General features: G+C 42.3%; 5 protein-coding genes across 15 annotated transcripts in view; 2 read left to right on the forward strand and 3 right to left on the reverse strand.

The window, feature by feature from the left end:
* Positions 1 to 7083: 7083 nt before the first annotated feature.
* Positions 7084 to 20642, reverse strand: LOC106579288 (BTB/POZ domain-containing protein KCTD5). Its single transcript, XM_045702504.1, has 6 exons — positions 20292 to 20642; positions 19899 to 20007; positions 19652 to 19743; positions 19272 to 19367; positions 18950 to 19075; positions 7084 to 11263 (listed from the first exon to the last, which is right to left on the reverse strand). The coding sequence occupies exons 1-6, from the start codon at positions 20640 to 20642 to the stop codon at positions 11234 to 11236; spliced, it is 804 nt and encodes a 267-aa protein (XP_045558460.1). The 3' UTR covers positions 7084 to 11233.
* On the forward strand, positions 19829 to 34353 carry gcp2 (Gamma-tubulin complex component 2). 4 transcript variants are annotated; one of them, XM_045701862.1, is made up of 18 exons: positions 19829 to 19989; positions 21769 to 21926; positions 22015 to 22143; positions 22252 to 22428; positions 22650 to 22809; positions 23795 to 24002; positions 24634 to 24833; positions 25831 to 26020; positions 26187 to 26332; positions 26516 to 26696; positions 27630 to 27810; positions 29571 to 29743; positions 29978 to 30106; positions 30214 to 30334; positions 30661 to 30804; positions 31017 to 31145; positions 33487 to 33650; positions 33922 to 34353. In XM_045701862.1, the coding sequence occupies exons 1-18, from the start codon at positions 19968 to 19970 to the stop codon at positions 33995 to 33997; spliced, it is 2688 nt and encodes an 895-aa protein (XP_045557818.1). In that variant the 5' UTR covers positions 19829 to 19967; the 3' UTR covers positions 33998 to 34353.
* Positions 34354 to 36355: 2002 nt separating this feature from the next.
* LOC106579287 (disintegrin and metalloproteinase domain-containing protein 8) lies at positions 36356 to 44483 on the forward strand. Of its 4 annotated transcripts, none has more exons than XM_045702502.1 (23): positions 36356 to 36545; positions 36859 to 36965; positions 37113 to 37186; positions 37285 to 37363; positions 37500 to 37576; positions 37952 to 38150; positions 38295 to 38360; positions 38456 to 38518; positions 38763 to 38932; positions 39177 to 39401; positions 39521 to 39698; positions 39964 to 40053; positions 40876 to 41071; positions 41328 to 41430; positions 41631 to 41802; positions 41922 to 42002; positions 42097 to 42181; positions 42266 to 42386; positions 42495 to 42669; positions 42953 to 43000; positions 43112 to 43162; positions 43278 to 43529; positions 43686 to 44483. In XM_045702502.1, exons 1-23 carry the CDS (start codon positions 36500 to 36502, stop codon positions 43689 to 43691), a joined length of 2664 nt encoding a protein of 887 aa, XP_045558458.1. In that variant the 5' UTR covers positions 36356 to 36499; the 3' UTR covers positions 43692 to 44483. The 4 variants fall into 4 exon arrangements, with proteins under 4 accessions (XP_045558458.1, XP_014014545.2, XP_014014547.2 ...); XM_014159070.2 differs by having other exon boundaries at positions 43741 to 44483; XM_014159072.2 differs by having other exon boundaries at positions 36357 to 36545; positions 43278 to 43508.
* A 4171-nt stretch (positions 44484 to 48654) lies between these two features.
* On the reverse strand, positions 48655 to 60643 carry LOC106579286 (inhibitor of nuclear factor kappa-B kinase subunit alpha). Its single transcript, XM_014159067.2, has 22 exons — positions 60263 to 60643; positions 59947 to 60053; positions 59479 to 59573; positions 59208 to 59325; positions 58852 to 58921; positions 58685 to 58773; positions 58410 to 58499; positions 58163 to 58287; positions 57899 to 58006; positions 57156 to 57291; positions 56693 to 56887; positions 56087 to 56189; positions 55727 to 55850; positions 54401 to 54552; positions 54101 to 54162; positions 53441 to 53550; positions 52780 to 52829; positions 52516 to 52621; positions 52110 to 52257; positions 51802 to 51938; positions 51584 to 51683; positions 48655 to 50104 (listed from the first exon to the last, which is right to left on the reverse strand). Exons 2-22 carry the CDS (start codon positions 60049 to 60051, stop codon positions 50048 to 50050), a joined length of 2280 nt encoding a protein of 759 aa, XP_014014542.1. The 5' UTR covers positions 60052 to 60053; positions 60263 to 60643; the 3' UTR covers positions 48655 to 50047.
* A 3796-nt stretch (positions 60644 to 64439) lies between these two features.
* Positions 64440 to 71204, reverse strand: part of LOC106579284 (PH and SEC7 domain-containing protein 1) — an 84869-nt gene continuing 78104 nt past the window's right edge. For 4 of the 5 annotated variants that reach the window (XM_014159065.2, XM_014159066.2, XM_014159064.2 and 1 more), the window contains 4 exons: positions 70596 to 70740; positions 70168 to 70311; positions 69687 to 69949; positions 64440 to 69039 (listed from right to left, as the gene is read on the reverse strand). In XM_014159065.2, the coding sequence (XP_014014540.2) occupies positions 69003 to 69039; positions 69687 to 69949; positions 70168 to 70311; positions 70596 to 70740 (589 nt within the window). In that variant the 3' untranslated portion in view covers positions 64440 to 69002. Of the gene's footprint in view, positions 69040 to 69686; positions 69950 to 70167; positions 70312 to 70595; positions 70741 to 71204 lie in introns of those variants that run through there. The other variant, XR_006760741.1, reaches the window with a different exon arrangement.

Raw genomic sequence — 71204 nt, forward strand, 5'->3', positions numbered from 1 at the left:
AAATGGTGTAAAGCCACCCACGGACCCCCCATACACCTCACACCAATCTGACCCCAACAATGAGTATACAGTATCAGTTTGACAAGTAGTATGGAGCTGCAGCTCTGAGTATTGTTTGTTCATCTTGTGTAATGCATTCTTAGTGAATATGGTGATATTTTTTGTACCATGTTCTGAGAAATGAGACATTGAAGTTGTTGGGTTTATGCCCCATCCTACATCCTGATATGACCAGGTTCTGACCACTAGATGGTGGTGTTCCTCCTATTAGGCGATTTTTTTTTTTTAAGAATCTCTCCCTCCCCATTGTTAAAGAGATAGTTCACCCAAATTACATATTGGATATCTTACCCTGTAAAAGTTTATGAACCAGGTATGAAAGCAACTCATGTTTTGGTTTTGTTTACCTAGAAAAAAAATAGAAATCAAACCAAAATGTATTGGTTGCGTACACAGTTTAGCAGGTGTTGTAGTAGGTGAAGCGAAATGCTTATATTACTAGCAACTAACAATGCAGTAAAATGTCAAACAAGTACAAATAATAATAATAAAATAATAAAATAAATAAATAAATAAATATATATATATATAAAAAAGTTTGGACACACCTACTCATTCAAGGGTTATTCTTTATATTGTAGAAAAATAGTGAAGACATCAAAACTATGAAATAACAGATATGGAATCACGTAGTAAACAAAAAAAGTATTAAACAAACCCAAAAATGTTTTAGAATTGAGATTCTTCAAAGTAGCCACACTTTGCCTTGATGACAGCTTTGCACACTCTTGTCATTCTCTCAACCAGCTTCATGAGGTAGTCACCTGGAATACATTTCAATTAACAGGTGTGCCTTGTTAAAAGTTCATTTGTGGAATTTCTTTCCTTCTTAATGTGTTTGAGACAATCAGTTGTGTTGTGACAAGGTAGGGTTGGTATACAGAAGATACAGTGCCTTGCAAAAGTATTCATCCCCCTTGGCGTTTTTCATATTTTGTTGCATTACAACCTGTAATTTAAATGGATTTTTATTTGGATTTCATGTAATGGTCATACACAAAATAGGCCAAATTGCTGAAGTGAAATGAAGTGAAACTGGCTCTCATGAAGACCGCCACAGCAAAGGAAGACCTAGAGTTACCTCTGCTGCAGAAGATAAGTTCATTCATCCTGTACTCCCTGTTCACCCAAGACTGCGTGGCCATGTACGCCTCCAACTCAATCATCAAGTTTGCAGATGACACAACAGTAGTGGGCTTGATTATCAACAACGACAAGACAGCCTACAGGGAGAAGTTGAGGGCAGGTGTGGTGTCAGGAAAACAACCTCTCACTCAACGTCAACAAAACAAAGGAGATGATCGTAGACTTCAGGAAACAGCAGAGGGAGCACCCCCCTATCCACTTCGAAGGGACAGCAGTGGAGAAGGTGGACAGCTTTAAGTTCCTCGGAGTACACATTACAGACAAACTGAAATGGTCCACCCACACAGACAGTGTGGTGAAGAAGGCGCAACAGCGCCTCTTCAACCTCAGGAGGCTGAAGAAATTTGGCTTGTCACCTAAAACCCTGACAAACCTTTACAGATGCACAATAGAGAGCATCCTGTCAGGCTGTATCCCAGCCTGGTACGGCAACTACACCGCCCACAACCACAAGGCTCTCCAGAGGGTAGTGAGGTCTGCACAACGCATCACTGGGGGAAAACTACCTGCCCTCCATGACACCTACAGCACCCGATGTCACAGGAAGGCCAAAAAGATCATCAAGGACATCAACCACCTGAGCCACTGCCTGTTCACACTGCTACCATCCAGAAGGCGAGGTCAGTACAGGTGCATCAAAGCTGGGACCGAGAGACTGAAAAACAGCTTCTATCTCAAGGCCATCAGACTGCTAAACAGCATTCACTAACTCAGAGAGGCTGCTGCCTACATTGAGACCCAATCACTGGCCACTTTAATAAATGGATCACTAGTCACTTTATACAATGCACTCTAAATAATGCCTACATATCTTACATTACTCATATCACATGTATATACTGTATTTTATACCATCTATTGCACCATATACTTACATGTACATATTCTCATTCACCCCTTTAGATTTGTGTGTATTAGGTAGTTGTTGGGAAATTGTTAGATTACTTGTTAGATATTACTGTTAGATATTATTGTTAGATATTACTGCACTGTCGGAACTAGAAGCACAAGCATTTCGCTACACTCGCATTAACATCTGCTAACCATGGGTATGTGACAAAAAATGTCCTGCCACAACATCTCAAATGGGATTAGGTCTGAAATTTGACTAGGCCATTCCAAAACTTCAAATCTATAGCTTTTTAACCATTTTCATGTAGACTTGATTGTGTGTTTTGGATCATTGTCTTGCATGACCCAGCTACGCTTCAGCTTCAGCTCACAGATGGATGGCCTTACAGGAAAAAGAGGACCGAGCACGCCCCCATTCTCATCGACGGGTCTGTAGTGGAGCAGGTTGAGAGATTCAAGTTCCTTGATGTCCACATCACCAACAAACTAACATGGTCCAAGCACACCAAGACAGTCATGAAGAGGGCACAACAAAACGTATTCCCCCTCAGGAGACTTGACATGGGTACTCAGAGCCTCAAAAGGTTCTACAGCTACCATCCAGGACCTTTATACCAGGCGGTGTCAAAGGAAGGCTCTAACAATTGTCAAAGACTCCAGTCACCCTAGTTATAGAATGTTCTCTCTGCTACCGCATGGCAAGCGGTACCGGAGCGCTAAGTCTAGGTCCAAGACGCTTCTAAACAGCTTCTACCCCCAAGCCATAAGACTCCTGAACATCTAATCAAATGGCTACCCAGACTATTTGCATTGCCCCCCCCCCCTTTTACACCGCTGCTACTCTCTGTTGTTATCATCTATGCATCGTCACTTTAATAACTCTACCTACGTGTACATATTACCTCAACTAACCTGTGCCGCCGCACATTGACTGTGTATAGTCTCGCTATTGTTAATTACTTAGTTACTTTTATTTCTTATTCTTACTCATTTGTTTATTTTTAAAAACTGCATGGTTGGTTAGGGGCTCGTAAGTAAGCATTTCACTGTAAGGTCTACACCGATTGTATTCGGCGCATGGGACTAATAAAATTTGATTTGACATTCTCCTGTAGAATTCTCTGATACAGAGCAGAATTCATGGTTCCTTCTATTAAGGCAAGTCGTCGAGATCCTGAGGCAGCAAAGCATCCCAAACTATCACACTACCACCACCATGCTTGACCGTTAGTATGAGGTTCTTACTGTGGAATGCAGTGTTTGGTTTTTGCCAGACATAATGGGACCCATCTCATCCAAAAAGTTGATTCAAGTTTTCCAAAAAGCACCTGGAAGCGCCTGGATACTCGCCTGGAAGAATGTTCTATGGACAGATGAGTAAAAAGTATAACTTGGATGACAAGTATACAAACCCTCCCCTAACCGAACGACGCTGGGACAATTGTGCGCCGCCCTATGGAACTCCTGATCACGGTCGGTTGTGACACAGCCTGGGATCAACCCTGGGTCTGTGGTGATGCCTCAAGCACTGCAATGCAGTGCCTTAGACTGCTGCGCCACTCGGGAGGCCCCAATACAGCTTTATTTTAAAATGGATTAAATACATTTTTCCCCTCATCAATCTACACACAATAACCCATCATGACAAAGCGAAAACAGGTTTTTAGAAAAGTTTGCACATTTATAAAAAACAGATACCTTATTTACATAAGTATTCAGACCCTTTGCTATGAGACTCGAAATAGAGATCAGGTGCATCCTGTTTCTACAACTTGATTGGAGTCCACCTGTGGTAAATCCAATTGATTGGACATGATTTGGAAAGGCACACACCTGTCTATGCAAGGTCCCACAGTTGACAGTGCATGTCAGAGCAAAAACCAAGCCACGAACGAGGTCGAAGAAATTATCCATAGAGCTCCGAGACAGGATTGTGTTGAAGGAACAGATCTGGGGAAGGGTACCAGAAAAGAGAATGCCAAGAGTGTGCAAAGCTGTCATCAAGGCAAGGGGTGGCTACTTTGAATAATCTCAAATAAACATTATTTTGATTTAACACATTTTTGGTTACAACATGATTCCATATGTGTTATTTCATAGTTTTGATGTCTTCACTATTATTCTACAATGTAGAAAATAGTAAAAATAAAGAAAAACCCCAGAATGTGTAGGTGTCCAAACTTTTGACTGGTACAGTACATGTAGGCCTAATAAAAAATTATATAGTAACTCTTTTATTTAAATGTAGCAATTATTTTACAGCATGTCATTGCCTCATTGCTCAAGTGGTTTGCAAGTGATTTCCATTTTCCCAATTCCTTTGGGTCTCCTTTTTCACTTTGCTCATCTCTCTGTATGTCCTGTGCAACAATTATCATAACTGGCCAAAAGTGATCACACCGATGCACCTTCTTTCCTCAACTTTCCCCGACATGCATTTTCTATGCTGTAGGCCTGTTTTACATTCAGCAATTAGCAAGAGCAAGCCTGATTCTTTCCCTGAATAGGCTATTAGGCCGAGTATAAAAAAATGATCAAAATGACTGTTCTACAGCTTTTATAGCCTATAGGAATGTTCTATTGCAGAGAGGCTTGTGTAGCCTATTGCCTGTCGCGCACGGGAACAGCTAGAATAGAAGTGACGTTTAGCTAAAAGTAAGAAGCTAAATATTAGCTAGATATTAGGCAATTCCTTAGATAAATATTAGGGATTTAGGATAAATATTTACCTGTCAAAGTGCAAAACATAATAATTAACAGATGATATAATGGTAGATCTGTAGTGCATTCTGCTGTGCTCTGTGGTCCCCGGGCTCACAAAGCGCCACTATTGATTTGGCCTCTAGGCCTACGTTTTTAGACAATTATTATACCTGGGCTAACAACATAGTGCAATTGTGAGTGCACAATTATTTGACCATAGGCTGTAAACTGCAGTGATGTAGGCTAATTTTAATATCCGCTCAAAAGTCCTGTTTTGTTTCATGCTGAAGTAACTGCAGAGGCCTACAACCTAGGCCTGATTATGCAACCATTTGGATCAGTTTGGGTCTATTCTCGACTGTTTAGAATGTCCAGAAAGGTACATTAGCAGGCCACTTTGTCAGGATGTAGCCCGGTATTAAGATAGGACTGCTATAGGACAATATGGGCTTCTCCTTTCCAACTCCCTGCCCGTTCCTAATGCTGTAGCCTATTTTACATTTAGCATGCACAAGCAAGCATGCATCTATCCTCCAATAGGCTATTAGTAGGCTAAAGAAAATGAATTGAAATAAGTTTTCCAACCAGTTTTTGTAGTATTGCTTTTCTTGAGACTTAAGAGGAAAAGCCCTGGTTGCGGAGGCCCGGTGCACAATTGTGCAATAGAACAAAGTCAGACAGGCTGGAGATGTCGACTATAACCTAAATTAGAAGTGTATGCATATTAGCCCATAATTCATAAACTCAATGTTAGGCGTAATAATGTAGTGAAGATATCCAGTCAATTTACACAGCGAAAGGAAAAAAGTGATCAGATAATGAAATCGTAGCCTACACTATGTGCACTCCCGAGGCTGAGCGCACTCGCTCCCAGTCCCCAGGTATGCGGCTTGAAAAGCTACCCTATTGTTTCAGTTTTTTAGGGACAAGAAATGGATCCTACTTAGGCTACAACAACACAATGTAATGAAACATTTAGTTTTTATGTGAGTACACAACTCTAGTCTGATTTATGATAATGCGCGAGCAGAGTAAATTGTATCCATAGTTTCCGTTTGGCTTCCATGTTTTAAATGTGTTCGAAAAATGAGGTGGATAGTACATTTTACAAATTCGTAACATATCTTACGAAATGGGTAACGGACATCCACAAATGAATACATACCATTCGAAATGTAACATTATACTAAATGGTGTGTCTGATTTACGTACATAATAATACGAAATGCTCTGACACCAGGTTGCAGCAGCCTTAAACTACTGTAAAGGCTAATCTCTTGGTTTATGTGTGAAGTTTGATACTGAAACATGCAGCTATTTGGGACGGGGACCCAATAATAGGCTGAATCAGAAAGTGTATGAATTTCTTGTGGATTTGTTCACTTACTTTTCTAAAATTATTAACTATAATATTTGAGGTGCTATAAGACCTTAAAATCCACTATTATTCGCACACGGACACACGGACACACGGACACACACACACACACACACACACACACACACACACACACACACACACACACACACACACACACACACACACACACACACGTTAAACAGCTGTACAAAAACAAGTTACACACACATTTTGAAACACAGAAACACATTTTATAATTAAAAACCAGACTGGATTTTGTTTAAATTATTCAATTTAAAGAAACTGCATTGGTAGACAAAATTCCAAAATATAAAAGGAAAAGCAGACAAAATATTATTTCAGCTTCAAAATAGTTCTCCACAGTCTCCATTGACAATAGTCACATGACATGAATATTGTTGATAAATTAATACACTTAAAATAATGTAAGTTTTCAGTACATCTAAATGTGTGTACAAGCATGTATGTGTATAAACACATGCAGATGTTACAGATTAACTATGGTAGAATGAGCCCGGATTAAAATGATCCTCTCTTCATTTTGCGTGTGGACTTTTAGTTTGAGTCAATACTAAATCCAAGGTTGGGGTCTGCAGACTTGTTCAGTTTTCAATAGACAAAGAGTCTGTTAATTTAGTGAGGTTAACTTTAAACTATTTTTTTTTGTTGAATTTTAGCAACTGTTAAATTGACATGACACAAAAACAACAGAAACAAAACATGACTAGAGAATACTTCTAGTTGCAGACTCACTGTTCCACACAAGAAATGTACACCTATTACAGCCATGCCTCCCTCTGCTCTCCAACCATGCACCATATACAGTTTCCACTAACACAGATGTCAGACAAACTCCAGTACACAACTCTGTATTCTCTAGTACACTGCATGTGTTTTTGCAGATTTGTTAAAATTGTTCAAATATCTCAATAGTGCAGTGATAGGGGAAACACTTTATTTTTTTTGCAATGATCGTTTGTATCTAAGTACAAAGTTCAATATCAAAATTGGATGAAACAATCTGTAAGTATAAAAGGAAACAAAGAAATGTCAAAGGAGAAATTTGGGTTCACTGGAGTGAAAAAGAAGTGCTTCAAAGTGAATGCATACATCAACAACGAAAAAGTTCTGTCAGTGTAATTGTCATGGGATCAAAACAGACAGCATAAGTTGCCTTAAACATGCAATTCAAGAGAGAAAGCCAAATAAACATGTCTTGCCATTTTCCCAAAAGAAAAGTGCACTGCTGGCTTTACGTTCGTTCCACAAAATGAGTGCCTTTTGCGTCCCTTTGATATTTTAAGTGAAATTGTGCACCAACCAATATTGAATTGTAAATGCCTGTTATATTCAATGATGTGCCCTTTAATATAGACCACATGGAGAATTCAATATTTTTTAAAATATGAATAAAGACTTATTAAAGGGAAAAATTCTGCAATTTAACATGTCCCTCCATGCACCCTCTGACTTCCAGGAAGATTCAAGTTTTCACCATCATTGTAAAGCCTTAGTTATTTTGTTGCTTTGACAAATCAATTTCGGAAGATTATTATTTCATATGATTAGTGATTCATTTTAAGAAAAATACATTTGAAATTCAAGCCTGTTATGTAAACTGATCTCATTTTAATATGGTGAAACTATTCCTTTAAAAAAAAATGTTTTCAAAAGAAACATTGAACATCAAATAGTGAAATCAGTGTAAAATGAGGTCAGCTGTTTCTACTCTGCATTTCCTGGTGTTTTGTTGTGGAAAACGGAGTTGGTTGAGCATAACACGTCAAACCTGTTACCCATAGATACACGGGTTAGAAAAGTTTTAACAATTATGGTTTATGTGAAGCTTGCATTCCAATTGCCCCTCCCTGTTGCACACAAGTTTCAATTTCCCCTGTCACAAGTGGAGTTATGGCTGATTTAAGATGAAATCATCAACCCTGTTACTTTATTTGGCACTTAATATAGGCATTTTTTTTTTAAGATGAGAAAACGGGCTCTTTATGACAGAATGTAAAAATGAGGTGAAATCAAATGTTATTGTTTCACCAAGTTACACATCTCAAAAGGCACCGACTTGGTGGAAGGACCCTTTTACTGAGATAAAATCACAACTACAACCACCGTCCTGTTCTCTGCCTCTCAGCTGGTTGTGGGGTAAACTTACAAGGCCGACTGCACCTACACACATTTATGACAGGAAAGAAAACAAAGGAATGCAGCGACAAACTAACAGGCAAAAGGTTCAGGAGCTAAGGTACAGGGGTCAATAAGGGGTGGGGGGCTTGGTTAAAAAGTATTGGCACAAAAGAAAAGGAGTTAAGCCTGATAATCTGCACTGTACGTAAACAAACAGGACCTAGTCATGACGGCAGAATAGACTCGGTCAAGGTCTATTCCAGGAGTTTTCCTCTCACTGACTAATAACGGGAGATCGAACCAACAGAGGAACCACGCCACACGGGTCCCTCGGGGGCCTCGTAGCTTTTCGTTTCCAATGCGAGAGGAGCCTCATAAGCCAGAGGGGGGGCAACAACTGTGCACAACACAGGTCAAAAGGCACAACACTGGACACAGAGAGACAAAGGGAAAGAGAATAACCCCCGGGGGCTTTGAAAAAGGCCCAAAGAGGAGAAAAAGAGCCTCTATCAGACAGTCAGTCATTCTTCCAGCAGCACAGTCTGTGCGCTACTGCAGTTTTGTCCCAGTTTAGTAGTAGAATTGCACAACATACACTCCAAGAGGAAAAACAAAAAGTCACAACAAAAACAGTCAGGGAGCATAACAACAGCACAGGTAATTATTTTGGGGTGTGGTTTTTAAGTTGAACGCATTCTTACACATGCCGATATAACATAATTGCACCAAATATTCATTATACACAGGAAAAGGTGGTGTACAGATTATGTGACGCCCGTGAAATAAAAAGGATGTGATATTGGTCACCGATGGGGTACTTTTTTAAGTACACAGTCAAATCGACAGAATGTAGTACAAATGGGGTAATACCAGGATTTACTCCTGGGGCAATGATATGCGTATAAGAGAAGTATACTCCAGACAAGCTTGTACCCATCACTGTTGGTTGGCACAGAGAGATGTAACACTTGTTGAGAAACAAAAGTATAACTTCCTTATTTTCCCTCAACGTTACAAGTCAAAAAGCTGAAATGTCCCATCCATGCAGCAATTTCAGTACCCAATGTTCCTGTGGGTATACTGACTCTATAACAATTCCAGAGTATGTATGTCAAATATTCATTTCGGCATACTCTAAAATTACTAAACAGTGCATACTGCAAAATGTAAAGCAAAGCTGTTAACTGAACATACGCCAAGGTGTGTAGCAGGCAAATGCACAGTGAGTGATAATTGGCATGAAAATGAAACAAGGCTAGGCAGATTACAGATGATCACAGGTCCAACAGGCACACTGTACTGGACACATGCCATCTCTTCATTTCAAATAAAAGCTTTTCAGTAACCCGTCTCTTATCTCTGATTACAATTTGAAGAAATGCAAGGAGAACATAATAGAGCTGCGCGAATTAAGGATCGTTTGAACGGGTTATAAGGAACAGAAAATCTACTTAGAAGTTGTGTCATTGAAAAACTCTGGGTCGCTGATCATATCTTCAATCATTGACGTATAGCAGAGAGGCACTGCATACACAAACTTACACCTTTGTCATTGGGGGAAACACCAAGAGGAGTGATATGTCTTCCCCGAATGGAATAAAACACACCATACTACACAAATATGACAAAAATCTATCATTTGCATTCATTTTTTCCATATAATTTCATTATATATAGATTTATATTCTTCACATGCCTGACAATTGTGTACATGTGTGTGGTTTAGTCTTTTAAGTTGTGTGTTTTCTTTTGCACTGAAACATCCCTAGCACGGCTGCAAAAGAAAAAGATGTGCCCTCCTGGTGACAAAGGACTTTGACCTGAGCCAAAAAGAAAATGGATGCTCAGTGTGATGGATGCTCAGCACTGCAGTGAAAGTCCCTGATGAACCACGGTGGGGTGGAGCCTCTGTTAGACAAGGGTCTGTTCCTCCCCATTATCTTCTAGTTTTATAATGCAAGAGTTTCTGTGAGAGCAGGACTGACTGCACAAGTGACCAAAAGAGACGCTGTAGTACAGGGGTATTCAAATCTTACCCTACAAGGTCCGTACTACTGCTGGTTTTCTGTTCTACCTGATCATTAAAAAATTAAAATAAAAAATAAATAAATAAAATAAAAATCGCACCCACCTCGTGTCCCAGATTTAAATCTGTCCCTGATTAGAGGGGAAGAATGGGGGGGGGAGCAGAGGAACTGGCTTTGAGGTCCAGATTTGAATTTGAGGGCTGTAGAAGATTCTGGTGGCTTCACTGTCCTTAGCCCCACCTCTCCGCCTTCAGCCTCCCAAGTGACTATGAACTGTCTTGGAGCTCCAGCTGTGGAGATGGAAGGACTAGGATTGGAGGTCAGAGGGTGGGCCATGTTGCTAACAGTATCATCTCACCCCATAGGTGGATATTCAGGGTTGTAGGTGGGACAGGTCACAGTCAGTAGATTTTTTGTTTTCCTTTTTTTTGTCCTTTGAAAGTTCTGAGGAGATTATCACAGATTTCCGCCACGTCGACATAGCCGGACAGACAAGGAAAGGGCTCCCCACTAACTGTGTGATCACCTGAATGAGGAAGGTGACAATGATTTAGCTCTGTGTGGAGGTACTATGGACAAGATGGGGATTATGATCAGGGGCAAAACCTGAATCTTCAAAAGCCAACTTATGACAACAGGTATTGCATTTAATAATACTCTATTGCCATCTCTTCAGAATCCCTCAAAACGTTCATGAATATAACTGAGAATAAGAAATGACGATGGGGTTATGTTGCAGCACTGTAGGGGAGGGGGGATGGGAACCCCCCACTGTGGAAAGGCACACCCAGAGGAGGGGGAGGTGAAGGGGGCGTGGGGTTGGAGGTGGAACAGGTGAAGGTTTGGACCATGGCTGAGGTGGTGCAGGAGACATCAGGAAATGTCACATGAGCTGAGCAGGGTGAGCTCAGGCCTGGGAGTCTCATCACATCCGTGAACCTCTCTCTTGGAGGATCTGTAAGGAGAGAAAATGCGTCTGTCTCGATCAGGGATCATCAACTAGATTCATCCGCGGGCTGATTCTTTCTTGAGAGGATGGTCAGGGGGCCGGCTCATGAATACAAATAAGTTGTTGACAGCAAATTGATCGCAAGAAGTCCAAACATATCTAATATTTAAATAAAACAATCATTTCAAACCTTGCTTACATTTGTATACGATCACATCTCTCTCTCTTATGCGTGGGAATACTTGGAACAGCTTTCCCAAATTAGAATCACTTGGAGCTGAGTTGCTGGTGTTTTTACAGTCTTTTATGTTCAACCATTCAACAACAACAAAAACATGTTTGATCTCTGAGAAATTAAGCTAATTGATTGCACCCAAATTGTCCATTTTAAATTTATAGGATGCATATAAAATTAAATATAGTACCTAACATCCGATTTAAACCAAATATTTTTCCTTCATTGAGGTAGACATGAGGAATCCAAGAAAATGGTGTAAAGCCACCCACGGACCCCCCATACACCTCACACCAATCTGACCCCAACAATGAGTATACAGTATCAGTTTGACAAGTAGTATGGAGCTGCAGCTCTGAGTATTGTTTGTTCATCTTGTGTAATGCATTCTTAGTGAATATGGTGATATTTTTGTACCATGTTCTGAGAAATGAGACATTGAAGTTGTTGGGTTTATGCCCCATCCTACATCCTGATATGACCAGGTTCTGACCACTAGATGGTGGTGTTCCTCCTATTAGGCGATTTTTTTTTTTTAAGAATCTCTCCCTCCCCATTGTTAAAGAGATAGTTCACCCAAATTACATATTGGATATCTTACCCTGTAAAAGTTTATGAACCAGGTATGAAAGCAACTCATGTTTTGGTTTTGTTTACCTAGAAAAAAAATAGAAATCAAACCAAAATGTATTGGTTGCGTACACAGTTTAGCAGGTGTTGTAGTAGGTGAAGCGAAATGCTTATATTACTAGCAACTAACAATGCAGTAAAATGTCAAACAAGTACAAATAATAATAATAAAATAATAAAATAAATAAATAAATAAATAAATATATATATATATATAAAAAAGTTTGGACACACCTACTCATTCAAGGGTTATTCTTTATATTGTAGAAAAATAGTGAAGACATCAAAACTATGAAATAACAGATATGGAATCACGTAGTAAACAAAAAAAGTATTAAACAAACCCAAAAATGTTTTAGAATTGAGATTCTTCAAAGTAGCCACACTTTGCCTTGATGACAGCTTTGCACACTCTTGTCATTCTCTCAACCAGCTTCATGAGGTAGTCACCTGGAATACATTTCAATTAACAGGTGTGCCTTGTTAAAAGTTCATTTGTGGAATTTCTTTCCTTCTTAATGTGTTTGAGACAATCAGTTGTGTTGTGACAAGGTAGGGTTGGTATACAGAAGATACAGTGCCTTGCAAAAGTATTCATCCCCCTTGGCGTTTTTCATATTTTGTTGCATTACAACCTGTAATTTAAATGGATTTTTATTTGGATTTCATGTAATGGTCATACACAAAATAGGCCAAATTGCTGAAGTGAAATGAAGTGAAACTGGCTCTCATGAAGACCGCCACAGCAAAGGAAGACCTAGAGTTACCTCTGCTGCAGAAGATAAGTTCATTCATCCTGTACTCCCTGTTCACCCAAGACTGCGTGGCCATGTACGCCTCCAACTCAATCATCAAGTTTGCAGATGACACAACAGTAGTGGGCTTGATTATCAACAACGACAAGACAGCCTACAGGGAGAAGTTGAGGGCAGGTGTGGTGTCAGGAAAACAACCTCTCACTCAACGTCAACAAAACAAAGGAGATGATCGTAGACTTCAGGAAACAGCAGAGGGAGCACCCCCTATCCACTTCGAAGGGACAGCAGTGGAGAAGGTGGACAGCTTTAAGTTCCTCGGAGTACACATTACAGACAAACTGAAATGGTCCACCCACACAGACAGTGTGGTGAAGAAGGCGCAACAGCGCCTCTTCAACCTCAGGAGGCTGAAGAAATGTGGCTTGTCACCTAAAACCCTGACAAACCTTTACAGATGCACAATAGAGAGCATCCTGTCAGGCTGTATCCCAGCCTGGTACGGCAACTACACCGCCCACAACCACAAGGCTCTCCAGAGGGTAGTGAGGTCTGCACAACGCATCACTGGGGGAAAACTACCTGCCCTCCATGACACCTACAGCACCCGATGTCACAGGAAGGCCAAAAAGATCATCAAGGACATCAACCACCTGAGCCACTGCCTGTTCACACTGCTACCATCCAGAAGGCGAGGTCAGTACAGGTGCATCAAAGCTGGGACCGAGAGACTGAAAAACAGCTTCTATCTCAAGGCCATCAGACTGCTAAACAGCATTCACTAACTCAGAGAGGCTGCTGCCTACATTGAGACCCAATCACTGGCCACTTTAATAAATGGATCACTAGTCACTTTATACAATGCACTCTAAATAATGCCTACATATCTTACATTACTCATATCACATGTATATACTGTATTTTATACCATCTATTGCACCATATACTTACATGTACATATTCTCATTCACCCCTTTAGATTTGTGTGTATTAGGTAGTTGTTGGGAAATTGTTAGATTACTTGTTAGATATTACTGTTAGATATTATTGTTAGATATTACTGCACTGTCGGAACTAGAAGCACAAGCATTTCGCTACACTCGCATTAACATCTGCTAACCATGGGTATGTGACAAATAAAATGTTATTTGATTCGATTTTTAGAGTTACCAGCCTCAGAAATTGCAACCCAAATAAATGCTTCACAGAGTTCAAGTAACAGACACATCTCAACATGAACTGTTCAGAGGAGACTGCGTGAATCAGGCCTTCATGGTCGAGTCGCTGCAAAGAAACCACTACTAAAGGACACCAATAAGAAGAGACTTGCTTGGGCCAAGAAACACAAGCAATGGACATTAGACCAGTGGAAACCTGTCCTTTGGTCTGATGAGCCCAAATTTGAGATTTTTGTTTCCAACCGCGTCTCTTTGTGAGACGCAGAGTAGGTGAACGGATGATCTCCGCATGTGTGGTTCCCACCGTGAAGCATGGAGGAGGTGGGATGGTGTGATGGTGCTTTGCTGGTGACACTGTCAGTGATTTATTTAGAATTCAAGGCACACTTAACCAGCATGGTTACCACAGCATTCTGCAGTGATACGCCATCCCATCTGGTTTGCGCTTAGTGGGACTATCATTTGTTTTTCAACAAGACAATGACCCAACACACCTCAGGGCTGTTTAAGGGCTATTTGACCAAGAAGGAGGGGGATGGAGTGGTGCATCAGATGACCTGGCCTCCACAATCACCTGACCTCAACACAATTGAGATAGTTTGGGATGAGTTGGACCGCAGAGTGAAGGAAAAGCAACCAACAAGTGCTCAACATAAATGGGAACTCCTTCAAGACTGTTGGAAAAGCATTCCTTATGAAGCTGGTTGAGAGAATGCCAAGAGTGTGCAAAGCTGTCATCTAGGCAAAGGGTGGCTACTTTGAAGAATCTCAAATATAAAATATATTTTGATTTGTTTAACACTTTTTTGGTTACTACATGATTCCATATGTGTTATTTCATAGTTGTGATGTCTTCACTATTATTCTACGATGTAGAAAATAGTACAAATAAAGAAAAACCCTTGAATGAGTAGGTGTGTCCAAATGTTTGACTGATACTGTACATTGAAGTATTATCTGCAGTTGTGTCACTATGACTGTGAACACGCCCTGAAAGCACTGAATGGGCTGAAGCAGAATCTGTGTGTTTAAACACCTCATGAATGCTTGTGTTACCGAATGCAAACTACAAGTGTAATGGCTGTGCTCAGTGCAATGGCACTTACAAATGTAGATCCTTCAAACAGGGAAACAGATCCTAATCAAAAGATGTTATCAGGGGCTCCACTAGTGAAGATATAGTTTGGATGTCTTCATTATTATTCTACACTGTAGAAAATAGTAAAAATTAAGAAAAAGTCTTGAATGAGTAGGTGTGTTGAAACTTTTGACTGGTACTGTATATATACACAAAAGTATGTGGACATCCCTTCAAATTAGTGGATTCGGCTATTTCATCCACACCCGTTGTAAACAGGTGTATAAAATCGAGCACACAACCATGCAATCTCCATAGACAAACATTGGAAGTAAAATGGCCTTACTGAAGAGCTCAGTGACTTTCAATGTGGCACTGTCATAGGATGCCACCTTTCCAACACATCAGTTCATGAAATTTCTGCCCTGCTAGAGTTGCCCCGGTCAATTGTAAGTGCTGTTATTGTGAAGTGGAAATGTCTAGGAGCAACAACGGCTCAGCCGTGAAGTGGTAGGCCAACAAGCTCACAGAATGGGACTGCCGAGTGCTGAAGCAAGTAGAATGTAAAAATCATCTGTCCTCGGTTGCAACACTCAATATCGAGTTCCAACCTGCAACGTCTGCACAATAACTGTTCATCTGGAGCTTCATGAAATGGGTTTCCATGGCCAAGCAGCCGCACACAATCCTTAAATCACCATGCGCAATGCCAAGCAACAGCTGGAGTGGGGTAAAGCTCGCCGCTATTAGACTCTGGAGCAGTGGAAATGCGTTCTCTGGAGTGATGAATCACGCTTCACCATCTGGCAGTCTGACAGACGAATCTGGGTTTGGCAGATGCCAGGAGAACGCTACCTGCTTGAATGCATAGTGCCAACTGTAAAGTTTGGTGGCGGAGGAATAATGGTTTGGGCTAGGCCCTTTAGTTCCAGTGAAGGGAAATCTTAATGCTACAGCATACAATGCCGATCTAGACGATTGTTATTTTTTTCAGTTTTACCCCTTTTTCTCCCCAATTTCGTGGTATCCAAGTGGTAGTTACAGTCTCGTCGCTGCAACTCCTGTACGGACTCGGGAGATGTGAAGGTAGAGAGCCGTGTGTCCTCTGAAACACAACCCAGCCAAGCCGCACTGCTTCTTGACACAACGCCCGCTTAACCCAGAAGCACCAATGTGTCGGAGGAAACACCGTACACCTGGCGACCGTGTCAGCGTGCACTGCGCCCGGCCTACCACAGGAGTCGCTGGAGCGCGATGGGACAATAACATCCCTGCTGGCCAAACCCTCCACTAATCCAGACGACGCTGGGCCAATTGTGCCCCCTTCCCATGGGTCTCTCGGTCGCGGCCAGCTGCAACAGAGCCTGGACTTGAACCAGGATCTCTAATGGCACAGCGATCACTGCGTCACTCGGGAGGCCCATCCTAGACGATTCTGTGCTTCCAAATTTGTGGCAATAGTTTGGGGAAGCCCTTTCCTGTTTCAGCATGACAATGCCCCCATGCACAAAGTGAGGTCCAGACAAAAATGGATTGTTGAGATCAGTATGGAAGAACTTGACTGGCCTGCACAGAGCCCTGACCTCAACCCCATCGAACACCTTTGGGATGAATTGGAACACCAACTGAGAGCCAGGCCTAATCGCCCAACATCAGTACCCGACCACACTAATGCTCGTGGCTGAATGGAAGCAAGTCCCTGCAGCAATGTTCCAACATATAGTGGAAAACCCTCCCAGAAGAGTGGAGGCTGTTATAGCAGCAGAAGAGGGGCCAACTCCATATTAATGCCCATGATTTTGGAATGAGAATGAAATTGGAATGAAAAGTATGCGGACAAGCAGGTGTCCACATACTTTTGGTCATGTGGTGTATATATAAAATAAATAACAAATCGAGAACGGCGGGACAAATCCAATTAACAACCCAAACAGCATTGTAGTAGTAATCAAAATGCAATCTATACATATGTATACCGGGAGAATTTACACAAGATATACTAAGAATGATATGCATTGCAGTAGATATATTAGAGTGAGCTATCTCAAGAATCCAGTATATAAACATGCGGGGTGTATAAACAGTGTAAATAAAATACAATTTACAGTAGTAGAAATATTAGAATGAGCTATGTTGGGGATACAGTATTTAAATACACAGTGTTGTTGGGTTCTGAGAATATGAAATATACTTATTCATGTCACTGAAGGAGAGAGGGTAATGTATAACGTTTACATTATGTCAGGATATGTTATTGTTAGCCATCAGGGATCTTATGGGAGGAGAAGAGACACAGTCTGGTACCAGTCACCATAACAGCCGTGAGTTGGGGAGGAGTGAGCACTTTGGGGCAGAGGTCAGGTCAGATTAAGTGAGGAAGAACAGATATCACTAAGGTTCTGTCTAGCAACAGAAATGCATTGGGTTAAATATCAGTGCTTGTGTGAATATGTCGTCGTCTAATGCAGCTGTATTGATCCTCTGGGAAGAATAAACTTGGTTTGAGCTTTCATAGTGTCCGGTGAGTCTTTACTCTGAAAATTAGAACCTAACAGTGTGAAACAGGAAGAGTCCAGTGGTTCAATGTCTCTATAACATGTGACAGCAGCATTGGCTCTCTGTGTGTCTGTGTGTGTCTGTGTGTGTGCTTATATGTGTCTATTGTGTGAGTGAGTGAGTGAGTGAGTGAGTGTGAATCACCTGCAAACCAAAGCATAGGTTGCTGTCATACCTGATCCATAGACTGCTTACAGGGTAAGAAAACCAATTTCTAATTTTGTAATTTGGGTGAACTATCCCTTTAACAATAACCTAATAGCAGGAACAGCACCATCTAGTGTTCAGAACCTCCTAATATCATGATGTAAGATGGGACATAAACAACTTATAATACACATTGCTCTGAACAGGGGAAAGAAACATCAACAAATTCACTGAAAATACATTATATAGGAAGAAGAAACAATACTCCGAGCCGCAGCGTCATACTACTTGTCAAACAGAGAACTGATACTGTAGTATATACTTGTTGGGGTGGGATTGGCATGGGATGTGGGTGGTCTGTGGATGGCTTTTGACAACTGTTGGATTCCTCATGTCTTACTCATTGTTAGAAAAAAGTTTGGTCCAAATTAGATATTAGGTACTATCATTAATTTAATATTATATCAATCTTATCAATAAAAATGTGCCAATTTCGGTGCAATTCCTCCGATATCAAATTATATTTCAACAAAATAATGTTTCTGCAATGCTTATCTTATCTGTTTCTAATTACAGAAACGATTTCAGAACAATCTCTGAGATGATCGGTGTCGTGGCTTTCTGAAATGACATCGAACGACCCTACACAGATTTTTCCGTCACTGATCATTCGGGAAAAATCCAGATTTCGCAGGTGTTTGCATTTTTCGAATTTTAGGAAGGGGAGCGGACATTTGGCCCATAGACTTGCCCACAACTTGCAGAGAGAGGGGGACACAGCTACTGCTCTGCTTCTGCTCCTCTTTCTAGTATCTTTTTCGAACTCGATTGAGCATCTGATGTAATTAAGCAATATTTTAGCTCTGGGTTTCCAAGATTAGGCACTGGCTGATCTCATGACCTTATTCAGTGCCTATCATTCCCATTAATTTAGGGTTGAATGAAACAGTGAAGCTTAATCTATACAACCGATGACGTGGGACGAGGCCTCATCTATACGTTACACAATTTTTGAAGTTTTTGATGCCTGACAAACTTTGATGTTACACGTGAGAATCTTCTGACTTCATGCCTAACACATGACTCACAGACACTCTCAGAAGCTGATCTCACCTTGGCCTTCTCAGTGGGCTCGATGACAATGCCATTAGTGGAGTTGTTGAGCTCCCGGGAAACCACACACAGGAATTCAGCCTGGTCCTCGTTGCCATAATTATAGGACGAGCCGATGCTTATGAGCTGTGAGGGGAGATGGGAAAGGGTGAGCGAGATTGTAAATTACCTTAAAAGTCAACTTCACATGAAATTTTAGGCATATTTTGAAATTTCACAAGAACATTTTAAGGCACTGGAAAAAGGTATGGACATGACCAGATTTACCACCAATGACCTATGGATTTAAAGACAAGTGTGACATGAGGACTACTAGGCCCACCTGCTCAAACTTCCAGCCGTCTGACATGGTGGACACCATCTGGGTGAGCTCCTCCTCCTGGCACTGCAGCACCCGGTACACATGTTTCACTGGGCCCTGAGAGAAAAACAGATACTACAATAAAAGCCCCTGTTTCCACACAGTGACATGTGTCTACCAGAGCACATTAGGGTTAATTGGCCGGGTAGGTGTTTTGCTTTGGAACAGTGAGTGGTGTGTGTGAGTGTGCCAGTATACACATAAACACTGACTTGTAAACACATTCATCCTCTGAAATGTTAGTGTTTGGTTTAGCATGTGTTATTTCACAGCATCAATGCCATCATCCATCCCAGACTAAGGCCTTTTCCATTCATCCTGCCTGCGTTTCCCTGGCATACCTGAGATGTCCTGTTCTCGTTGTCCCGTATCCTGTCTTTTACCAGTCTCACCAATGACGCAATATTGTAGAACTCCGCCTCCTCAAGGACACCTGAGACAGCCAACCAATAGTTTAGTCGCATGATACTAATAAGGAAAGGGCCTGTATCACACATCTGCAGAATCCCATTGCTTCTAAATAAAAGCATGGTGTGTGATAGGGATTGTATTTGACAATTTGGGGAACTATTATTTAGACAGTCTTACCTTCTTCTGCTAGGTTCTTGTCCATGATCAGTTTCCCATGCCGCAGGTAATTCAGAATGGGGCCAAAGTATGTGGGATCTCTGTCAATCAGGTAAGCACCTGTCTCATCCTAAGATATTTATAAAAGTTTGGAAAAAAAGCCCATTGCATGCCTGCCATTTTAGTGTCAGAAATGTTTTTCTGGTGCTTCTTCACATGCAGATCAAATCATGCATTACTGTCAAATGGCTGAGCAGCAGACTGAGTGTTACAATTTTCGAACATTTTAGCTGAAGGTATTTGGGTATAATATCATGCATGATCATCACAGTGGCAACGCATTATGAATGCTAGACTGATGCACCTTGATTAATGATAGAACGGTATGCCACACATTATGGTAGATTATGTTACCTTATCAGAGTCCAAATCCGGATCTTCTTGACACAATCGGTACAGGAACGATTTGGTGTCCCTGCACAATGTCTGTTTGGTTGTGACAAAATAGGTTCCACCAACATTGAGGCGAACCCAGCGGGATCCGGGTTTCTCTGCTGGCTCTGACGGGGAACTGGGGTTGCTCTTCACTGAGAACCCAAACACTACTCTGCTAGTACTCGATACCCCGGGACTGGTGGGCAAGCTGCTCCGTGGCAGAACCATGAGACTGGACGATGCCAGCCGAACAGAGCCTCGGACATCACGGTGCTCGGTTTGTTCTATAGTGCTAGTACCACTCTGCTCCACAACGTGCAATTCAGCCATATTTCCTTCGACAAAAACAATCACACTGCAGGGTAACAATAATTCCTACCGATTTGTAAACACAACGGGGCTCTTTTTCTCCAACAAGGTGGCTGACATTAGGGCGTTGCTACACACATTCGTTCATGTCCATGCCTCACAAGACCTCTAAACAAGACATCTATATTTCTTAGTTTAAATATACGATATTTTTAAGCAACATCGCTTGCAATGTTTTCCTAAAACAAATGGGCCATTCTTGTTTATTCAAACGTTAATCAGAAGAGGGCAATTCTTCCGGGTTGGAACGTCATTACTGTATACTTCCGCTGTGTCGTTTTCCCCCTCCAAAGTAAGAGTTCATTGATTAAATACAAGTGTTATTTTCAGTCATACTATAGTTAGTATTTAAAATTAAAAATGTGTTCTCTGTTGATGTTGTAAATCTCCTTATATTAAGCACTTTTTAAAATTATTTGAATCTAAAAACATTTATTATGAAAGTCTGTGTTGCCAGACAGTTGGCGGTAACTGCTTGTTAGTCAACAGAGGCTTCAGGTAATGTGCTATCAATTTTTCATGTTTTTTTATCATCCTTTACTTGCTAAGTGTTTCCAGATAATCCATTTCAAGATTCCGTTTATATAGCTAACCAGGTAGATACAATATTCGTTAGCAAGCTCTATTTGCAGACCCTACTCTAGTAGTTTAGCTAGCGTGCTTGCTCAAAGTGGCTGGCTAGTTAGTTAGCTATCTAGCTCGACCGAATTGGGTCAATATGAAGACCATCAAGCTAGCTTCATAACTAGCTAGTTAAGGAAATAGTTTAATAATGTTCTCGGGGAAAAGGCTAACTAGCTAGCAAGCTATGTGGTCTAGCCAGCTCAATTCGTTATACTGAAGCCAGAAAGGGCAGCCACTAGAATCTAAAGCATCATCAGTTGTGTCCTTATGTAGCCAGAGAAGCTGCAACATCAGTACGAGGGTGGAGGGGAGGGACATATTGATAGATAGCAATCAGCCACATTCATTTATAAATTTGCATGCTTTACTTTTAACTGCCATTATTAAACTGATACGCTAACTGTTAGAGTTGAACTTGACAGAGGATTGATTATTTAGTTATTAACCTTTCTCATTTCAACAGCCTTAGCCATGAGTGAGTTTCGGATACATCATGACGTCAACGAGCTGCTCAGTCAGCTTCACGTGCGAGGAGGTGATGGAGCAGAAGTGTATATTGATTTACTGCAGAAGAACAGGACGCCGTATGTCACCACAACAGTGTCTGCACACAGTGCAAAGGTGATTGACGGGGAAATTATTGGCACATTTTGTAAAGGTTTATGCTCTTTCTACCAATATCCTTGACTAATTCAACTTTCATTCTCAGGTCAAAATAGTAGAGTGTTCCAAGACGCCAGAGGACTTCCTAAGGAAATATGATGAGCTCAAGTCAAAAAATGTCCGCAACCTGGACCCACTGGTCTACCTTCTATCAAAGCTTAGCGAGGACAAAGAGGTAATCATTTTGCATATGTTACTCAGAGGCTGACAATTCCTACACTGTTTAATTTACAGTACAGTATTATGTCCTAATAACAATGTGTTGTGTGTTAATATTTTTCAGACGCTCCAATGTCTGCAACAGAATGCCAAAGAAAGGTCTGAAGCATCTGGTAATGTGACATCAAGTACAAGCACAACCTTTGCTATCCCTCAAACCAGCACCAAGATGTCAATGCAGGAACTGGAAGAGCTGCGCAAGAAGCTGGGAAACGTCACTGCCAGCTCCAACGTGCCCCAGGTGTGTACTCGCATAATTTTAAAGGTTACTTATAATTAGGGACAGGATATTTTCTGGCCCTTTTTATAGTCTGTTACATAGTTGTAAACTAGGGTCTGGAGTCAGAAAAGACTCCTGGCCCGCCGCGTATGACTACTTCAAGTGGGCCCGACCAAATAGTTTTCAAAAGGCTAGAGTTGAATACATCTGTAAGTTCTTCTACTTGTCCTCCATCTTTACAGTCGGCTGAAGTCACACGAAAGATGCTGAGGGACAGACACAACAAAAAGAACCCCACTCAGCCCAACCCAGTGTTTCCAAACTGGGTGTATGACCGGCCTGCTCTGATTGGGGACTTCATCACCGGTGCCACACCAGCAGGAGACCCAGCAGTGGCCGTTGGTATGAATGTTCTTCATATGTCTCACTTTGACACATTTTGATAGATTTCATGAAGTTTGTGCATACAGTGTTTTCAGAAAGTATTCATACCCCTTGACCTATTCCTCATTTTGTTTTTACAGCCTGAATTCTAAATTGATAATATTTATTATTTTTCTCACATATCTACACGCAATACCCCATAATGACAAAGTGAAACATGTTTTTAGAAATGTTTGCTAATTTATTGAAAATTAAATACAGACCTATCAAATTCACATAAGTATTCACACCCCTGAGTCAATACATGTTAGAATCACCTTTGGCAGCGATTACAGCTGCGAGTCTTTCTGGGTAAGTCTCTAAGAGCTTTGCACACTTGGATTGTACAATATTTGCACATTTTATTATTTTACAAATTATTCAAGCTCTGCCAAATTGTTTATTGATCATTGCTAGACAACCATTTTCATGTCTTGCCATAGATTTTAAAGCAGATTTAAGTCAAAACTCGGGAACATTCACTGTCTTCTTGGTAAGCAACTCCAGCTTCTCACTCGCCTGTGGAACTTACAGATAATTCTATGTGAGGTACAGAGATGAGGTAGTCATTAAAAAATCATGTTAAACACAATTATTGCACACAGTGAGCCCATGCAACTTATTATATGACTTGTTTTAAGCCATTTTTACTCCTAAACTTATTTAGGCTTGCCATAACAAAGGGGTTGAATACTTATTGACTCAAGACATTTCAGCTATTTGTTTTTAATACATTTGTAACAATTTCTAAAAACAACATTCTACTTTGACATTATGGGGTATTGTGTGTAGGCCAGTGACACAACATCTCTATTTAATCCATTTTAAATTCAGGCTGCAAGATAACAAAATGTGGAAAAGGTCAAGGGGTGTGAATACTTTCTGAAGGCAGTGACTGCTCATTTTTATGTACAGTATGCAATAACAAAATGTACCTCAAATCTCTTTGGTGTTTTATGATCAGGTACAATGCCCCTGCCAGCCCAGGAGCAGGCTTTGGTTGATGATCTGTTGTTTGTGCTGATCGGTGTGGATGGCAGAGACATCACAGCCCAGCCTGTCCTCGGGAGGCAGAACCGCTCCTTTATTGTTGACCCCAGCCTTGACATGTCCATCAAGGAGCTGGTCAATAGGATACTACCAGTCGCCTCATACTACTCTACTATAACACGGTGAGTGAACTTTAACAAGGAAATATACACTGAGTGTACAAAACATTAAGGCCTTTCCTAATATTGAATTACACCCCCCTTTTGCCCTCGGAACAGCCTCAATTCGTCAGGGCATGGACTCTACAAGGTGTTGAAAGCGTTCCACAGGGATGCTGGCCCATGTTGACTAATGCTTCCCACAGTTGTGTCAAGTTGGCTGGATGTCCTTTGGGTGGTGGACCATTATTGATACACACGGGAAACTGTTGAGCGTGAAAAACCCAGCAATGTTGCAGTTCTTGACACAAACTGGTGTCCCTGGAACCTACTACCACCCTCTCAAGGCTTAAAAATCCTTCTTTAACCTGTCTCCTCCCCTTCACCTACACTGATTGAAGTGGATTTAACAAGTGACATCAATAAGGGATCATAGCTTTCACCTGGATTCACCTGGTCAGTCTATGTCATGGAAAGAGCCGGTGTTCCTAATAATTTTTTACACTCAGTCTAGATACTTAACTTTGTTTTGTTTCTGCGGGACTCAAGTTGTGATCCTTACACCATCTGGAGATGTATCATTTGGCTTGCGTTGACAAACAATTTGTTTGTGTTTTGTCTGGTATAACAGTTTGGCTGTGTTTATGTCTGGCAGCTTCACTGAGGAGAAGTCATCCTTTGAGTACGGCCAGGTGAACCACGCCCTGACGGCGGCCATGAGGACCCTGATGAAGGAGTACCTGATCCTGGTGACCCAGCTGGAGCACCTCCACAGGCAGGGCATGCTCTCCCTGCAGAAGCTCTGGTTCTACATCCAGCCTACCATGAGGACCATGGAGATCCTAGCCTCCATTGGTAAAGATGTCATGATCATACAATAAATCATATATATATATATATATAAACAGAGTTGCACCCGCCCCCTTTGCCTTCAGAACAGACTCAATTTGTCGGGGCATGAACTCTACAAGGTGTCAGAAGCGTTCCACAGGGATGCTGGTCTGTGTTGACTCCAATGCTTACTACAGTTTTGTCAAGTTGGCAGAATGTCCTTTGGCTGGTGGACCATTCTTGATACACAGGGGAAACTGTTGAGCATGAAAAGCCCAGCAGCATTGTAGTTCTTGACAAACCAGGTGCACCTGGCACCTACAACCATACCCCATTCAAAGGCACTCTGAATGGCACACATACACAATCCATGTCTCAAGACTTAAAAATCCTTCTTCAGCTGTCTCCTCACCTTCATCTACACTGATTTGAAGTGGATTTAACAAGTGACGTCAACACAGGATCATAGCTTTCACTTGGATTCACCTGATCAGTCGGTGTCATGAAAAGAGCAGGGGTTCTTAATGTTTTATACACTCAGTGTATGATCCTTATGCATCATATATACAGTACCAGTCAAAAGTTTGGACACGCCTACTCAAGGGTTTTTCTTTACTTTTCCTATTTTCAGCATAATAGTGACGACATCAAAACTATTAAATAACACATTTGGAATCATGTAGTAACCAAAAAAGTGTTAAACAAATCAAAATAGATTTTAGATTCTTCAAAGTAGCTACCCTTTGCCTTGATGACAGCTTTGCACATGCTTGGCATTCTCTCAACCAGCTTCATGAGGTAGTCACCTGGAATGCATGTCAATTAACAGGTGTGCCTTGTTAAAAGTTAATTTGTGGAATTTCTTGATTCCATATACACACACTCATATTCTGGTTGGTTGGTAGCTATATCTGCATTGCACTTTTGGACATTCAATTGTATTATTGCTTTTTAGATAGATCTGTCAGAGGTGTTATGACGGTATTGATAATCAGTGGGTTGCATGTTCTGTTTCGCAAAGCCTCCTCGGTGGACAAAGGAGACTGCATGGGTGGGTCGACGTTGAGCCTCCTTCACGATCGTACCTTCAACTACACTGGAGACAGTCAAGCCCAGGAACTGTGCCTCTACCTCACGAAAGCAGCTAGTGTGCCTTACTTTGAGATACTGGAGAAATGGATCTATAGAGGCATCATCAAGGACCCTTACAGGTATCGTGTTTTTTTTTCGTGCAACTAATTTCTCACATTTCTTACATTTAATCAAAAGGGTACTTTTCTATTATGTCACAGACTTGGACATGAATTATGGCAATTTAGATTTTCACACAAGTAGTTAGTTTTGTCCATGTTTTTGTGATATATTTGACCTTCATAGTGAATTCATGGTTGAAGAGCACGAGCTACAGAAAGAGAAGATCCAGGAGGACTACAACGATAAGTATTGGGATCAGCGGTACACAATCGTACAGCACAGAATTCCATCCTTTCTTCAGAAAATGGCAGACAAAATTTTAAGTACAGGTAAGACGCATCATACTGTTCGCATCAGATTTGTTCAGGTCACCCTTTTAGTGCATCCTGACCATGGCCAGTGCAATTCACAGTGTTTCTTATAGTGTAGAAAGCAAGGAGTATCAAGGTCCTGATCATTTGTTGTGGAGTTTTTGTCTGTTTTTTCCTTCTTCTTCTCATCCTGTTCTATAGGGAAGTACCTCAACGTGGTGAGAGAGTGTGGCCGGGACGTGACTTGTCCCGATGCTAAGGAAATCCTCTACACTCTCAAGGAGAGAGCCTACGTGGAGCAGATAGAAAAATCATACTACTACGCCAGTAAGGTCCTTCTAGACTTTCTGATGGAGGAGAAGGAGCTGGTCGCACGCCTTAGGTAAACAACAACAATACAACTATAAATAGATCATTCAAGTTTGATAGGGTATTTCTAATTTGTTATGTTCAAATTAAATTGATTTTTATCACATGCAACAATACAGTTCAAGAAATGGAGTTAAGAAAATATTTACTAAATAAAGTAAAGTAAACACAAGTAAATGACATAACAATAACAAGGTTATATACAGGGGGTACCGGTACTGAGTCAATGTGCGGGGGTACATGTTAGTCAAGGTCATTTGTAAAGTGACTATACATAGCTAATAGACAGCGAGTAGCAGCAGTATTAAAAACAAAGGGGAGCATCAATGTAAATAGTCTGGGTGGCCATTTGATTAATTGTTCGGCAATCTTATGGCTTGGAGGTATAAGCTGTTAGGGAGCCTTTTGGTCCTAGACTTGGTGCTCCGGTACCGCTTCCCGTGCGGTAGCAGAGAGAACAGTCTATGACTTGGGTGACTGGAGTCTGACAATTTCTTTTGTCCTTCCTCTGTCACCGCCTAGTATATAGGTCCTGGATGTCAGGTAGATTGGCCCCAGTGATGTACTGGGCCTTACGGTCAGATGCCGAGCAGTTGCCAAACCAGGCGGTGATGCAACTGGTCAGGATGCTTTTCGATGGTGCAGCTGTAGAACTTTTTGAAGATCTGGGGACCCATGCCAAATCTTTTCAGTCTCCTAAAGGGGAAAAGGTTTTGTCATGCCCTCGTCACAACTGTCGTGGTGTGTTTGGACCATGATAGTTCGTTGGTGATGTGGACACCAACGAACTTGAAACTCTCGACCTGCTCCACTACAGCCCCGTCGATGTTAATGGGGGCCTGTTCAGCCCTCCTTTTCCTGTAGTCCACGATCAGCTCCTTAGTCTTGCTCACATTGAGGGAGAGGTTGTTGTTCAGTTGTATGCTAAGAGATGTATTCTTCCTAGGTCAATCAAGCACTACTTCTTAATGGACAAGGGAGATTTCTTTGTCCATTTCATGGATCTGACGGAAGAGGAGCTGAAAAAGCCAGTGGATGACATTGTTCCTCCCAGACTGGAGGCCTTGCTAGAGCTGGCTCTGAGGATGAGTACTGCTAACACAGACCCATTCAAAGATGACCTGAAGGTAATTATAAACCGTGGTTTTATTTATTTTAAATGTAACCTTTATTTAACTAGGCAAGTCGGTTAAGAAGACGTTCTTATTTACAATGACGGCCTTCACCGGCCAAACCCGGACGACGCTGGGCCAATTGTGTGCCGCCCTATGGGACTCCCAATCACAGCCGGTTGTGATACAGCCTGGATTCGAACCAGGGTGTCTGTAGTGGTGCCTCACTGAGATGCAGTGCCTTAGACTGCTGTATCCAGGCACTCCGCATTGCGTCGTGGCTAAGAAAAGCTCTTAGCCGTGGTATGTTGGCCATATATCAAACCCCTCTGACCTTCTTGATTAAATATCCTAGACGTGCACCAGTCTGGAATTTATGCTAAATTGATAACAGCAGCACCATCTAGTGGTTACCTTATTCATTCAGTTTCAGTTTTAGAAATGGGTTTAGTTCAATCATCATGACCTAAATACATACTGTACACGGTATGATGCATGCATTATGATGAATAGGCTCGTGTAACCTTCCCAAAATAAGTCTGAGCATATTAACGTTTGCTTACAGCAGCTGGGGGCACTATTGACTACTTTGAGGTGAATCTAAAGTCATTTATTATCTTGTTATTCAAATGGTGCATCCATTGCTGTTTGCTGCACTCTAGCACAGTAATATAAAATTGCTGAGGGGCAGAATCACAGTTGTATAGCAGGGATGGGCAACTTTGATGGAGGTGGGGGCCACCAAAAATCTGAACTCCTCATGAGGGGCCGCAGTGGCTCATGGGTCTGCGTACCCACATCCATAACCACACATGCACTCAGAGCCGGCCCTGGCCTTTTGGGTGCCGTAAAGCTTTAGAGTACATTTTCTGCAATTCTACACATTTTGCCATAGAGTGGAGAGAAATGTTTTTAATATGATATCTGAGCAAAGTGGGAGACAACAACACCTCCGCCACGTTGATCTTCAACAGGGGCCCCACAGGGGTGCGTGCTCAGCCCCCTCCTGTACTCCCTGTTCACCCATGACTGCCCGGACACCCACATCTCCAAATGAACCATCAAGTTCACTGACGACACAACAGTGGTAAGCCTGATTACCAACAGCGACGAGACCGCCTACAGTGAGGAGGTGAGAGTCCTGGTAGAGTGGTGCCAGGATCCACATCGACGGACCGCAGTGGAGAGGGTCATAAGCTTCAAGTTCCTCAGCGTGCACATCACTGACAACCTGAAATGGTCCCTTCACACAGACCGTGTGGTGAAGAAGGCGCAACAGCGCCTCTTAAACCTCAGGAAGCTGAAGAAATTCGGCTTTGCCCCCGAAGACCCTCACAAACTTCTACAGATGCACCATTGAGAGCATCCTGTCAGGCTGTATCACCGCCTGGTACCGCAATTGGACCGTCCACAACCGCAGGGCTCTCCGGAGGGTGGTTCCGTCAGCCCAACTCATCACCGGGGGCACACTGCCTGCCCTCCAGGACATCTACAGCCCCCGGTGTCACAGGAAGACCAAGAAGATCATCAAGGACCTCAGCCACCCGAGCCACGGCCTGTTCACCCCGCAAATTGTTCACCCTGTTCACTGCCTTAATTTTGCTGGACCCAAGGATAGGGATCCATAATATATATTGTTTTTGGGAAAGGGGAAATTGCGATCTATAGGATATACATATAAAAGACTTAAGTTTAACAACTGGTATGTAATGTGACTGTTTTGGGAGGGGCGTCACACTGAACTCTTCCACTGACCCTCTGGTCCTGTTTCCCAGATTGACCTGATGCCACATGACGTGATCACCCAACTGCTGCGGGTGCTGGCCATCGAGACCAAGCAGGAGAAGGCCATCATCAATGCCGACCCCACCGAGGTGGCCCTCAGCGGCCTGGAGGCCTTCTCCTTCGACTACATCGTCAAGTGGCCGCTGTCACTCATCATCAACAGGTCGGTACACTGGGCCTATATCCAAGGCCAGGTCTTCTGACCTCGTTATGACTTCCTGGTTAAATAAAGGCTAAAAAAAGCTCACTTGAAAATGGGAGTAAAATAAAAAATATATACTTTTCTACCCTAATGTAGCTTTTCTCAATCTATTGAGACCCTCCCACCCAGGGACCGGGCATGCTAAATGCCAATACTATAACCATGTGTTCTGATTCCGAGTTTGTATTTTTCTAGGAAAGCGCTTACGAGATACCAGATGCTATTTCGCCACATTTTTTACTGCAAACATGTCGAGAGGCTGTTGTGCAACGTGTGGATCAGCAACAAAACAGCCAAGCAGTACGCCTTGCACAGGGCCAAGTGGTGAGTTGACGAAACTTCTTCACTTGACTTCCTTGTTTGTTCCTCTTAGTGCCAACTTCCTAATAGCAAGATCTAATATGAGCTATCTGGTTTCCTCCTCCCTGAAGGTTTGCAGCAGCGTTTGCCCTGAGGCAGCGCATGCTGAACTTTGTCCAGAACATCCAGTACTACATGATGTTTGAAGTCATGGAGCCCACCTGGCATATCATGGAGAACAACCTGAAATCTGTGAGTGGAACGGAACCAAGGCTGCTCCCCACCTTGATAGCATTCAGTGCTATCATGTATCAGCCTATAGCTACTTGTGGCGTAATTGTTCTGTGCCTAGTGTAGTAGATTGGCATCCATTACAAATGTCAGCCACAAGCCTTTACTTTGCTTTGACCTAAGATTGTTGCGGTCAAACGTTTTTTTCCAGTCCCCATTTTCAATATTACATTAATTTAAAATGCTCCTAATAACTGCATGCTGCAGTTTAGTGCACACTGTCATAACCATGCCAAGCCCTGCATTGACCAGGAATGCCCTAATATAGTCCATGTTGTCTCTCTCAGGCCTCCAACATAGACGACGTGCTGTGTCATCACACCAGCTTCCTGGACAACTGCCTGAAGGACTGCATGCTGACCAACCCAGAGCTGCTCAAGATCTTCTCCAAGCTCATGTCCGTGTGTGTCATGTTCACCAACTGCATGCAGGTTAGTGGATGTGGAACTACAACAACTTGGAATGTCAAGGCAGCTTGTTGTAGCTTACACGTAATGGTATTGTATTTCAATTAAATACAAATACATGCAACTCATGCACATTAGAAGTATTGTGATATGTAGCCTAATACCCCCCCCAGTGTGACTATACAGTGTCTCTCACTGCTGATCCTTATTAAATGTGTGTCTGTTTCCTGGTGTAGCGCTTCACCCAGAGCATGAAGCTGGACCGGGAGATGAACCGTCTGTCTCTGGAGCACGGCACCATGGAGGGTCCTCCCACCCAAAGCGAACGCACCGTGGAGCAAGAGAAGAAGAGGCTCACCTCCAAGGTAACTACACACATACTCACTCATCTGCAGCAGATACTCACTACTATAAACAACTTGAAGCATGGCTTTCAAAGGTAAAAACATCCAAGTATGACATGGGTTTTACATGGGTATGTTACATAGAACAACAACCAAATACAAGAGTATCGTAATGATGTCAATGGACGTTTGTATTCTGTCTCAAGTACGATCTATCAAATATAACATGACTGTATCCCAATCAGAAAATGTCTTTACCTACAGTAGAAGTCGGAAGTTTACATACACTTAGGTTGGAGTCATTACAACTCCACAAATGTCTTGTTAACAAACTATAGTTTAGGCAAGTCGGTTAGGACATCTACTTTGTGCATGACACAAGTAATTTTTGCAACAATTGTTTACAGACAGATTATTTCACTTATAATTTACTGTATCACAATTCCAGTGGGTCAGAAGTTTACATACACTAAGTTGACTGTGCCTTTAAACAGCTTGGAAAATTCCAGAAAATGTCATGGCTTTAGAAGCTTCTGATAGGCTAATTGACATCATTTGAGTCAACTGGAGGTGTACCCTTGGATGTATTTCAAGGCCTACCTTCAAACTCAGTGCCTCTTTGCTTGACATCATGGGAAAATCAAAAGAAATCAGCTAAAACCTCAGAAAAAAACTTGTAGACCTCCACAAGTCTGGTTCATCCTTGGGAGCAATTTCCAAACGCCTGAAGGTACCACGTTCATCTGTACAAACAATAGTACGTAAGTATAAACACCAAGAGACCACGCAGCCGTTATAAAGCTCAGGAAGGAGACGCGTTCTGTCTCCTAGAGCAAATCAATCCCAGAACAACAGCAAAGGACCTTGTGAAGATGCTGGAGGAAACGGGTACAAAAGTATCTATATCCACAGTAAAATGAGTCCTATATCGACATAACCTGAAAGGCTCCAAAACCGCCATAAAAAAATCCAGGCTACGGTTTGCAACTGCACATGGGGACAAAGATCGTACTTTTTGGAGAAGTGTCCTCTGGTCTGATGAAACAAAAATAGAACTGTTTGGCCATAATGACCATCGTTATGTTTGGAGGAAAAAGGGGGAGGCTTGCAAATTTTGCAAATTGTATTTGTCACATACACATGGTTAGCAGATGTTAATGTAAGTGTAACGAAATGCTTGTGCTTCTAGTTCCGACCGTACAGTAATATCTAACAAGTAACAATTTCACAACTACCTTATACACACAAGTGTAAAGGAATGAATAAGAATATGTACATATAAATATATGGATGAGCAGTGGCCGACCGGCATAGGCAAGATGCAGTAGATGGTATAGAGTACAGTATATACATATGAGATGAGCAATGTAGGGTATGTAAACATTATTTAAAGTGACTAGTGATACATTTATTGCATCCAATTTTTAAAGTGGCTAGAGATTTGAGTCAGTATGTTGGCAGCAGCCACTCAATGTTAGTGATGGCTGTTTAACAGTCTGATGGTCTTGAGATAGAAGCTGTTTTTCAGTCTCTTGGTCCCAGCTTTGATGCACCTGTACTGACCTCGCCTTCTGGATGATAGCGGGGTGAACAGGCAGTGGCTCAGATGGTTGTTGTCCTTGATGATCTTTTTGGCCTTCCTGTGACATCGGGTGGTGAAGGTGTTCAACCGTGAAGCACAGGGGTGGCAGCATCATGTTGTGGGGGTGCTTTGCTGCAGGAGGGACTGATGCATTTCACAAAATAAATGGCATCATGAGGGAGGAAAATGATGTGGATATATTGAAGCAACATCTCAAGACCTCGGTCAGGAAGTTAAAGCTTGGTCACAAATGGGTTTTCCAAATGGACAATGACCCCAAGCATACTTCCAAAGTTGTGGCAAAATGGCTTAAGGACAACAAAGTCAAGGTATTGGAGTGGACATCATCACAAAGCCCAGACCTCAACCCTATAGAAAAGGAGGCCTACAAACCTGACTCGGTTACACCAGCTCTGTCAGGAGGAATAGGCCAAAATTCACCCAACTGATTGTGGAAAGCTTGTGGAAGGCTACCCGAACCGTTTGACCCAAGTTAAACAATTTAAAGGCAATGCTACCAAATACTAATTGAGTGTATATAAACTTCTGACCCACTGGGAATGTGGTGAAAGAAATAAAAGCTGAAATAAATCATTCTCTCTACTATTATTCTGACATTTCACATTCTTAAAATAAAGTGGTGATCCTAACTGACCTAAGACAGGGAATTTTTACTAGGATTAAATGCCAGGAATTGTGAAAAACTGAGTTTAAATGTATTTGGCTAAGGTGTATGTAAACTTCCGACTTCAACTGTATGTCGTTGTTCCCCGTCGTCAGTTCCTAGCGGAGCACATGGATGCCCTGCAGTCAGACTCGTGCTTCGAAGCCACCATCAGCAAGTTTGACAGCAACTTCAGCACACTGCTCCTGGACCTGCTGGACAAGCTCAGCGTCTACAGCACCAACGACTGTGAGCACAGCATGATTAACATCATCTACCGGTGAGTCTACTACTGCACAGGTCTATCTCTGGTACTGGAGAGATACTGGCTACGCATGCTTTTGTTGCTACCCAGCACCCACACACCTGATTCAACTGATTAAGGTCCAGACTGAACACTGTGAGAAGTTGGTTATTGGAAATGGGTGTGTTAGTGCCGGGTTGGAACGAAAACCTGCATACTCTGCAGCTCTCCAGGACCGGAGTGGGAAACTCCTGGTCTATAGATAGTTACAATCCTAGTAAAAACTGCTTTGAATTTGATTCCATAGGTTGGATTTCAACGGGTTCTACACAGAGCGCCTTGAGAGGATGGCTATAGAGAGAAGTCAGAAGGCTTCTGCATAGCATTGTCAAAGTGCGCTTGATGGTAACCCAAGTAATATGTATTTATTTCTCCTACTCCTGCCCATATTATAAAAACCACCTTCAAACATGACATTTCTCCCCCAGACATTTCTCCACGTATCAAACATAAAACGGTTTAGTGTTTGATTCAAGAAACTATCACCATATATATTGATGTGTTTTGAAACCGGCTCTATGGTGTTTCCCCCTTTAAGAGGGGCATAGGATTAAATAACCATGAACTGTATGCATTTCTCAGAAGAAGTAAAAGAACCTGGACCTCTATAGGGGTAACTTATTTTTTATCTCATGTTTTTTTTTTTTTTTCCTGTGTACAATAAAAAATATTAACTGTCCCCAAGCATTCTCTTTGTCATCTTTGCTTACAGAATTAAAAAACACCTAGGACAGTAAACAGTAGGGGGGAATGGGTGCCAAAGGGTTAGTTGAGACACCCCTTGTTTCTTGGAAACCATACACAAAATGTATAATGTGACCAAATATTTAGGAAGAGGTCATAATTTCATGGAGTCTGTGAAGAAGAAACCACTTGGGAAAAGTGGTAAGGAAGTTAGGTCCAAAAAAATGTATTTTTCACAAAGTTAAATACATTTATTGTGTTATAGGTTTCATGATGCTTGTATCTAAACCGAAGTAGATCGTTTTAAGACTGTTTTATACATCAGTCGGGGTCTCTATAAGCTACAATATGAGGTCATATACCTAGCATGAGAGTGCATCCTTGTAGCGGTGTGGGCTAATATAGTCAAGGCAACAACTACTCTTCCTGGGGTCCAAACACATTAAGCCACTTACATTACATATTAAACAAAAGATAAAACGGTACATCATATAACATTATTACACCACTACATATCTACAATACAAAATGTATAATACCACTATACAACAATACTACATGTGTGTAGAGTGCGTGCTAACACTTGTGTGTGCATGCGTGTGTCTACCTTTTGTGCGTGTCTCTTCACAGTCCCCGCTCTTCCATAAGGTGTATTTTTACCTGTTTTTAAAATCTGATTCTACTGCTTGCATCAGTTACCTGATGTGGAATAGATTTCCATGTAGTCATGGCTCTATGTAGTACTGTGCGCCTCCCATAGTCTGTTCTGGACTTGGGGATTGTGAAGAGACCTCTGGTGACATGTCTTGTGAGGTATGTATGGGTGTCTGAGCTGTGTGCCAGTAGTTTAAACAGACACCTCGGTGCATTCAGCTTGTCAACACTTCTTACAAAAACAAGTAGTGATGAAGTCAATCTCTCTTCCACTTTGACCCATGAGAGATTGACATACATATCATTAATGTCAGCTCAACTTGCTCAATTTCCACATGATTCATTACAAGATTTAGTTGAGGGTTAGGGTTTTGTGAATGATTTGTCCCAAATACAATGCTTTTAGTTTAAAAAGATATTTAGGACTAACTTGTTCCTTGCCACCCACTGAAACAAAGTGCAGCTCTTTGTTAAGTGTTACAGTCATTTCAGCGGCTGTAGAAGCTGACGTGTATAGTGGTGAGTCATATGCAGACAAAGACGCTCTGGCCTTACTGAAAGCCAGTGGCATGTCGTTAGTAAAGATTGAAAAAAGTAACATCATGCCCCGTGTATACAAATGGTAAACAAGCAGGGGTCTAGCCCCCATTGAGGTTCTTGAAAGTGAAGGGAAGAAGTCCATTTGAGCAGCAGCAAGGGATGGAAAAAAATAGACTGAGTGATACTGAAGAGGTACATTGACAAAAAATGTAATGAACATGTACCTGTGCGAAAGAGAAGATATGATAGAGTAGCAGAGAAGGTCTTGTCTGATGACATGGAGTCTGTGCTTGCTAAACATATCAAGAATCTCACTGACCAGTTTCATGGGTTTAGTTGCCTCAAATGCAGAGAACTTGCCCACGAATGTGAAGGCGGCTCAATTTACCCTGTCCTTATACTAATTTTACCCCATACCTGGTAAGTTGTGCCAAGAGGTCACTTTTATTTGGACATGCTATATTTTCAAAACAGTTATGTTTACATTACATTTGATTATTTACATGGATACTCCACATCCTGAAATCTATGTTAGAAAGAATACTATATTTCCCTTGACCTAGTGATGCTGAATGTAAAAATGGCTAATTTTACCCCACTCACCCCTATTAATAAGGAAGAGGCTATAAGCTGAAGCTTAAACCGACTAGCAAAAACGTAAAACTGATCCTTACCTTAACCCTAACCTTCACCTAATTTTAATCAATTCTGAAATATCGGTTTGGACGTCAGGCGTGGCCTTATAGCGTTTTTAATCATCTCGACCGGTTTTCCGGTAATATGTGAGTGATGTCATGATTGCTACGAGGAATGGCAGCCCCTTGGCGATAACGGACGTCACCGAGAGGCAGCACTGGAAAAGAGCTGCTTCATTTCTGTGTTCACTATCAAATTAGTATCGGTGCGTACAGCACATTTGAGAAACTCTGGGATATTACACTCCAGCCATGCGATACACTATATATACTTTCCTGTTATGCATCACGTATTGGGGTAAATTGAAAATATGTCGTTATGGTTTAATATTTGCTATCTGAAGGTCTTTATATTACATATAATCATATATAATTATAATGAACAACTACAAAAATAAGGTGTGTTTTACTGTACAGTATTTGTATGCACAGCGACCTAATTAGCCCAAATGTTAATAGCACATTTAGTACTTATTAATAATATTACAAAGTTGATCACTTGTATGATGCTCGTAGTATGATCAAGGTCTACAGTCTAGACTTTAAATCAATGACAATTACTATAAGGAAAAGATGACTGTTAAAGTAGGTCTGGATGTCTGTTCTTTCAGTTGTACTGGTCAAGGGCGCAAGGAAATTGGATCATGTGGAGCGCTACGATGTAGTCCGACCTCAGAGACTGACTGGTCGGGTCAAAAGAAACATTTTCTCAAACCAGGTGCTTACATCCCGTTATATTTTCTCTATAATTAGGTAATAGTGGTTCCCTGCAAATTAGGGAAATATTTCAAATCCCGATGATGAGGGGTGTTATAAAGAACAGGATAGCTTTTCATTGTCGACAACTAAACAACGTCTTTGCTAGGTTTATCCTGACGAGTTACAATATGCATTAACCATTGATGGAGAGAACCACACTATTCATCTGGAGAAAAATAGGTAAATCATTTTTAACTGTCCACCAATTACTAGACGAGTTTTGGTAGCATATTTGGTAGCTGTTATATTCATTGTTCTACTACTTACTCTTTTCATAGGCAACTTATTGGGAGGCATTACGCTGAAACACAGTATTCAGAAGATGGAAGGCGGGTGACAACATTTCCAAATTATGAGGTATTTAAGCCATTTAAATGAATACCTTACATTTTGTTTCATTTAAAAAAATTCATTGAATGTTATGCAGATTTCATGTGTACAGTATTTTAAGATATGCTCTCAACCAATACTTGTATTCATTTCAACATTTTAGGACCACTGCTATTATCATGGTCATATTCAAGGCATTGAGGATTCATCAGTTAGTGTTGGAATCTGTTCTGGCATTAGGTAAGTGAGATATCTCCATATTTCCTGTTTTCTATCAGCAGTTTCTGAACTTTTTGAATCACTTTGAATGACTTGAATGACTTGACATTTCACTGGAAGTCAAAGTACTCTTTTGAGAAATTCAACATTTCTACATTTACACAGATGTGTAATAGGAATGACAAACATTTGGGGTTGAAATCATTTTGAAAGAGGTCTTACACATTTAGAAATGTACCTGTCTTTTATGATGTTGGCTCTAGTGCCATTTCACCTCCAAGACAATGATTAGAGTTGCTATATCATATCGTTTGAAGGAACAATGCTATGTTAATTGGGGAGAAACTGATTGTCCTTGCAACACTTAGAAAACCACCCTCTGATGTGTCTTTCCAGTGGCTTTGTGAGGGCTGAGCAGAAAGTCTACCTGGTTGAACCTTTAGGAGACTCTGCCGATGGGGAGCATGCTCTGTACAGACAGGAGCACCTCAGAGCCAACAAGACCAGCTGTGGTCACTCCAACGACAGCACGGTCTATGACCATGACCAGGGACCGGCCCCCAGACTCTTAGGCCTCTTCAAGTCCAAAGGCTGGGTACGCAGTTACTTACTAATGCTTCCTTTTTGTTACTTACACAAAACACATCCAAAGTGTTCAGAGATTATGTATGTTGTATTTATCTTGTAAGAAGAGTCCAATGTTTTCTTATCTCTCTCTCTTTTTTTTTTTTTTTTTTAGAAAAGTAAACCCATCACTGGGCCTCAAAGATTTGTGGAGATGTATCTGGTGGCTGACTATACAGAGGTATGTTATGTATCAATATAGATGTTATGTTTTCTGTCTTGTTTCCTGACAGCCTTTGTTGGTGGCTAACCTATGTGTGTTTGTTGTTTTTTCAGTACAAACTATTTGGAAGCAAAACCCAAGGTCGAATGCTGGAAATTGCCAATCATGTTGATAAGGTACCTTTTCAAGGAAGTCATTTTGTGTGTTTGTTTGTGAATGGCTGCATGAGCATAGTTAGGTCAATGAGTTTTTCTGAGCTGGTCCAGGCTCTAGTTATAGGTACTTAGGATGCTATATTGAATTAGCCTACTGTAATAACAAGGGCCTAGGGCCTGGAGTCCCCCACCCCACCTGTCTCTAGTACATATATCTTATATTAATGAAGGAGTTATTGAAAAGACCTCTGTCTTTACATCCTAGTTGTATCGGCCATTGAACATCCGGGTCATGCTGGTGGGGTTGGAGATATGGACTACTAGGGATCACATTGACGTCACGATCAGTCCTGAGAACACCCTGAATAGGTTTCTCCAGTGGCGCCAAGACGACCTTCTGAAGAGGGCAAAGCATGACAATGCCCAGTTTGTCACGTGAGTAGTTAGCCTTATCTTCTTTGTGTTTGTGTTGTGTGGAAGGAAATGGATTGCAATTAATCACAATAATTGTTCCATTATTCTATTGTTTGGTATTATATGCTGTAAAAAATATCAATATAAAATGTTGTTTTTAATGCATAGCATTGAAACGATGGCCAAATGTCTTGTTTCGGGGGGTTTGCAAAGCTAATGACAGTTCTAAAGCTTTCCTCCAACATTTGGTTGTTGTTTTCAACAGTGGTAAAGATTTCTTGGGCGATACTGTCGGACTGGCAAATAAACTTGCCATGTGCACTGGAAGTTCAGGTGCAGTCAACCAGGACCACAATAGAAACCCTATTGGCGTTGCCTCAACCATCGCTCATGAGATGGGCCACAACCTGGGCATGTCCCATGATACCTCAGGCTGCACCTGTGGGACATCGCTGTCCAACGACAACTGTGTCATGGCAGATCGGGTCAGGTAAATACAAAAACACTCACACGTTACACATTCACTAACACATTGACACAGTGAGGAATTCCCTATGTTAGTTATTATGTTAGTCATTCTAAAGTGAGCCATCATTCCCACGCCTTTAGGTCAGAGTACCCAGGGCTGTTTAGTGGCTGCAGTCAGGAGCAGCTGAGTGACTTCCTGGAGAGAGCCAATCCCAGATGTCTGCTGGACACGCCTGGCTCTGATAGGCTGTATGTGGGGCCTGCCTGTGGCAATGCCTTCCTGGACCCGGGAGAAGAGTGTGACTGTGGAACTGTGGAGGTAAGTCAGGCTCACAAGGTGCACTGGCATTGATTATATCATCTTACACTATTCCACTGACTCAATCCAAGGTTTATCTTTGTTGTAAGGATGACAAAACTTTGCAAAAGCTTATAAAAGGGCAAGAAAAAAATACACACGCATGACTGCTTTGTTTGCACTGTAAATTATACATTTTGGATGACTGACTAAACGATACATTTGGTTAGATTAAATCGTTATTTTGTCTTTTGTAACTGATTGGTGTGATTTTTGGCCCTCCTAGGAGTGTAAGAATACCTGCTGTGACCCCACTACCTGTCGCCTCACTGAGGGATCCAGCTGTGCTCATGGAGCATGCTGTGAAAACTGCCAGGTAAGTGCATTTTGTGCATTTTCGGTCATATGTCAAATCCTGGGAAATCTGGGTGCTTTATTAAACCTATGATTGAATGAGTCAGACCAGCTGGTAATGTCCACCTCTGATCTCTCTTTGCTCATCACTGTATGATTGAATGAGTCAGACCAGCTGGTTTCATCTTTCTCTGATCTCTCTCTGCTCATCACCGTATGATTGAATGAGTCAGACCAGCTGGTAACGTCCACCTCTGATCTCTCTCTGCTCATCACCGTATGATTGAATGAGTCAGACCAGCTGGTAACGTCCACCTCTGATCTCTCTCTGCTCATCACCACTCAGACAGACACACCCAACCAACTGCAACTAATAACCACCAGCAAAAAAAATGAAAATAACATAGCCAGAAGAGAAGTAGTGTTTGGAGAAACCAGGGTTGAAATGGCAGCAATAATACCAGGAAACAGATGCACTTGTTCCCCTCTACTGTACTGCACATATCCTTCCTTAATATGACAGTCAGGGGACTGTAAGAGGCAGACAAACAAAAAGGTTTAATGGGTCCGCCCTCAAAGATTTTGCATGGACTTTATTATTCCATTTTCTGTATTATTTTCAGAGCATCAGGGACAGCGTACACAGACGTTTCAGCAGGCATAGTCAGTCATCAAATACCATTTTTACTGTATGAACCAAACTAACCAAGAATCATACACTTTGCTGTAGTAGTAGAGTCCAATTTTTTCGTTTTGAAGTTAGCGCTTTGAGCGTAATGTTTGAAAAGCACTGTACAAATAAAGTACTTCCTCAACCACTAAACTATTTGTTCTCAATCTTCAGCTGAAACAAGCAGCCAGTTTGTGTAGAAGAGCTGCCGGTGACTGTGACCTGGCAGAGTACTGCACTGGAACTTCAGAGCATTGCCCAGAAGATACCTTTCAGATGAATGGGAAACCTTGTAGCTATGGTCAGGGCTACTGCTACAATGGGCAATGTCCGACACTTCAGCAACACTGCAAGAGACTGTGGGGACCAGGTACTTCTGTCTTTATTGTTTTAAGTACATAGCCAATCATTTACACTGCACTAGTTATGGCACGGCGTAACCATCCAAAACCGTATGACGTTATTTCATTAGCACAAAGCAGAACCCTTCCAGAAAAAAAAACCAGGCCTAGATATAATCTCCTTCGGTCAGTGCAGGTAGAACGTCATATTGTGAATTGTGCAACGATGATCATCTACAGTAAGGATTCATGTCGTGACTGTCACACCTTTCTCTTGTTTTCTAGCGGCACAAGTAGGCATGGATTCCTGCTTTAATCTAAACCTGGGTGGCAATGAAGGAGCCCACTGCGGAAGGACCAAAAATGGCTTTGTTCGCTGCACACCACAGTACGTGCCCGCCCATCTGACTTCCTGTGTTCTGACATTTCCTGTTTCCCATCGAATGTGACCACACAATGTCCCTCCTCGAGGCAATTTACAAATAGAAGAAAACAGATATTACAAGACTTCCATACGTTTGTGCTGTTAAGAAACATGTTGCCATATTTTGACGTCAAATACTAAGTCAATTTGTTTTCTTCTCCTAGGAATATGAAATGTGGAACACTATTTTGCTCTGGAGGAGATGAGTATCCCATCACTGGGCAGAAGGCCTTCTACAGTATGCAGGGAGGGGGGACATGCAACATAGCAGTGGACCAGGATAAAATACGATCTCTGGACATGGTCCCAACAGGAACTAAATGTGGCATGAAGGAGGTAAGACTGTTTATGAATTCCAAATCACCCCTCAGTAGGGTCTATATGAATTCATGGACACGAATTCATGGTGTTCATATGAGAGGGCAAATGAAGTGAACAATTCTTTGTTTCCACAGGTTTGCTATGATCACAAATGCCAAGATGTCAAAGTCTATGGTCAAACGGAGGACTGTTCATCCAAATGTCACAACAATGGGGTGAGTGCATTGGCTGTCGATTTTCGAGTCGTTAGTAAAACTTAGCTAGAATTGTATGGACCCAATCATCACACACTGTGCGCTCTATTGTTAGGTGTGCAACAACAAGGGACAGTGCCACTGTGACCCAGACTGGGCTCCACCCTACTGTGACGTCAAGTATTCAGACTTGCCTCGAGGTACGCCTCATTCACTCTGTTGTGACATGCATTGTTGTTCATGAAAATGAACATCTTAATGATTGGTTATGTTTTGCTTTGCAGACGGGTTTGGGGTGGTAACTGGCATCTCAGCAGCGATAGCTGTGTTGTTGCTGCTCACTTTCCTGGTTGCAGGACTGATGTGCTGCAAGAAAAACAAGAGAGAAAACTACACCTCCAAAAGGTGAATTTTTTCTCCACCAACATGCACGTTTTTAAAACGAATTGTTAATGCCACTTCGCAGTTGTCATTTCAAATGATTTGGTACATAATCAACATATTGATGTGCAGGAAAGTCCACTCTACCTCCGGCCAGTTGAACCCAATGTTCCGGGAGAGGGGTGCGAAGGACAAACCTCTGAGCAAGCCCCCCCAAATTAGCCAACCCACCTTCATGGAGTCATCTGCAACACAAGCCTGCACCGCTCTGTTTGTCACTGTGGTCCCTTCCAGGCCCCCTCCACAGGTGAGCTACATTACCACAAGTTAACATTATCTTAGAATTACCAGTACTCCAGGCTGACTGATGAAGACCTTTTATGTGGAGTTACTAGTATTATCATACATGTATGTAGTTCCTATGTAAAATATATTGATAGCAACAAGAAGTGAAACAGCTGCTGAACTCATAAAGATAGCCTGCCTAAAGTTAACGTTGGTATATTTTGAATAGACCAGGGATATTTGGAAAGAAAAATAAATGCCAATTAAATGGAGAGGAATATTTATGAGAAAATGTTGTCTTGCAGCCACCAAAGAGCTTGCCTGCAGTGCAGCCACAGTCTCGCATTGAAGCGGTGAGCTATGCCAATTGAAATAACTAAATGTATCATATTAATAAACTCTGGAATCTTAGAAATGTATTCTGCAGTGCCAAACTCATACAAGCATTTTTATTTGATCATCAGACTAAACCTCTACCTCCATCAAAGCCTTTGCCGACTCTGAGTAGCAAACCGGTGAGTCATTCCAGCCATTACGATGACTAACATGTTAACAACATGGTATAACAACATGGTCTCCACACCGTCTAATCATGAACTGATTGTCAATTGTTTTATATTGTTCTATTAGAAAATCAAGCCTGTCGTCCCAGTGCCTCCAGTGAAGTCCAGTCCTTACCCAGTGTCTCCAGTCAAGTCCAGTCCTTACCCAGTGCCTCCAGTCAAGTCCAGTCCTTACCCAGTGCCTCCAGTCAAGTCCAGTCCTTACCCAGTGCCTCCAGTCAAGTCCAGTCCTTACCCAGTGCCTCCAGTCAAGTCCAGTCCTTACCCAGTGCCTCCAGTCAAGCCCACAGCACCAAAGGTACCCAGCAAATACCCACAAGTAATTGTTTATCTAACATTTTTCGTAGTCGTGTCTCGCAAATTCTACATAGCAGTTAGATAAAAAAAAAATGTTTCTTCTGAAACCATTGCATTGCAGGAAAGTAAAAGTAATTTTTTAAAAACATTTTGTGTTCGTAATTCTTTGCGTAACCAGAAATGAAGGGCACGTTTCAAGATGGCCGTCTAATTGATCCCTGTGTGTTGAGCAGACCTCAGGAGGAGCAAGCCACAAGATTGCACTGAAGCCTCCCCCCATGCCACGTCGATGATGACTGCTGCATGGAGCAGTATGGTGACTCATAGGAAGACAAGGCTTTGAGGAGGAGCCTAGTCCATGTTTCAGGCTCTAGGAGGTCCTGGAGGACCGAGCCTAAAGTCAACTGTGGAGAATGTCTTTGAAGACTCAACATCAACATGGTGGTGTCTCAAAATGTCCTCCTCAACCACTGTGGAAAAGTGGTTTGGAAAATGCTGGAACAGAATTGCTGGTGCATTTCTCACACAGTGTTTTTTTATTATATATATTTTTTTTTACAATAATTGTGTATAATTTTTATTCATTTTTTTTACAGTAGACCACTCCCTTTTAAATAAACCTAGCAGTTGTACTTGTTTTTATAGGCTGCTTCAAAAAAACATGAGGGGAGAGCCTCATGCTGCCTTCTTGGAATTGTACATATGAATGTTCATTTTAAGTTGTGCTCAAGTCATTGTGTGTCTTTTTTTTTTTAAACGAAAATGTATTTATTACATTGATATTAGTTCTTTTTTGAAAGATATTACTAATGAATATTACAAGTGAGAGAGAGATAGGCTTACTGAAATGAAATACTGTACTGTATTATACCTGCTTATTGTGACATGTGCAATAATTCAGTCCAATGCATCCTTGTTCTTCAAATGGCCTAGGAAACTGTTGATTGTAATACAAATAAAAATGTGCCTAAACAAATCCATAGTGTTTGTCTTAGTTTTATCAGACACTACTCATCTCAGCCCAGAAGTAGGACAGAGAAAAAGGGGAGAACACTGTTTATATTAAAGAGAAGCTAAAAGAAATGTTTACATATTCATTGCATTCCTTCATCTGACAGTACAATCATTCATTTTTTATGATAAGCTAATGCTCGAGTGGAACTGAATAGTTTTACTCAGACAGAATTCACCAAGGAGTCATCTAGTTAATTGCACGATAAGCCAAAAGCAGAAAAGTCTCACTAGCTAAGAGCATTAGTTCCACAGTACTTCATGGTTTCATATCTCTTGCTGTTAGGCACTTGTTTTTGTTAACATGCTGCAGCACCGCTCTGTGTCAAGCACGGCAGTCATGGGGTGCACGAGTCTGTGGGAAACAAGCTGAGGAGCACACAGGATTTCATGCTCAATGAATAGTGAATCATTGTCAACCTCCAGTCAGTGGGCTGGAGGTTGACAATATAGTATGTATCTCACTAGAACAATACAGTATTCACTAACAGGTTCTGTTTGTTGCAACCAAAAGAACAGGGAATGCCCTCAGTTGCTCCAGGAAGAAGCTAGACCCATCAATATATTGCACAATTGCTACATCTAAGAGAACAAAAACAGCTCAGTGACAAATTCAGTTTTGATTCTGTCAATGTCTCATTCGATGGCAAAAGTGCCAAAGGGAAGCATTTCATTAAAGCCCCAATCAGTAAGATTTCTAGTCTGAGTGTGACTTAAGCCCCGTTTATACCTGGCGCTAAAATGCATCCTTGGTCCTGATCTTGTCCACGTTCTGATTGTGCCCACATTTTCAGATATGCGTTTACACGTAGTATTTAAAGGTGTCTCTTATCTGTCCACTGTGTCTGCATTGGTCCCTTCCTTTATGCAACGGCAGTCTTCAATTACTCATTTTATCTCCCTTGATATCTCTGGTGTTAATAGCCTGAAACCATTCCTAAAATATCCCTCATTCATTCTGGTGGGGTCATGATGGGAACACTCATCCAATGAAAGAACAATCATTGATGGACCATCATTTCAAGTGTATTATGTCATATGATAATATACTTTCCCAGACGCTTTCATCCAAAGCCAACCAAAGTTAGATCTGTGTAGCCTCTGGATTCAAACTCACTGGGTTGTTGCTAGGACCATGCCCTAACCAGCTGAGCCATATACAGTAGACCATACTGTGTACTGTATATTAAGTGCTGACACAGACTGACGTTGAGAATAGTTCCCAGATTGATGGTTTTCCTGTGCAGTCTCATGAGTGACTATCCAAAACTACCAAATGTTATAGCAAGAAATGCTAGAAAGAGGAGCGGATCCGAAAGGAGGAGCTCTGCCCTCTCTCTTTGCAAGTTACGGGCCGAACGTCCCCTCTCCTTCCGAAATTCAAAAGATGCTAACACCTGCGAAATCTTGATTTGTCCAAATAACCAGAGATGAAAAACCCAATCACAGGACCTACTGCTGGTCTTATCCTAGACATCCAGTTCAGTTCTGACAGATTCTCTCAGTTCACACGCAAAATCTTTCCACAAAAGAAGATGGTGTTGCCTGCCAGGAGCCATAGGCCCATTGGCCACATAGCCTATTGCTTACAGACTGACTCAGAACAGCTCCCAGATTTACGGGCAGTCTCCTGGGCAGTCTCGTGAGTGACTAAGGAAATGGTTTGGGAAGCATGGAGTGACTCCCCCGTGAGGCCCTGATCTGGGTCAGCTCGGACTGAGGAGTAGAGCAGACAGGAATCCTGATCTAGGATCAGTTTGGCCTTTTTAGACCCAAATGAACACGATAACATGTACAGGGAGGACCTGGTCCTAGATCAGCACACAGATGCTTTATGCTCAGGAATGTAGCATTAAGTAGGGGTTGGTCTCAGGCATGCTGAGGCCTCCGATGATTCAGTCTGATTCACTCAGTATCAACGTAGTAAAACCCTGCTGGTTGTTATTAGAATGGGGGATGGGATGGCTGTGTCTGAGCTTGTTTTAATTGTTTCATACTTGGTTCACTAACATTGAAACAATGAGCTATGTCTTGTTTTCTATTAAGGAGTTAACTAATAGTGAAACAATGAATTTTGTGTTTCTGCGCTTGTTGTTCACTCAGATTTCAACAACGGTTACTGGGTTGGAGGGATTACAAAGAATATGTTGTATTATTACAAAAGAGTACATTAACAACACTTGGAACATGGAACAAAGCGTACAGCAGTTATTGTGGTCTTGTATTAAGGAATGTTCGCATTGTAAAATGCTAAATGAAAAACACCAGACAAAACCACTTTGCCTCGTGAAACCTAGAGTCCTAGACTGGGCTTCAGGGCAGTCAGACCACAAGTTTATTTTTATACACTTCTACAGTGGCAGTTGTTTCTTACAAACAGTTGCTATTTTAGTGCAGCTTGCCAGGCCACAGCAAACGCTGAATAGTTTTATTCATTTACCTCATCCATCACCGCAAAGTGAATGCAAAGCAGAAACTAACTCAGATTCTTAAGACGTGATGACACTCACAGCGTAGGATTGACTAATAGCCTATATTTAAATGATGCCGTGTGAGCAAAGAAACATGAGAAGTTGCACAGAACCATGGATGATGAAGATATCTTCTTCCTTTCTTTGGAGCAAAAAAGAAGCACAAACAACAAGCAACTAAAGCTCAAATACTAGGTGAAGAGAGAACCAACTGCCTCTTGAAGAAGGGAATGCAAACATATTCATTTGACAAATGCTACGGTCACATGTCTGAAGAGAGGACAAAAAGACCTACTATTCCATTTAATAAAATTATCCAAGAAGGGCAGTAGGTTACATTTCCCTGCCGGACATGACCTGTCCAGCTCCACAGACACCCCCCGCTCTTAAATCATTTCCTGACATCTGCAGTAAAACTAATATATGTCATGGCCAGCTGAGAGTGACTCTTTTCAACAGAAACAAAGAAATATTGGTGATAATGACAGGGTGGGGAAAGTGCAACACCAGTATATCCTGCACATCCTTCAGTGGTCAGTGACTCATGTATTGAATCAGTGACTGACTCTTAGGCTGCGTTTACACAGGCAGCCCAATTCGGATATTTCTCCACTGATTGATCTTTTTCAGAGCTGATGTGATTGGTCAAAAGACCAATTAGTGAAAAAAATGATCAGAATTGGGCTGCCTGTGTAAACGCAGCTTTAGCGTACAGGAACAGAACTTGGCCCATATCCACAAAGCATCTCAGAAAAGGGCTTAGGAATCCTGTTAAAACCTGTTTTAAGACAACAACAAAAAACAACATACAGCTCAGAGTAGGTTTGGGGATGATGTTAAGATAGTACCCAGACAAACTGTGAGCCAGGAGTCAAAAGAACTCATACAAGTTTATCTCAGATGGTAATCAGGACAGATAGTGATGACGCTCATTGACTTTGTTGGAAATGGTGGAATAACCGAAGAACTCTACAGCACACGTTGCTTCAGACAACCACAGTGAATGTGACTGCATCAAATGTTGCAATGGTAAAACATTTGATATACAGTTTGACCTGACATGATCACTTTGCCTACTCTTAATTATTGCCTCATTCTGATGGTGGTTAAAAGTGGAATTTTGACAATAATTACCATTATATCAACACACTCACTCCTGTTTAACAACTAAATCACTTTGGCACAGTAGGCAGTCGACGTTTGAAAGGTCTACCATTTTCATCGAACACAAGCAAAGTCAACATGAGCCCTAGACTCCTTCAATTTCATCCTTTATAGGCATGCCCAATTTAGACATCCTTTATAACAACGTAATGTTGCGCTCCAAATGGATAACTTGAAATAACGGAAAGAAAAAACGTGTATATTTATACGCCTAGTGGTTATAAGTATTTAGGCATAGCATGTAAAATAAGCCTTGTGAAATCAAGGCCAAAAGCGCAAGAGACAGCGTCGCCTGTAGCTCTACATTATTCTATACGATCAATCCATTAAATAATCAAAACATTCTTCTCCTTCACACAGACGCCTCCGTCTTCAGCAAGCCTCAGTTAAAATCCACCATTGGAATTTGGTAGAGCAGAAAATATAGACAGTGGCCACCACTTTCAGAAACAGGGAACACCAAACATTAGCTTCTTAGAACTAATATAAAGCAATACAAACTCAAGCCAAGTCCATTTTTATTGTAATACCAAGTCAACGTTTGATATCAATACAATACAATTACTAAAAAAAGTAAACATTCAGACATGGGTTTTAACATCAGATGGTGACAAACCTTGAAGAGGGAAACTGACATAGCATGTCACTTAAATACTACAAAATAAACATCCATTGCACTTAAACTACATAAATACAACTTATAGATTTAATGTACATGTCTTTCTGGAGCAAAGTGTGCACTTTATTTTTGTTACACCTCGGGTTGTACATTCAATCATTTATCATGGCCCGCCATATGTTTCTATTCATCGAGCATCCAGTGAAAAGAAAGTACACAAGAAAGACTGCACCCGACAAACTGAATTTAACTTGTGGTATTCTATTTTTCAGGTTTAAACATAACATTTTCAACATATGGAAAAAAACATACCAGCATCCTTGGTGACACAAACGTCACAAAGTAACTATAGGATTTCCATCTTTCCCCCCCTTCAATGTAAAGTGTGTTTAGTCATGATAGAATACTTTTAGTCAATCAAAATACAATTTATATATGATCAAAACCCTTTCCCCTTGATCGATGCATGACTTGATTTCAAATACAGTTGATACATTTCCTGTCCCGTTGGATGATTGTAACAATAGGTGTGTCACCAGGGCCCAGACTGATAAATAGGGTTCTAGAGGGCATCTTGGACCCCAGATGTCTGACTACTACTTCCTCGGCACAAACAGGATGGAGGATGCTTGGGAATGTCAAAGTGCTTTTGGTTGATTGTAATTTCCTTCCCCCTCTCTTTTCCTTGTGCTGTGTCACATCACAAGACATGATGGGGCTCAACACAAACGCGCGTGCATAGAAAGCTTTCTTATCGGTCCCATTTCCTTAACCCAAACACTTTCTAGCTATACCTCTGTCATTCCAAAACTTTGACTCACAATCAAATGCAGTTCTCTGATTCTTTGATAAGATAATAGTAAAATATGGATTTTGATGAATAGTGGTACTTAGATTTGCACAATGATCTGTAAGGTAAAATAAAAGGTGACATTTGCTTGAAGAGTAATGGACGACTGACATGTCGTGTTCAGAAACTCTTTTTTTGTTCATATAAAAACAAAATGATACATCATCCACCCTTCTCACCAAATAGATGAGAAAACGGAGAAGAGAAAAACATTGAGCATTTGTATTTTTTGATCTGCCTTTTTAAGAAGCTCAGGTTAGCCGTTAAAGTGAGTTACCAAATCCACACATCAAAATGTACAATTACATAAACTGCCGTCACTCCATTTTGTTAACAGCATTCTGTCCTTAGTGTTACTTGGTTGGAGGGCAGGCAGGGATGAGCTGGACAGTGCTTTGTTTGCTGTTGACATGTATTCACACATTTCATTTTAGCAGTTTCGTAGACAACGTTTCGTATTTAGTCCAGCTCCAATCTTGCTCCTACAAAGAGATGACATAATACTTGACCTCAATGTAGCTTTAAGGTTGTCGCTGTAACAAACAATGGGTTACTGGAGTGGCCACAAGGTCAAAATTGTCTATATCGTGAAAAAAATCATGAACAAAAATGTGGTTTTGGTTTTTTAATTTAAGGCTAGTGGTTGTGGTTAAGGTTCAAAATCACATTTTAAGAAGACAAATTGTAGAATTAGGTGGGGTTTCACTTCGTGGCTACGGTAACTAGTGACGACCATGGTGTTTGGGTTGTGGTTTAGACACAGTATTAATCTCAGTGCCTTCCAGGAAAGGCAGCCAACCTCCCCAGAAATGTTTTGAATGGATGAGATTAGCCAGTTAGCCTTAAGGACATGTCTGAGCCCACTTAATACAACACAAGGTTGGATTAAAGACAGAGAGGGAACCTTATCACCCTCCTGACCTGGGACACCTAATCCCACCCTGATAGGGAGTGGACATACAGAAGAGTGTGACTGGTAAATGACGCACACCAGTGGTGCCAACTTAACAAGTACCTACATGTTTCAATTCCACATTATAAATAGACTGAACAAAAATATAAACGCAACATGAAAAGTGTTGGTCCCATGTTTCATCAGCTGAAATAAAAGATTCCAGAAATGTTCAATAAGCACAAAAAGTGTATTTCTCTCAAATTTCATTTGCATCCCTGTTAATGAGCATTTCTCCTTTGCCAAGATAATCTATCCACCTGACAGGTGTGGCATATGAAGAAGCTGATTAAACAGCATGATCATTACACAGGTGCACCTTGTACTGGGGACAATAAAAAACACCACTAACATGTGCAGTTTTGTCACACAACACAATGCCACAGATGTCTCAAGTTTTAAAGGAGTGTGCAATTGGCATGCTGACTGCAGGAATGTCCACCAGAGCTGTTGCCAGAGAATTGAATGTTAATTTCTCTGTCTCCAACGTCATTTTAGAGGATTTGGCAGTACATCCAACCGGCCTCACAACCGCAGACCACATGTAACCACGCCAGTCTCAGACCTCCACATCAGGCTTCTTCACCTGCGGGATCGTCTGAGACCAGCCACCCGGACAGCTGATGAAACTGAGGAGTATTTCTGTCTGTGGGGAAAACTCATTCTGATTGGCTGGGCCTGGCTCCCCAGTGGGTGGGTCTGGTTCCCCAGTGGGTGGGCCTATGCCCTCCCAGGCCCCCTATGGCTGCACCCCTGCCCAGTCATGTGAAATCCATAGTTTAGGGCCTAATGAATTTGTTTCAATTGACTGATTTCCTTATATGAACTGTAACTCAGTAAAATTGTTGCATGTTGAGTTTAGATTTTTGTTCAGTATAGATGTGCGTGTGACTTAACACACTGCAGAAAACGTGGTGACGTGCAACACTGAAATATAAGACACTGCATTGACAGAATTCCAGGCTTCCATTACAAGTCTTGCCAGCTGAGAGAAAACGGCCCAACTCACCACTATGCTTTTGGACTGTTCGTCAGCAGCTTCCTGCATCAGGCTGGTCAGCTGACTGAGGTACCTCTGGTTCTCCTGAAGCAGACGCGGGGCAGCATCACTGGAGGGAAGGAGATAGAGAGAGAACAAGTCACCTACTGTCCTAAGGGCATTCCTTTTTCATTCTGCTACATATAACGCATCAACCCCTCCCGTCTGTCTACTGTATAGCCCAGTACCTATCGTTGGGTCCAGGTAAGGAGGTGAGGGGGTGAGGGTTGCTGATGGGCTGGGCAGACTGGGCCCACTGGGACACCTGCAGGGGGTTGGATAACTCTGGGCTGGCTGCTATCGAGTTCCTTGCAGAGTTCTGAGCCTGGGAGAAGACAAATTACTTACACTGAACACGTGTTCAATTATTATGACCTAGCTAGCTAAGTGAGTCCTATAGAAAATTGCACGATTTAAAATAACCCAATGCCATCTTACAGTAGAGCTCATGACCTTATGACTAACTAAACTCTGGTTCTACCTCTCCGTCACTCACACAGGCAATCTTCAGTAGGTGCCAGAACTCTCTCTGTCTTTTGACCTGCATCTGCATCACAGTGTTGTCGGCATCCTTGATGTTCTCCAGCGTCTTCTCAATGCGTGGGAACAGGTCAATTATCTTCTGCTTGCTCAGTAAGATCTTACTGCATGAGGGGGGGCAGACGGTAAAACCTCAGGAATAGCAAAGAGGACAAAATCCAACTAGGCAGCTATATCACCACATTTCTGCGGAATGTTCAGAATTCCGAGAGAAATATATTGCATAGAACAGACACATGCCTCTCTGACATGTAGAGTATAGAATCATGTCAGCTCTATTCATGCTATTTCTATCTGCAACACTCAGTTGGTGATCCGGGGTGATGTGACAGTCCACTGAACAGTGCCAGGACCCGGTCTACCTGAGGTGTGTGTAGAGGTCCCGGAGGACCTTGTCCTGGTTCTGGACCGTCTGGATGATGGCTTTAACCATCTCGGAGCTGTCGCTGCTCACATCAGGGTCAGGCGCTGAGGGAAGAACAGCACACTGGTGTTAGGTGGTGGTAGCGTTCAGAATTACAGTTGTACCATTACAGATTCTATTCAACATCCAAAAGTACTAATGTCTTATGGACATTTACGACAGCTGCAATGCAGTGACTGTTTATTGGTCCAAAGTGGCTTACTTCTGCATTTCATCTTCAGTTGTTTGTAGAGTTCAATGGCCTTCTCCTCTCTGAAAAACAACGAATAAACAAGTCGTTATCTTAGAACATTCATTTTATACAGAAGAGTTGACCTTTTCTTCTTAAAAAGTGTGCATTTGAGTACTCTAACATCAGTGTTTCCCAACCCTGGTCCTCTAGTACCCCCAACAGCACACATTTTGATTGTAACCCTGGACAAGCACACCTGATTTAACTTGTCAACTAATCATCAAGCCCTTAACTAATCATCAAGCCCTTGAACGAGGTGCATTTGTCAAGGGCTACAACGACACGGTGTACTGTTGGGGGTACTGGAGGACCAGGGTTGGGAAACACTTCTCTAAAATGTATATGACTGGCAATGCAAATGAAAGAACAACATTAGGTTAGCTGTCAGGTCAGCTACTAGCTTTAGCTGGACACAGAAGCCAGACATCTCAATAAGGTTCCATCTACTTAAGAAGGAAAGATTCACCCGGTTTGAATGTTTGAACGACGTATTGTGCAGATACACAGGAAAACATGAAATGACCCCAGGAATCTATAGAACATCGCTCAGACACTCAGACAGATAGACCCTTGATGCGTTTCATGGAGGAGAGACAGAGCGTGCCATTCATGCCTAGTATAGAACACTCACAGCTGCTCCATGACGTCTCCTTGGCGACGGGCGAAGGGACTCCGCTGCAGCTCCACAATCTCCGAGTGTAACGACATGATTTCCTCGTCCAGGTGGCTCACCTCTGCCACCTGGTGGACCAGACACATTACACCTGGTCTTTCAATGGTAATAGGTAGAGTTGTCCCTGAGCACTGAGAGGGTCATACTTTTATTAACCTGACGATAACAGTTGGTGGGGTAATCTGATTCTAGACCTGTGGTTAATGATATGTACACATTGATTCCTGAAGAATATAACGTCTTAATACGTCAAGAGTTTAGTTCAACTGTCGTACCCCATCAGAACCCCAAAAATAAGCTTGTTTTAGTCCAATGTTTGTACACAATGTCATTCTAAAACAGTTTATAACCTCAAAACTATACATTCTGATATCATGGATGGGCAGTCCTTGCATCCATAGCTCTGTCTATGAATTTGAGTGGTTACATTTCTCCAGCCCCATCCCTCAGCCTTTTACCAAAACAAGGGCAGATGTGTTCTATACCAACAATCAATTTGGAATGAAGAAAATCAATTTTATTTATTTATATATATATATATATATATATATTTTTTTTTTTTTACAGCCGGACTGCATGCAGCAAGGTTCCTAAGTTTGTCCCCATCCTTGCTGGTACCTGTGCATATGCAGCAGCTTTCCCCTCGTTCTCCTGCCACGCTTTCAGCATCTTCTCTGACGCTGAGGGGTAAAAAGAACCAAATCTCATGAAAACAACTCCTATCCTTTCACAAGACAAAACCATTGTTGCTTCTGAACTGGCATCCTATACCCTAAATTGGGAAATGGCACCCTATTCTCTACTGTGGGCCCTGATGAAAAGCAGTGCACTATATAAGGAATAGGGCACCATTTCAGACACAGGGCCATGGGGGTGACTATTCTTGGCACTACCAATCATTAGCCGGCAGACACTCACAGATCCCATAATGCATCTGGTCGCTGTACTTCTCCAGGTCGTATTGAATGCTGCTCTTGAAGAAGTCCAGCTTGGCCTTCAGCTGCTGGGAGAAGGCAAACATGCCGTTCTTGCACCGGGTCAGGTTGGTGTTGTAGCGCAGGAGGCTCAGCCTGGACACACACACAATAGAATAACTGTCTGTTCAAAGACAGAAATGTACATCAAGATAACACAGGATCACACCAATTTCCCCTCCAAAAAACGTCAGCCTCGAGCTAATTTCAGCGCTCGTGAACGGAAAGGTGAAGATCGTGAGCCTTCTGTGCGATTTCTGGAACGCTTCAACTTTGAACACTGAGGCTGTACCAGTTAACAGCATCTACTCGCACCCGCGGGTAATTGAAAGAGCACTCGTACCTGTCAAAATGCACTAATTCTACTGCAACCCTTTTCGCTTACAACAAAATCGCTGACTCAATCTTGCAAAGTTAGGTTGGCTGCATTTAAAAAGGGTGATATTATGTTAATTCGACCACAATTCCCACATCAGAAAAGTTGAACTGAAAGCTCGTGTAAACTAATGGGGCAACACTAGTGCAGTTCACTGAAGTTCAATCTCATGAGTCTCAATGCGGGCTGGCATTGCTTCTGCACGGCTGCGCGTGCAAAGCTCATTGGGAACATTGAATCACACACCACAGATGAAAAAGCAACTGGCCGATTCTTCGAAAGCAAGTCTGGGAACTTCTTTTACATTTACGGCATTTAGCAGACGCGCTTATCCAGAGCGACTTACAAATTGGTGCATTCTCCTTATGATATCCAGTGGAACAACCACTTTACAATAGTACATCTATATCTTTTTTTTTGGGGGGGGGGGGTTTAGAAGGATTACTTTATCCTATCCCAGGTATTCCTTAAAGAGGTGGGGTTTCAGGTGTCTCCGGAAGGTGGTGATTGACTCCGCTGTCCTGGCGTCGTGAGGGAGCTTGTTCCACCATTGGGGTGTCAGAGCAGCGAACAGTTTTGACTGGGCTGAGCGGGAACTGTGCTTCCTCAGAGGTAGGGAGGCGAGCAGGCCAGAGGTGGATGAACGCAGTGCCCTTGTTTGGGTGTAGGGACTGATCAGAGCCCGAAGGTACGGAGGTGCCGTTCCCCTCACAGCTCCATAGGCAAGCACCATGGTCTTGTAGCAGATGCGAGCTTCAACTGGAAGCCAGTGGAGTGTGCGGAGGAGCGGGATTTTAGCAATTTCAGTTTGGGAATATGGTAATGTCTCAACGTAAAGAACCTCACTTCCTTTCAGATTTGTTTAATTCTAGTACAGCAGGCTGGCTTACTCACATGGCAGCCCTCTGGCCCTGGAACAATCTGCTGTAGTCGTCCTTCAGTCCACAGATGTAACTAACCGCCTCGCCCCACACCTTCTTCAGCACCACCAAGGGAAGCTGGGACTTAGCCTCCCGTACTGGGAAAAAGGACGACAAGCTTCTACATAAGGCTTGGTACATATGAAGGAAGAACAAACTGAAGACATTTTTGAACCAAACGATGGAAGGAGGACTAGTTTAACCGAATGCTCAATTCTGTTTTTGCCCAAAAAACTAAAAAAGCACTACCTCTAATTGCATGAGCTTGTATTCCGATCCAAATCGGTTTAACATCTCTAAATATTTATCAGCGAGCAGAGAAGACAGTACTCACCAATAGCGTTGACTTTATCAGGCAGCTGTCTAGCACTGAAGGGACCAGAGTACTTGGTGAGGCTCTTGTCAAACAAATAGATGATGTAACTGTCCCAGCCTCGCTGCACAACACACACACAATCACTTTACATGGGGGTCAAATGCAAAACATGTTAACGCTAAAGAGGTGAGTAAGATTTACAATGTGTTGCATCGAAACCTGCCCGACGACTCAAAATGAATTCTTCCACTGCTCTATCGTTTGCTGCATACTTCAGTCTGAGACAGCCGTCATTTAAGTTGTTTGTGGTGACGTCAAAATGAGGGGTGTCAGAGTATCAATGACACATTTTTCAAAACGTCGCTTTACCCACGTGTGTTTTGGCTCTGGCCCAACATATCGGTTTCTGCGACCAATCAGACGGTCTAGAACGAATTTCCATTCTAGAAATTGTCAGGGAGGTACTCCGATCCAGACCCACTGCGGAGAACAAACTAACGTCCGTGGGTGTGGCGTAGCGTTCGGCCGGAGCAAGGAGTTCGTGTAGCCAGGCAATCAAAACTACATTCTAACAAATAACATTACACCAACGAAGTAGCAGAGTGGAACCAAAAGGAGTCCTACCACCCCGTCGAGGACACACTGGGCTGCAGCCTTCCTGGGGTCCAGCGACACCCCCGTCTCCTGCAGCAGCTCCTGGTTGACCAGCTCGATCTTGGTCTCTGTCTCGATGCGGCGCTGCAGGCTATGGAGGCTCTCCTCTGGGACCAGTTGGAAGGAGTGGACCTGGGCCGTGGTCATGTTCAGGATGTGGACAACCTGCAAATGAGAGAGAATATATGGGTAAAATAAAGGAAGCCGATTGGCTAGCAGAATGAGTCAATCCAAAATATCAAGCACTGACAGTCAAACTTAACATTTTGCTGAAAAAGTATATTAATTGCACATTCACTTACTGAGGAAAAATAAAGAGTTCACAGAATTTTGCCTATGAGACCAAACCAAATAAATGAGGCCAGCCTTGACAGAGAATCTGAAACACTATGGTCAGCTCAAGAAATACAGTATGATACATTACAGAACTAACCTTCATGCATAATATTTGTTCCAGCACTTCAAAGCACTGGGGTTTCTTGCTGTCAGCGTTGGTCTTGCCTCCCCTCTGGACAGGATCCCATTTCAGCATCAGCTGAAGCAGCATCTCCATGCGCTCCAGCAGTGTCCTGAATGAGCACAGCGCAAATTAACATTGCCCCCGGTGGAGGGGAAATAAATAGGTTCACTCTATACAGGTCATGGGTCGTTTCTCTCGAGTTAAGAGTCACGGTTTTCAATTTTCAAGTTATGCTACTCAATGAGGTGAAACACTTAGAATGTTGTCATAAATTGAGCTGACACATTTCAGTTCTACATGACATACAGTCAAAAGTTTGGACACACCTACTCATTCCAGGGTTTTTCTTTATTTGTACTATTTTCTACATTGTAGAATAATAGTGAAGACATCAAAACTATGAAATAACACATAGTACAAATAAAGAAAAACCCTTAAATGAGTAGGTGTGTCCAAACTTTTGACTGGTACTGTGTGTGTGTGTCACAGACAGACAGACAGACAGACAGACAGACAGACAGACAGACATCTCTCAATGCTGTTACATGACACCCTACTGAACAGGCCCCTGGTTTCCCAGGTAGAAATATGTCTGTGGCTAAAGGTTATGATGAAAACCAGCATACACATCCTTCGAGGACCCTGCTATACGTAAAGATGTTAGGCGACAGGTAGTTAATAACGCCATCAGAATGAAGTGTGTGATGGCGTCGGACCTGCTTAGATTGTTGGGGTATGGTAGATGTGTGGAGAATCTGACTTCCCCATTCAATTCCTCCACAGCCATGATGTCTTTGGGACCTTTGCTCCGCACTTTACTGGCCCTGAGGAATAACAACATTGAAATGGCATTTAGGATGGTTACCTAGTGCCCCTTGGAGGATAACTTAGAATTAAAACTAGCACTTGAAAACTGTGTTACTGTATTAATGTTACTCCTTTGGGGTTAGGGACACAATCAAATGCAGAGGGACAACTACCATTGAACCGGCTGAAGATTGTGCAGAAACGGCCGGAATCCACAGCTGCATTCAAATATCATTGTGCCAAAACTCCAGTAATCCACTGTGACAGTGTAAGGCTTATTCTCAAATAGCTCAGGTGCCTGGGGAAAAGATATGCAATGTATCAATATGTAAGTCCGGTTTAAAAAAACAAAGACAGTGGTGTAGCGTTGAATCAATAGGAATCTAGGAGTGCTTGCGGGAGGATGGATATTATGCTCACCAAGTACTGCAGCGTTCCCACAAAAGAGGTGCACAGACTCCCCTGGTCCAAGTCTTTGGCATAGCCCAAGTCTATGATTTTGTGAACCAACTGAACAAGGAAAACATTATGAGAAATTGTAACATTGCAAGATGAACAGTAATCTTTCAAAATAACAGACAATGTCACCATAGTCGAATTCACACTTTACAACACCAACAACACAAAAATGTAGACCGTTTTAAAACAGAGCATGGTGACACATTCTGTGTGCTGGTCCATAAATATTGGGTTACCTTTCCATTGACATCCTGCAGCACTACGTTTTCTGGTTTAAGGTCTCTGTGTATGATCTTGTTTTCATGTAAATACTGGACGCCTGAACCTGTTAAGACCATTCAGAAAAATCAGCTCTATGCAGAGCAACGATGGACACAATACAACGGTGTGGTCCAGTACATACCGACGTCATTAAGCAGGGAAAGCACTTCACTTTCTTTCAGTCCACAGCAATTTTCTGGCTTGCTCAGCATCTGTCAAATTCAACCATACACACATTGTTAGACAAATGCCTGCTAATATGAAGGAAAAAAATGTATACTTCAGACCCCATGACAGAGCAAGCCGCCAAAAAACATTTTGTTGTCGAGCCCTTCCGCGAGGCATTTAACTACTCCAGGGGCACTGCGCCGTGGCTAACCCTGTGTTTCTAACCACTCAGGAGAGTATGTAGGTGCCAAGGGGTTTCAAATCAAAATGACACATTTGCGTGGACTTTAAGGAAAATGGACAATTAAGTATTAATCCTCTGCAGTCCACCTTTCTGAGGTCTCCCTTGGAGCAGTACTCCATGGCCAGCAGTGGAAGGTTGTTTAAGGCAATGTGCTTCATCTCCTCTGGCACCTCTCGCGCTGTCACAACATTGAGATTATTCAACCTGAATATGAAAGAGATAAGAAAAACATTGTACTTGATACTAACGAGAAGCAAATGCCGATATGTCAATGTATCACTGAAAAGGTAGAAGTCACACAGTTCAAATGTGGGTGGCGTTCAATGATGTACAAAGGATAATACGATGAAGACAAACTTTTTCATGATCTGGATCTCTCTGCTCCATCTGTCTTTGTTTCTTGGTATTAACTCCAGACGACACATTTTCACTGCTATTTTTTCCGATGTGTCCTTGGAAACAAGGGGGGAAAAGTATAATCTATTATCTTGATTGAACCTGTAACAGCTGGTCAATTCAACAGATGTGTACTTATGAATTCACAGAGAGAAAAATACAAAACAGTACGGTATTCCAAAAGTTATTTTTAAGCAACGAAGTGTTTCTCTCAACTGGTGGCCATTGGACCTATGATACATTATCTGCCACCCAGTCAGGCCTACTGTTTACATCTAGGACGTGGTTGACAACCTTTCACCTACTTGTAAACATATCTCCAGATCTGATTTGGCAGCAGGATGTGTAGCTACATTTATTCAAAACCAGAACAACTAGGGTTAACTATAGAAATGTTGCTAACATTAGCTAGCTAGTTGGAATACTTACATGATTTTGATACAGGTAGACATGGGCAAAACCGCCCATGCCCAATCTCTCTTTGAATTCCCAGTCTCCACAGTTTTGGTTTTGTCTGAAAGGAGGCTTATCCATTGCTGTAACGTTAATAACATGAACGATTAATGTTACATTTGGATATGCAAATTGGCAACATGTATAGTTAGCCAGCTATGCTGTAAATCAAGCATTTACTAACTAACTGTTAGCTTGATAGCTAAGCTAATTATAACAGCTAACAGCTAACGTTAGTGGTACTAGCAAACGTTAGCTAGCTAAACAACTTTCAAGTTTGCCTTACTAGTACCTTCAACTTAGCTCCACTGTCAGGTGATGTCCGTAAACAAAATGTATTAATAGCCAATAGACGTTTAAACTTTACAATCGCCCATATTTTCCTCGCAGGGTTGTACCCATGACTGTTCAACGAAGCTTGTAGACGAAGTAAACATAGCAACCGTTAGCTAGCTAGCTCGTTGGACAGACAGCTAGCTAACGCTGCTGGCTATCAAAACTGGGAAAATATTGGAGTAATACTATAATCTAAGATAAGTATTACGTTACTTTGCTATTTCATACGAGAGTCATTGGCTGTTGTTTTTTCCAGAAAAAGAAAGATAATCTTCTTGTGTCTGACCAATGCACCTAGACAGGAATGTGCGCTTTCCTAGATGTGACGTCACCAACAAACCCGGCAGCTTTTCTGAATAAGAAATGAAACGGGGGACAGGGGCCTCGTTTATTTACGCTGACAGTGATGGTTTAATATTCGCGGAATAGTTAGGATAGGGTACCATTCGCTCCATATCTTATTTCATTGGAACCACTTCACAGTAGCAAATAGATAAGCCATTTCAAGTATTTTGCTCTATTTGACCCGAACTGAAGCGCAGTTTAACAGTAGAACAGACGGTTCACCTTTTCCATTGGCATTTGTAGGCTACTGCATCTGAATACTGTAATGTTACATTTCTTCAGTAGACACTATTTAATTTATTAACATTGTACATATACAGTATCATAACCATTGCAGAATACATTTCTCACCTTTGCTGGCCATGATGAGTTCATATTCCCGAAGTAGCCATACAGCAAATGACCATGCACATCTCTCATTGTGCATTTTACATTTTAGTCATTTAGTAGACGCTCTTATCCAGAGCAACTTACATTTCATACATGTTTTTTTTTTCTTCCCTGTGCTGGCCCCCCGTGGGAATCGAACCCACAACCCTGGTGTTGCAAACACCATGCTCTACCAACTGAGCCACAGGGAAGCCTATTCGATATTGTAAATTCAAGTTTTTGCATCAGAAAGGGAGCGCGGTTTATAACTTGCAGTAGAATTGAACAGTTGAATAGACAGTTGATATTTTGCATTGAAGTGTATAGACTACCACTGTAAATAGGCCTGTAGCCTACTTGTGCAGTCTTTTCAGAAATGGCACACGCAGATATTTATTAAATGTACGCAACGGTTATAATTGAGCTCCTGGTGAGGACTAGATGGTATAAAGCTAAGAACATTTACTTTTCGTAGCAGGTTAGGAGAACTTACGCAGCAGGTTAAGATAATTAACGTAGCAGGTTAGGATAATTAGGTTAAGGCTAGGACAATAGTTCGTTTTGGGGTTAGTTAACGTTCTCCCCGAAAATACACAAAAAAATGTTTTCGACGATTTATGCATCACTTCCGTCCGTAGCTGTATACATCTAGCCACAACTGTTGTGTCCGACAAAAGTTGCTGCTCAGTATGACATAATGTCAAAGACCTCGAACACCATGAGTGTGAAAGTACGTGACTGACACACACAGATTTACTTTCTTTTGTTCCATACTCAATGCGTATCTACCTTTTGAAAAGACAAGTGCAAACGCTCTGGCCTATGACAGTCCAGAGAGGATATATAAATAAATACAAATATGCCCTCGTTTTGTCGAGATCAGAAGATAATTTTTTTCTTTATCAAGAAATAACAAAAGTTATTTTGTCAAGATCAGGACATAAACTATAAATAGGAGTGGACTTATTGATGATAGATTGACTATGGCTGAGGCAGAGCCCACGGTGGATCAGCAAATCCGTTTTTTATTTTGATCAGTGATTAACATATGCAAAAACGTCATTATGTCTGTCAGTTATAGATGGCTTCCAGTTATGGCTCCGTTACAATCACATTTTAAAGGCATGCAAAAGTGTGGTTGCACTTCTATTTTAAATGGATTGAATGTGCAATGTTCAGTGCAAGAAACGTTAACATTGAGGTCTGTGGTTTCAGACTACCAATGAAAGACTACCAGACTACCAATAAAAGTTTATTTTAATCTCTTAAATAGTTTTAACAGAGAGGTCAGCCTCTCAATAGAAGAAAAAAACGCAGTCATAAATAATAACAAGTAGTACAGAACATTTTTAACAGCAAAGCAGGCGAAGTGAATCACATGTTGAGGTTTCTAAATACTCCAACATTTTATGTAGGATACTGTCTATTTGTCATTTCAGCCCCAAATGGTGGGCAAAATGTATTGTTGGAGCTTTGATAAGAAGACCCAGGCCTATACAGTAGCACATGGCTACTTACACCAGATAATGTTCTACTCGAAGGTCTTAGATCTTTGTAGTCTTACTGCCTTTGGTGCACTATGACAATGCTGTCCATCTATCATCAATATGTCCACTCCTATCTTGAGTTTCCCTTGTGATCTTAACAAAACAACTTTTGTTATGTTGTGATCATGAAATAAATACACTTCATGGCCCAAAGTATGTGGACACCTGCTCGTCGAACATCTCATTCCAAAATCATGGGCATTGATATGGAGTTGGTCCCCCCTTTGCTGATATAACAGCCTCCACTCTTCTGGGAAGGCTTTCCACTAGATGTTGGAACATTGCTGCTGGGACTTGCTTCCATTCAGCCACAAGAGCATTAGTGAGGTCGGGCACTGATGTTGGGCGATTAGGTGTTCCAATTCATCCCAAAGGTGTTTGATGGGGTTAAGGTCAGGGCTCTGTGCAGGCCAGTCAAGTTTACATTTACATTTACGTCATTTAGCAGACGCTCTTATCCAGAGCGACTTACAATTTGGTGCATTCACCTTAAGATATCCAGTGGAACAACCACTTTACAATAGTGCATCTATATCTTTTTTGTTTTGGGGGGGGGGGGGGTTTAGAATGATTACTTTATCCTATCCCAGGTATTCCTTAAAGAGGTGGGGTTTCAGGTGTCTCCGGAAGGTGGTGATTGACTCCGCTGTCCTGGCGTCGTGAGGGAGCTTGTTCCACCATTGGGGTGTCAGAGCAGCGAACAGTTTTGACTGGGGGGGGGGGGGGGGTTAGAAGGATTACTATATCCTATCCCAGTTATTCCTTAAAGAGGTGGGGTTTCAGGTGTCGAGTTCTTCCACACTAATCTCGACAAACCATTTCTGTATGGACCTTGCTTTGTGCACAGTGTCATTGCTATGCTGAAACAGGAAAGGGCCTTCCCCAAACTGTTGCCACAAAGTTGGAAGCACAGAATCGTCTAGAATGTCATTGTATACTATAGCGTTAAGATTTCCCTTCACTGGAACTAAGAGGCCAAGCCCGAAACATGAAAAACAGCCCCGACAATTATTCCTCCTTCACCAAACTTTACAGTTGGCACTATGCATTGGGGCAAGTAGCGTACTCCTGGCATCTGCCAAACCCAGATTAGTCGGTCGGACTGCCAAATGGTGAAGCGTGATTCCTCACTCCAGAGAACACGTTTCCACTGCTCCAAAGTCCAATGGCGGCGAGTTTTACACCACTCCACGCTTGGCATTGCCCATGGTGATCTTACACTTGTGTGCGGCTGCTCGGCCATGGAAACCCATTTCATTTCATGGAAACCCATTTAGTTCCCGACGAACAGTTCTTGTGCCGACATTGCTTTGAGAGGCAATTTGGAACTCGGTAGTGAGTGATGCAACCGAGGACAGACGATTTTTAAGCACTACGTACTTCAGCACTCGGCGGTCCCGTTCTGTGTGGCTTACCACTTCACGGCTGAGCCGTTGTTGCTCTTAGACGTTTCCACTTCACAATAACAGCACTTACATTTGGCCGGGGCTGGTCTAGCTGGGCAGAAATTTGACGAACAGACTCGTTGGAATGGTGCCATCCTATGACGGTGCCACGTTGAAAGGCACTGAGCTCTTCAGTACGGGCCATTTTACTGACAATGTTTGTCTATGGAGATTGCATGGCGTTGTGCTTGATTTTATACACCTGTCAGCAACAGTTGTGGCTGAAATAATTGAATCCACTAATTTGAAGGGGTGTCCACTTTTGGCCATGTAAGTCGTGTAAGTCGTGATTTCGACATAATGAGGGAAACATTTGTTTAATTTATATATCCTCTCTGAAGTTCCAGTACTGGCCCCATTTGTGGTGGTATCTTATTTTATGTAGTTTGACTTTGATATTTGACAAAATACAATAATGCACAAACAATCCCTTTTTGAAACACTTTTATTTTTCCCACTATGCCTCCCCAGAAGAGCTCATATACAAACAATATTTCCTTAAAGAAGTGAGGTTTTAACAGGCAGTCGACACGTGTACAGCTAAAATGAGTAAAACAATCCAAGTAAAAACATTTCAAATATCTCTCATTGGCAGCAGTCTAAGAAAACTGAAATGAGTCAGAACCACACTGTAGTACACTATATCACAGTTTTGAATGCATTGGTGGCTTGGTGTGGTGTATACAACACATTGGCAGAAAACAGCATAAATACAACAACTTTTCCTTCATTCAGCTTTATAATTTAAAAAAATCATGACAATGAACTGAAGGACAAAAATGTTGCTCTATATATTAACCTTTCATTAAATACTCTAAACATAATACAATGGAAAGCAGACCATTATAATATTATCTCATGCTGTATATATACAGTATATACACACATGTCACATTCAGAAGTGCTGGCTGGGAAAGGGTCAAACATACAGTAACACCTGGGCTTTCATTTCAGTATCACGGAGCCAACATTTAGATTTTATTTCCCGAAAATGTCACAATCAAATAGGCACATTTGACATACTTGGAGGGAACTAGCGGTTTCCATGCAAACCAGTGCCATGGAGACCCTGCAGCTGCTCAGTGATAACGTCAGAGGTGGCAGGGTGGGCATAGAGAGCTCGCTGAGCTTGAAGCGGAGGCTAGTCCTGACTATCATACTGCTGTACAACAGACAGTGTACTGTATCAAACTGTCTGTGCCTCTCTCCCTCATGGTTAGTGCCTGGGCCACAGGGAACAGGGCACGTACTGCATAGACCCCAAGATATGAAGAAATAGTGTGTTGAAGAGGACATTTTCAGTGTTGTTCACCTGTTGATTGAACTACACAACGTCCGTTTGTATGTAAAGGGCCCTCAAAGCTTGTACCCTCCAATGTCCCGAGGTGACATAGCATTCTGTGATAGACTAACCTGGTCACATATGCCACAAGTGTGAAACACTATAAATAAATACAAGTACCAAGCAGTAATATCACAGGAGTAACATTATAATATTACAATATTACAATACAATTCAAGGTATATGTCATCAGTAATAGTAACAATATACACAAGCAGTTAAGTGATGAAGGCAGCTTCCCAAAAGATTGTGTAGGAGAGTGATAGCAGTGAGAAGATGACTGAGACAGAAGGCAAAGCAAACTGACAGGGGGGAAATGAAGTGACGCGAGAGAGGAGGAGGACTGAAGGGGAAAATAGAGAGGGTATGAGATTGGAGTGGAAAGAGATCATGGAAAAGGAAGGTGACAAATGCAAAAATAACTGAGGTGAGATAGGAAAAGACGAGAGGCAAAATACACCAAGTGAAACTTCGACCTAACATTCAATTGTCTGTACTAAAATTGTACAGATACTTTTTTTCAGCAAGGTAACTACATGCGATGGACACAGCTGGATAAAGCATTCCTGCTTCAAAACATGACATGAATCTGCCGGCTAGAATATTCTCCTCAGCCACATTCCTTAAATAGGCTCCTTAGTAGAACAGCAGGTCAGCCAGGTCGCAGCATACTGCATTCAATGACATTCACAAACCTACAGCAGAACAAAAACACATCTCCTCAGATGTACGCATTCGCGCACACACACACACACACACACACACACACACACACACACACACACACACACACACACACACACACACACACACACACGCAACTATCTGTCAACGATCACAGATAGCTCCGCAGTACTCCCTAGCCAGAGACTGCGAATGGGCCACCCTAACAAGCTTGTGCAGTGCGGGGGCAGCAATGTTATGGCTGAAAGGTAACTGAATGTCCTGCTAAACAGCTCTCTCTGCTGGTAGGATGCTGGCAACACAGCTGTTCAAGGCGATGTTTGAAAGCCTGAGTAGAAAATGTCTATCCTTCAAACATATTACGCAACAATATGACATTCTCCAGTGAATGTTTGAAACTGAAGGTATGTCATGAAATGGCTATGTTGATTATTTTTATTTACATTGATTGAGGATATGGTATGGATATGCTTCCATACATATTTTGTCAGTAAATGCATTGCCGCTCCCCCCCCCCTCTAAGCCTGCAAGGCAATCCTCTCACATTCCACGTTTCACATTCCCCTGTTACATTATTCCATGTCTGTTTTTCATGTAGCAACAACAGCAAAACATTACTCTCTGACAAGATTAAGAAATACCTTCAAAGTAAATCATGCTAACAATTTAAAGAAGAATGCCTCTCACTTTCCGAATACTTCAGAGCAGAGACTTGAAATAATGATGGGAATTGATTGTGGCACTGTCCCACTTTGCTAGGTCTCCTTTCTCAGTCTCATCATTGTTTGATAGATACATAGGCTTTAAGATAATACTCAGATTGTGCTGGTGCCTTTGTTGGCCCTTTACATACAGAATACTACGTAAAAACACAATTATCACAGAACACTTTCAGGACATTTAAATACAGGGAATGTATAATATCAACTCTGTATGTTTATTTTATGCATATTCACCAGGATATATTGTCAAAGTACATATACTGTATAATGTATCATACAATATAAGCATAATATAGTAGCTGGCTGGTTATTATAAAACGTCTGCCATAAGTTTACTATGAATATGAATAAAATACTTCTTATATTCTTGATATTTCATCGTACAATGACGCTTACAACAGTACACCAGAGGAAGAGGAGCATGTCCGACAGACTATTGTAAAATACTGTAAAAATATATATTAAAAAAACAAGAACATTCAGGGTCTGCCTGGTGAGAGTTAAATAGGTCTTATAAACAAGTGCCCTATACATATGCACATAGATTAATGGAGTAACAGGGAGGACATGTCAGGGAGTAACAGGGAGGACAGGTCAGGGAGTAACAGGGAGGACATGCCAGGGAGTAACAGGGAGGACAGGTCAGGGAGTAACAGGGAGGACAGGTCAGGGGGTAATATGGAGGACAGGTCAGGGAGTAACAGGGAGGACAGGTCAGGGAGTAACAGGGAAGACAGGTCAGGGGGTAATATGGAGGACAGGTCAGGGAGTAACAGGGAGGACAGGTCAGGGAGTAATAGGGAGGACAGGTCAGGGAGCAACAGGGAGGACAGGTCAGGGAGTAACAGGGAAGACAGGTCAGGGGGTAATATGGAGGACAGGTCAGGGAGTAACAGGGAGGACAGGTCAGGGAGTAACAGGGAGGACAGGTCAGGGAGTAACAGGGAGGACAGGTCAGGGAGTAATAGGGAGGACAGGTCAGGGAGCAACAGGGAGGACAGGTCAGGGAGTAACAGGGAGGACAGGTCAGGGAGTAACAGGGAGGACAGGTCAGGGAGTAACAGGGAGGACATGTCAGGGGGTAACAGGAAGGACATGTCAATACAACAGCGTGAATAAAAATACAACACAACCCAAACCGTTGCTGCTCTCTTTTTTTCCCAGGAAGAAGAAAAAGGCATAAAAGAAAAAGCTGAGCTCAATGCAGGCATGCTGAGAAAAAAACTAAGTTCAGCCCAGAGAAGTAAGAAAGAAGAACAGAAGCCCACCACAAGACAAAGCAACTGGCTAGGTAGGAGTAGTATCAACTGTTATTAAATGGGCACTCTGCGATTCAACAATACAAAGCATCCACCCTGCCACTGATTTGGTAAACAGCTGAGGGATAGGACTGGAGAAATGTAACCCCTCTCAAATCCATGGACAGAGCTATGGATACAAGGACTAACCATCAATGATATCAGAAACTTAGTTTTAACCATGTTTTGTGGAGATTCTGCTTTTGTTTACAATTACACTGTTTACAAACAAAGGAGAAAAACAAGTTTATATTTGGGGTTCTGATAGGGTTCAACAGTTGAACTAAACTCATGAGGCATATATATGTTATATTCTTCAAAAATCAATGGGTATATATCAATCGCAGATTGCCCCTTTAAGGAAAAGGAAAGAAACCATGTGTCTCTCTTGCTGAGAGGATGATGCAGTACAACTAAGCAATAAGGCACAAGGGGGTGTGGTATATGGCCAATATACCTCGACTAAGGGCTGTTCTTAGGCACGACGAATCCCCCGAGCTGCCTTATTGCTATTATAAACAGGTTACCAACGTAATTAGAGCAGTAAAAATAAATGTTTTGTCATACCCGTGGTATACGGCCTGATATACCACAGCTGTCGGCCAATCAGCATTCAGGGCTCGAACCACCCAGTTAAAATGACATGTCTCAAATGACACCCGCCACTCTGACAACCCATTTGGGAGATAGGATAGAGATGGGAGCCACAGTTACACCCTCTCTGAGAGGGGAGAAGAGTGAGAGTGTGTGGAGAGTGGAGTGTCTGAAGTCATGAGAGCTCAGTCTCTCCTCTGCCCTCGCCCTGATTCGGGCCAGGAGGAAGAGCTGCAACTGAACCTCCATTGCGGATCCCGATGCACAGTGCACTGCCATTACGGATCCACTAGAGCCACCTTGTTGCCGCCATATTTGCCCCAAAGAAAAGTTCAGGAACTGCAAGTACCCTAGTGTTTAGGCTCCCTCATGGAATGTGGACACACCCTGAAGTTGTGGAAAAAATGGAACTGCAATGAGTCTAGCTCCTCTTACTGTAGTATTACAGTACTGTAACACATGTTGAAATCAACAGAACAGTCATTGGAGATTTAAGGTGTCAAACGTGTAAACATGTTTGGTCCCAAATCAGAAAAAACAACATCAAGAAAAAAGGTTGGTGGAGGGGTTTGTGAGAGAGGTGACCTCAAAGAATTAGAAGGAAAGGATGCTGGATGGGAGTCCCTGTACGGCAGAGCTACCACTTACGGGAGGACCCTCTGTCTTACCGTATGCTATACTACAGTCTATTACTGTATCCAGAAAGCCTTCTCTCAAATACCTCCTGTCCAAGCTCCATGACCTCTCCAGTGCTCCTCCCTCCCTCATGTCCCAACACACCGCTGGCATTGGCCAGTGACCGCACCAGTCATAGGACTTGCACCTCTGCATCTCCCCTACTGGCTGAGGAGATCGGGGGTGCTGGATGGGGGCGCCATGGGGGAGGGGGGGGGGCTGGGGGGTGGTGTATACAGTAAACTCTCACCCCGCTCCTTTTCAAGCTCCTATAACCCCCCTCACCCGGATCTCAAATAACCTGCGCAGGGAGACAAGCCTGCCACGTCATCACCACCCAGCACCCCACCCTGACTCACTTCTTGACGGCCTGGCGGTAGCTGTATCTCTGGCCCTCGGTGCGCTTGGAGCCTTTTCCTATACCGCTACAGCCCACCGGCTCCTTGGTGCTGCTGCCCTGGGAGGCCTGGCTGGCCTGGCTGCTGTCCTGCAGTGTGGGGCTGGAGTGGGCGCGCTGCAGGCCATTGTCCTCCAGGATCTGGGCCTCGAATACGGACAAGTCATCCTCGCCGCAGCGGATCTTGGCCCGCAGTAGCATGGCGTAGGTACCATAGCGCGTTTTCTACATTACAGAAGAGGGAGGGGAGGGAGGCAGAGGGGGACAGAGGGAGAGGGAGAGGAAGAGGGGGGAAGGGAAGGGAGAGAGAGAGAGGACTGAGAACATGAGCGAGGCAGAAATGCAGTGCTGCATAATTGCTTAACGCTTGACTTGATTCCAATTTCTTTCTTTTCTTTTCCTGTAGCCTTTGAAAAGTTCACACACTGTCGCCTCGGGCTCACCTCAAACTCCAGGTACTCGTCCCGCTGGCGGTACTCCTCCAGCTCACGGCCTTTGACCTTTCGGTCTGGAGGATACGAGCGCAGCTCAGCCAGTTCAGTGGAGATGGCCCGGAACCGAGCCTCATGGGACTGGACCTGCTCCTCCTGTAAGCACAGATACTTAGGGTCAGAGTTCACCACCCAGGTCACCAGAGGGCCATGCATTCTCTCCCAGCACATGATCATCACTAGTTTGACCTCTGTAGGCCTATATTTTATTTCTGAGATCATCGCGAGTTTTGTCCTTTAATCATCCTTGTGGACATTTAAAATAATAGCATTTATTCATTCATTTTGAAGTGTGCCTTCAGGGATGTTTTCAATTATGGTAGTGATGTGGTATGGTAAATGTGTTTGGTGATATGAGGACATGGTACGGAGGCGGGTACCTGTGAGAATTTGGAGGTGGAGCCTGGCAGCAGCGGTCGGGCGAATTTCTTCTGTGAACCAATGGCTGCAGGGAAGGGTGGTGCTGAGAACATGGCTGATACCGTGTTGATGCGCGTGATCCACGACTGCATTTGCTCCGCGTTTCTATGAGGACAAAACACACACACACACACACACACACACACACACACACACACACACACACACACACACACACACACACACACACACACACACAGAGTTTATGAGATCTTGTTGTACAAACACACGCACGCACGCACACACACCACACATATAAATCCCTACTGCACAGAGCTAAACTAAGCCATCATAGTGATTATCATCACAGCTGCTGTACTGAAAAACGCTGCTTTGCTGTTGAGAAATAAATAATTGAGGGGCCAATTAATAGATGTTATCTACTAACAGGCCATTAGAGAACCCGGAGAGTAATCAGATTGAATCAGACGGTTTTGTCACAACTACCTGGACACTGGCTGAGAAATGAGAGAGAGGACAAGAGGGTGGGAGGGAGGGAGAGAGAGAGAGAGATAGGGATGGAGAGAGGGAGCGAGAGAGAGAGGGGGGAGAAACAGAGGAAGAGAGAG

This window comes from Salmo salar, chromosome ssa19, assembly GCF_905237065.1.
Source record: "Salmo salar chromosome ssa19, Ssal_v3.1, whole genome shotgun sequence".
Lineage (NCBI taxonomy): Eukaryota > Metazoa > Chordata > Actinopteri > Salmoniformes > Salmonidae > Salmo > Salmo salar.

Excerpts from the sequence above, each read along its gene's own strand:
- gcp2 (XM_045701862.1), top strand. The coding sequence starts at position 19,968 with ATGTGGGATCTCTGTCAATCAG. Across the intron at positions 22,429-22,649 it reads CCAGCTCCAACGTGCCCCAG|TCGGCTGAAGTCACACGAAA; the intron begins GTGTGTACTCGC and ends CCATCTTTACAG. Across the intron at positions 22,810-23,794 it reads AGACCCAGCAGTGGCCGTTG|GTACAATGCCCCTGCCAGCC; the intron begins GTATGAATGTTC and ends TTTTATGATCAG.
- LOC106579286 (XM_014159067.2), bottom strand. The coding sequence starts at position 60,051 with ATGGATAAGCCTCCTTTCAGACAAAACCAAAACTGTGGAGACTGGGAA. Across the intron at positions 59,574-59,946 it reads TCTACCTGTATCAAAATCAT|GACACATCGGAAAAAATAGC; the intron begins GTAAGTATTCCA and ends CTTGTTTCCAAG. Across the intron at positions 57,292-57,898 it reads TACCCCAACAATCTAAGCAG|GACACTGCTGGAGCGCATGG; the intron begins GTCCGACGCCAT and ends GTGCTCATTCAG.
- LOC106579287 (XM_014159070.2), top strand. The coding sequence starts at position 36,500 with ATGCGATACACTATATATACTTTCCTGTTATGCATCACGTATTGGG. Across the intron at positions 37,364-37,499 it reads CAACATTTCCAAATTATGAG|GACCACTGCTATTATCATGG; the intron begins GTATTTAAGCCA and ends TCAACATTTTAG. Across the intron at positions 42,387-42,494 it reads GAAAACTACACCTCCAAAAG|GAAAGTCCACTCTACCTCCG; the intron begins GTGAATTTTTTC and ends ATTGATGTGCAG.
- LOC106579288 (XM_045702504.1), bottom strand. The coding sequence starts at position 20,642 with ATGGCTGAATTGCACGTTGTGGAGCAGAGTGGTACTAGCACTATAGAA. Across the intron at positions 19,368-19,651 it reads ACGAGAACAGGACATCTCAG|GGCCCAGTGAAACATGTGTA; the intron begins GTATGCCAGGGA and ends TTTTTCTCTCAG. Across the intron at positions 11,264-18,949 it reads AGCCCACTGAGAAGGCCAAG|ATCCTCCAAGAGAGAGGTTC; the intron begins GTGAGATCAGCT and ends CTCTCCTTACAG.